Below are 72,089 nucleotides of genomic sequence, written 5' to 3' on the forward strand. Positions count from 1 at the left end.
ATTTTCTGCAATAACCTTTGATATGGCACCTTATCCTTCTGGAAATCGAAATACAATACATCCACTGGTTCCCCTTTATCCACAGCACATGTAACTCCCTGAAAGAACTCCAATAAATTGGTTAAACATGATTTCCCTTTCAAAAAACCATGTTGACTCTGCCTGATTACCTTAATTTTTTTCTAAATGCCCTGCTATAACATCCTCTGTCATAGCTCCAAACATTTTCCCTCAGACAAATGTTAAGCTAACTGGCCTGTCGTTTCCTGCTTTCTGTCTCCCTCCCTTTTTGAATAAATGAGTTACATTCACTCTTTTCCAATCTAACGGAACCTTCTCGAATCTAGTGAATTTTGGAATATTAAAACCAGCGCATCAACTATCTCACTAGCCAATTCAGGACCTGGCGACTTGTCAACCCGCAGCTCCAACAATTTGTTTCGTACCACTTCCCTGGTGATTGTAATTTTCTTGAGTTCCTCCATCCCTTCAATTTGCTGATATACGGCTAATACTGGGATGTTATTTGTATACTCAATAGTGAAGACCGATGCAAAGTATCTGTTCAATTCATCTGCCACCTCTTAATTATCCATTATTAATTCCCCAGACACACTTTCTATAGGACCAACAGTCGCTTTGTTAACTCTTTTCTTTTTAAAATATCTATCGAAACTCTTACTAGTTGTCTTGAAATTCCTTGCGAGCTTTCTCTCATACTCTAATTTTACCTTCCTTATCAATCCTTTAGTAATTCTTTGCTGTTTTTTTTATATTCTGTCCAATCTTCTGACCTGCCTCCCACCTTTGCACAATTATAGGCTTTTTCTTTAAGTTTGATAGTATCTTTAACTGTTTTCGTGAACCATGGATGGTGAGTCCCACCTTTGGAACTTTTCTTTCTCGTTGAAATGTATCTATTCTGTGTATTCTGAAATATCCCCTTAAATGTCTGCCACTGCATCTCTATTGACTTATCCCTTAACCTAATTTGCCAGTTCACTTTAGCTAGCTCTGCTTTCATGACCTTTTAATTGCCCTTATTTAAATTTAAAATACTAGTCTGGGACCCACTCTCCTCTCCCTCAAACTGAATGTAAAATTCAATCATATTATAATCGCTACTACCTAGGGGCACCTTAACTATGAGGTCATTAATTAATCCTATCTCGTTGCACAATGCCAGGTCTAGTATAGCCTGCTCTCTGGTTGGCTCCAGAATGTATTGTTCCAAGAAATTATCCCCAAAACATTCTATGTACTCCTCATCTAGGCTACCTCTGCCCATCTGAATTTTCCAGTCTATATGTAGATTAAAATCCCCCATAATTATCACTGTACCTTTCTGACAAGCTGCCATTATTTCTTCCTTGATATCCCATCCGACAGTGTGGTTAATGTTAGGTGGCCTGTACACCACTCCCACAAGTGACTTCTTGCCTTTATGATTTCTCATTTGTACCCAAACTGCTTCTACATCGTGATCTCCTGAACTTAGGTCATCCCTCTCTATTACGCTAATACCATCATTAATTAACAGAGCTACCCCGCCAGCTTTTCCAAGCTTCCTGTCCTTCCAAAATGCCATGTCACCTCCAATATTCACATCCCAATCTATGTCGCCCTGCAGCCATGTCTCTGTAATGACTATCAGATCGTACTTATTTATTCTATTTGTGCTCTCAGTTCATCTGTTTTGTTTCGAATGCTCCATGCATTCAGATACAGAGCATTTAGTTTTGTCCTTTTATTATTTTTGTCACCTCTAGCCTTATCTGTCGATTTACTCTTAGATTTGTACATTCTGTCCCTTGCTGTCTCGGTCTCTTTATCATTTCCCATATTTATACCTTTCTCTCTTGCTTTGTCTCTCCTCCTTGATTCACCATATCTTCCCAAATTTGATCCCTTGCCCCCACTATTCAGTTTAAAACCGTCTCTACTTCTCTAGTTATTTGGCTCGCTAGAACACCGGCACCAGCATGGTTCAGGTGTAGACCGTCCCAACGGTACAGCCACCACTTTCCCCAGTACTGGTGCCAGTGCCCCACGAACCAGAACCCACTACGACCACACCAGTCTTTCAGCCGCACATTACTTTCTCTAATCTTATTTGTCCTATGCCAATTTGCACATGGCTCAGGTAATAATCCAGAGATGATTAACTTTGAGGTTCTGCTTCTTAATTTGCTGCCTAGTTCCTCATACTGACTTTGCAGAACCTCTATCCTTGTCCTGCCTATGTCCTTGGTACCGACATGGACCACGACGACTGGATCCTCCCCCTCCCATTGTATGTTTCACTCCAGCCCTGAGCAGATGTCCTGAATCCTGGCACCGGCAGGCAACACAGCCGTCTGGACTCTTGCTCTTTGCTGCAGAGAACAGAGTCAATCCACCTTACTATACTGTCCCCTACTACCACTACATTCCTTTTTTCTCCCTCTTTGAGCTGCAAACACTTACTGCAGACGTGTTTGCCCTGGATCACACTGGCATCCAGGAGCTCCCATATGCTGCAGCTGTGACACATCACCTGTCCTGTCATCCTTAATGTGTTTCAATTAACTACTTAAATATTTTATTCAATTATTCATTTTACTGTATATTTTATTAAACTTACCACTAGTTTGTTTACTATTTTAAACGTCAGGACTAAAATGGACCTTAATCACTGACCAGATTCGCATCAAGCAGGTCGGTTCTTCCAAACCAATCAACTACCTGCTTGCCTGTGATGTCACAGCTTACCAGATCCTCACCAAACAGCTCCTTTCACTGCACCGAAGAAAGAACCAAATCCTGTATCCTCACCCCAGCGGCTCTCTGTTTCCCTGCTCTCACTCTCCATTGTGACGTCACTCCACGATTTTTTTTTTCCCCCTGCTCTGCTCCTCTCTCTCTCGCTCTGTCACCGAGTCTGTGCTTTTGGCGCATTTCTTCATTTGTTGTTCCGTTGTGCTCCTCTGTTTCTGGTCCAAAATCTGACTCTGGTGGGACTTCAACCCACAACCTTTGAATATCTTCGTAATCATTAATTAGAAGTCCAACACGCTATCCATTGCACCACAGAGCCTCACACATTTTTATTAACATCACTAAGGCCTTTGATCTTGTCAGCAGAGACGGCTTCTTCAAACTGCGATGGAACACAGGCTGCCCTCCTGACCTCTTGGGCATCATCTCTTCTTTCCACGAGAACATGCACAGTTCCATCAGTTACAATGGAGCAACATCAGACGCTTTCAAGATCAGCAATGGGGTAAAGCAGGGCTGCACGCTGACGCCAACTCTCTTAGGAACAGAGGAACATCGGAGTAAGCCACTCAGCCCGTCGAGCCTGCTCTGCCATTCAATTCGATCATGGCTGATCAGCTACCTCAAAGCCCCTTTCCCGTGCTATCCCCATATCCCTTGATGTCATGAGTATCAAGATTACTATCAATTTCTGTCTTGAACATGCTCAATGATTGAGCTTCCACAGCCCTCTGGGGCACAGTATTCCAATGATTCACCACCGTCTGAGTGAAGAAATTCCACCCATCTCAGTTTTAAATGGCCTACTCCTTATTCTGAGACGATGTCCTTTGGTTTTAGACTCACCAACCAGGGCAAACATACTGTCAACATCCACACTGTCGCGCCCTGTAAGAATTTTGTCAGTTTCAATCAGATCACCTCTCATTCTTCGAAACTTTAAGGAATACAGGCCCAGTTTCCTCATAAGACAATCCCACCATCCCAGGGATTAGTCTGGTGACATAAAAACAAGAAATGCTGGAACCACTCAGCAGGTCTGGCAGCATCTGTGAAAAGAGAAGCAGAGTTAACGTTTCAGGTCAGTGACCCATCTTCGGAACTGACATATATTAGAAAAGTCACAGGTTATAAGCATGTGAGGTGGGGGTGGGGCAAGAGATAACAAAGGAGAAGGTGTAGATTGGACAAGGCCACATAGCTGACCAAAAGGTCATGCAGCAAAGGCAAACAAAATGTTAATGGTGTGTTGAAAGACAAAGCATTCGTACAGATTAGGTGATAACGGACTGAATATTGAACAGCAGCAAGTACAAATCTGAAAAAAAACAGTAGGTAAGCAAACTGAACAAACTGAGATGAAATGAAATAAATGCAAAAAAAAGATTAGTCTGTTGACCCTCTGTTTCACTCCCTCTTTGGCAAGTATATCCTTCAAAAGATGAGGAGACTAAACTGTACACAGTACTCCAGTGCGGATTCACCAAGGCTCTATACAATTGCAGCAAGACATCTTTACTCCTGTACTCATGACCCCTCGTGTGGGTACAACATACCATTTGCCTTCCTAATTGATTGCTGCACCTGCACAAGAGCTTTTAGTGTCTCAGGAACAAGGACACCCAGGTCCCTTTGGACATAGACACTTCCCAACCTCTCACCATTTAAGAAATACTCTGTCTTTCTGTTTATTCTACCAAAGTGGATAACTTCACACTTATTCACATTATATTCCATGTTCTTGCCCATTCACTTAGCCTCTCCAGATCCCCTAGAAGCCTCTCTGCATCCTCCTCACAACTCATCCTTCACCTAGCTTTGTGCCATCTGCAAACTTGGAAATATTACGTTTAATCCCCACATCCAAATCATTTATATAGGTTGTTAACAGCTGTGGCTCCAACACTGATCCTTGCAGTACCCCAATAGTAACAGCCTGCCATCCTGAGGAGGACCCGTAATTCCTGCTCTCTGTTTTAGGTCTGTTAACCAATTCTCAATCCATATCAGTATATTATCCCCAAGCCTATGTGCTCTAATTTTGTTTACTCACCTCCTGTGTGGGACCTTACCAAAGGAAAATGCAAATACCACACATCCACTGGTTCTCCTTTATCTGTTCAATAGGTAACATCCTCAAAAAACTCAAGAGGTTTTTCAAACCTGTTTTCCTTTTCATAAATCTATGTTGACTCTGCCCAATCATATCATCATTTTCGAACTGTCCAGTTATCACATCCTTTATAATTGGCATATTCTTCTCCATGCTGCTATTGTACACTTTCAATGACTCAGATGGGGGTGTTCACCTGCACATCAGAGCTGACGACAAGCTGTTCAACTTGGCAAGACTGTGCGCCAAGACCAAAGTGGGTAAATTCCTTGTCTGTGAGTTGCTGTTTGCTGATGATGCTGTGCTGACATCCCATAATGAAGTTCAGTCACAGCAGCTTGTAGATCGGTTCTCCCTGGCCTGCAAAGAGTTTGGACTGACGATCAGCATCAGGAAGATGAAAGTTATGGGCCAGGACGTAGAGACTCCACTTTCCATCAACATCAACAACCTCACTTTGGAGGTTGTCAACAGCTTCACATACCTTCGATCAACAATCACCAGCAATCCGTCCCTTGATACTGAAATCAGCACCAGGATTGCCAATGCTGCAGCTGTCATGTCAAAGTTGAGAAGACAAGTGTGAACCGACAGCAAACTGACCGAAAATACAAAGCTCCACGTGTACCAGGCTTGTGTTCTCAGCACCCTCCTTTATAGTAGAGAAGCATCAACAACTTACACAAACCAAAAAAAGCGGCTGAACAGCTTCCACCTCCACTGCCTCAGATGGATACTGGGCATCTCCTGGCAGGACAGAGTGCCGAATGCGGAAGTACACCAGCGTGCAGTGATCCGGAGCATGTTTGCCCTCTTGAGTCAGCGGTGACTCTGTTGACTGGGCCAAATGGATGACGGTCACATTGCCAAATACATGCTCTATGGTGAGCTTGCTATCAGCACGAGACCAACAGGTCAGGGAAAAAAAGTCCTTTGGAGAGTGGGCATGGATTTATAAATGGGAGTTCATGCTTGACGAATCTAACTGCATTTGTTGATAAACGATCTGAGAATGCTGATGAAGGGAATGCAGTGGATGTTGTTTATATGGATGTTACGAAAGCATTTTATAAAGTACCACATAAAAGGGTGGTTAACAAAATTGGGGTTCATGGATTAGGAGGGTCAGTGTCCATTTGGATAGTAAATTGTTTTAAAGACTAAAAACAGCGAGTCATATTAAATGGTTCTTGGTCAGACCGGAGGATAGTCGACAGTGGTGTTCCCCAAGGGTCAGTGCGAGAACCACTGCTTTTTTTGCTAAAGGTAAGTGACTTGGATCTTGGAATACAGAGTAGAATCTCAAAATATGCCGATGACACCAAACTTGGAGGAGTGGCAAACAGTGAGGATGATATGAACTGCCTGCAACAGGACAGTGATGGGCTAGCAGAATGGGCAGACAGGTGGCAGATGGAATTTAATAGTGACAAGTGTGAGGTGATGTATTTTGGCATAAGGAATAGGGAGAGGCAATATATACTTAATGGCACAGTTCTAAAGAGTGTACTGGAATAGAGGGACTTGGGGTTCATGTGCATCGATCTTTGAAGGTGGCAAGACATATTGCGAGAGTGGTTAGCAAAGCATATGGGATCTTGGGCTTTATAAATAGAGGCATTGAGTACAAAAGCAGGGAAGTTATGCTGAACCATTATAAAACTCTGGTTAGGCCCCAATTGGAGTGTTGCTTCCAGTTCTGCTCAGCAGACTTTAGAAAGAATGTGAGGGTCCTTGAGAGGATGCAGAGGTGATTTACCAGAATGGGTCAAGGGATGGGAGATTTTAGTTCCAAGGTTAGGTTGGAAAAGCTAGGATTATTCGGCCTATATCAAAGGAGATTGAGTGGAGAATTGATAGAGGTGTAAAACACCTCTTGAGAACAGGCCATCCTGGACTGGGTATTGAGAAAGGATTAGTTAACAATCTTGTTGTGTGGGGTCCCTTGGGGAAGTACGCCCTTAATCTGATAAAATTCTTCATTAAGATGGAGAGTGAGAGAGTTGATTCCGAGACTAGGGTCCTGAATCTAAACAAAGGAAACTTTGAAGGTCTGAGGCGGGAGTTGGCTATGATAGATTGGGGAACGTTACTTAAAGGGTTGACAGTGGATAGGCAATGGCTAGCCTTTGAAGGGCGCATGGATGAATTACAACAATTGTTCATTCCTGTCTGTGCAAAAGTAAAACAGGAAGGGTGGCTCAACTGTGGCTTACAAAAGAAATTAAGGAAAGTATTAGATCCAAGGAGGAGAAATATAAAATGGCCAGAACAAGCAGCAAACCTGAAGATTGTGAGCAGTTTGGAATTTAGCAGAGGAGGACAAAAGGATTGATGAAGAAGGGGGAAATAGAGTATGAGCGTAAGCCAGCAGAGAACATTAAAACTAACTGTAAAAGCTTCTATAGATATGTGTAGAGAAAAAGATTAGTGAAGACAAATGTGGGTCCCTTACAGTCAGAAACGGGGGAATTTATAATGGGGAACAAAGAAATGGCAGACCAATTAAATACATACTTTGGTTCTGTCTTCACAAAGGAGGATACAAATTACCTCCCAGTAATGTTGGGGAACATAGGGTCTTGTGAGAAGGAGGAACTGTATGAAATCAGTATTAGTAGGGAATGTTTGGGAAATTGATGGCATTGAAGGCCGATAAATCCCCAGGGCCTGATAATCTACATCCCAGAGTACTTAAGGAAGTGGCCCTTGAAATAGCAGATGCATTTCTGGTCTTTTTTCAAAATTCTGTAGACTCTGGAACAGTTCCAATGGATTGGACGGTAGTTAATGTAACTCCACTATTTAAAAAAAGAGGCAAAAAGAAAACAGCGAATTATATACCGGTTCGCCTGACATCAGTCGTGGCGAAAATGCTGGAGTCCATTATAAAAGATGTAATAGCAGAGTGCAATAATAACTCGTCTCCACTCCTAGTATTTCTAAATCCCACACATTCACTATAATGTGAACAATTATTTCCTGTTGTGTCTCTCTCAGATTTGTAAACTTCACTGTTTTGGAGTGAGGTGATATCTACTGGCGGGAAGCAAGAACTGCAATCAAGCAGCAGAAACTCCACAGTCTGTCAGGGTTAAAGAATCATTGCAATGTGAGGATACAGCGAAGTGGTTTGATTGGGTAGATGGAGACATGATTCCACTTGTGGTGGTGTCTGAAGCAAAGGCCAGAAATACAAAATTGTCATTAATAAAATAAATGAGGAATTCATGAAAAATGTAGTAACGTAGTGAGTGGTTAGAATGTGGATAGAATAGAAAGTGAGATTGGTTGGACAGAAGCAGTCTGAAAGGATGGCTGACACAAAAGATGAGTGCCTTGAAACGTTAACTGTGTTTCTCTCAGCACAGATGCTGCCAGAGCTGCTGAACATTTATAGCACTTTCTGTTTTTATTTCAGCATTTGCAGGATGTTGCTTTGATCTGAAAAAATTGGATGATTGACTGGGGGGTTCCAGTGAAATTCCACAGCAGCTAAAGAAGCCCAACCCATCAGTGGCTCGTTGGTCTCGGGGTATGATTCTCGCTTCGGGAGTATGGTTAATTAACATGCGAGAGATATTGGGTTCAAGTTCCGGATGAGCCCTGGTCTGCTGGCATTTTTAGATTAAGGTTATCTATTTGTTTCAGCCTTGCAGAAGGCGGAATTGACTTCCATGCGGAGCTGGCTTGAGGACCAGACAACTGGATTCAAAGAGCTTGTCGACAAAATTGTAATTAACTAAATGAACAGATAGCCAAGTGGGAACATGAAGTTGTTGCAGTAATTGAGACCTGACACAACAAACAACATGACTGGATTGGAATGGAATTCTTCAGTGTTTCTGTTGTTTGGCTTGCATTGACTCATCGATTTTCTTGTTTTTCACTTTGTCGATGCCTTTGATTAATTGTGGATCCTTCTTCAGGGTGTCTTCTTTCACCAGGTAGTTCTGACCTCTGATGATATTGATTGGAATCAGCTTCAATTTGCTGATAGATTTGGAAGTGAGCAGATTTCCTTTGCTTGAGTCTACAACATGGAACTCAGTCTGACATGTGGACCCATGGGAGGATTTGAATGCCACCCCTGCGTTGGAGTTGCATCCATCCAATAAAAGACCGAGTAGAAGTGACAGTTCTGTCAGTCGAACATGAGACTTTTAATGGCAGGGTTGTGAGTTTGAGTGCCATTCTGTTTTTCCCTTTTTTAAGGCTTCATGAGCAGAGAGTACAGGGAGTGTTTGAAATGAGCAAGTCTCGCTTTGATTCAGGACTCTTACCTCTCAGCAGCATCTCACTATGAAAGATTGAATTTGATCTCATTTCATTCTCAGCTCGGGGTCTGTGCGGCTCAGTGGCACTTCTGGCTGTCTCCCGCTTCACAATCCATCAGTACTGAGAAAGCAATGGGGAATATTACTCACATGTTGTGTTCTTTAATTTTTTGGAAAACTTGAATGTATGTGTTTTCCTCCAAAACAAGGACACCAAGAAACTGTTAATTTAGGACTGAAATAGCTCAGTTGGGAGAGCGTTAGACTGAAGATCTAAAAGTTCCTGATTCAATCCTGGGTTTCAGCAATTCCGTTTCCTTATGCGTCCCTTGCCTTGGTTCTGATTTTCCAGTTGCATAATTTCCTTTGAAATTATTTACCAAGAACCAGTGGATTGAATTTAAGAAACAACACAGAGCCATTTACAGCATAGAAGGTGGTCATTTGGCCTATCACGTCCATGCTGGCTATCCCCGGAGCAATCTAGTCAGTCCCACTCACCAGCTCGATCCCTTTCGTCCTGCAAATTTCTTTCCTTCAAGTATCCATCCAATTTCCTTTTCAAATCATTGATTGTCTCTGCTTCCACCACACTCGTGGGCCAAGTCATTACCACCCACAACATAAAAAAGTTCCACCTCATCAAGGATGGGAAATACTTATACCTTCTCTTTGCTTATTCTCTATTTCTATGAGAATAGACTGACAGTCAACATGAAAGGGAACCCAAAAATCTTCGAGCAGCATGTAAATGATAAGTGGGGAGGAAGAAGTTGAGTAAGGCCTATTCGGGACAAAAAGGATAATATAAGCTGAGAGGTGCAGGGCAATGTTAATCTACTTCATGAGTACATTGTATCAGTGATCACTAAGGAAGTGGAATTTGACAAAATATCAGAGAGGCAATGGAGAGAGTACAAATTGAGAGAGGGAGGCACTAAAATGAGGTATAAAGTATAAGGGTGACCTGGTATCCATGTCAATAAGTCACTGACAGCTAACATGCAGGTGCAGCAAGCAATTAGAAAGGCTAATAGTATGTTAGCCTTTATCACAAGAGGATTTGAGTACAGGAGTAGTGAAGTCTTGCTTCAATTGTATAGAACCTTGGTTAGACCGCACTTGGAGTACTGTGTGCAGTTTTGGTCTCCTTACCTTAGGAAGGATATTATTGCCATGGAGGGAGTTCAACGAAGGTTCATCAGACTTGTTCCTGGGATGGTGGGCCTGTTCCATGAAAAGAGATTGGGAAACTGGGGCTGTATTCTCTAGAGTTTCGAAGAATGAGAGGTGAACTCATTGAAACCTACAAAATACTTAAAGGACAGTCAGGGTAGATGCAGCTAAGATGTTTCCCCTGGTTGGGGAGTCGAGAACCAGGGGATGCAATTTCAAAATAAGGGGGAAGCCACTTAGGACAGAGATGTGAAAAAATGTTGTTATTCAGAGGGTTGTAAATCTTTGGAATTCTGTACCCCAGAGGGCTGTGGAAGCTCAGTCATTGAGTATGTTTAAAGCAGAGATTGACAGATTTCTAAATACAAATGACATAAGGGAATATGACGAAAGTGTGGGGAAAAGGACATTGAAGTGGATGATCAGCCATGATCATATTGAATGGCGGGGCAGGCTCGATGGGCTGAATGGCCGACTCCTGTTCCTATGTTCCGAACCCCACATGATCAGCGAGGCACAGCCTCAGACCGACTTGTCGGGTGGTGTAAACAGATATCACTGCTTCTGATCTTCACCAGAACAGAGAGTGAGATATAACATTGATCATCAAACAGACCGTGAGAGAATGCAACAGAATAAAACACATGGAGAGACACTGTGGAATAACAAATAGATTAGATTGGAATGTTGAATTCTGATTGGAATGGATAAAACACCAGAAACAACAGATTAAATTGGGATTCTCATCACTATCTTGATCTGAGACAGAAAAGCGAAACTGATGGAAAGAAGGGAAGAAGGAAGAAAAGAAAGAATGGAACTGTTCAATTTTTTTCAGTTTTTTCACTCGCCCATCAAAGCTGGATTAAAAAAAGTTGCAAATAACAGAGAATTTCACCAAAAAGGGAGATTAAACGCTGCTGAAAGCTTGGATCGAAGGATGTCCCAACAGATCACCTGTTTAACTGTCTCCTCACTGGGGGATTTCAATCAGTGAGAAATATTATTCGCTACCTTTGTTTTGTTAATGAACCCAGAACTGTCACTTGGTGTAATATCTGTGTTCCGACTCCTGAATAATAAAATTGTGAGTTTCTCGATATTTTCGGGACAAATTTCCTGCTGAAAGAACTAAGAACTCTTTTCTAATTTACTCAATACTATATACACACTCATCAAGCCTCCTAAGCTCGCATCCTTGGTGCTGCTCTCTCTTCTCCCAAACCTCATCCCATGTGACTGTTACATCATCACTCTGACAGTGGGAGGGGTTGATCCCACTGTCTTCAGCATTAACCCTTTACATCCTTATACTGCACTGTCTGTCCAAAAAAATCAGTGGAGGGAACTTGATTTATCGAAACACCAACAGCTGTCAGTTGAAAATCAACTCAACCCATCAGAGAGAGAGAGAGAGACTGTCAGAGAACTTCCTGCATCCAGTCCTGACCCTGTCACACTCAGCAGATGCTCACCCAGACCCCGCTCTCATCAACACTGAACATTTTTACTGAGACACTTCAAATACTGTTTATAAAAGGCAGGAAAGGTCAAAGTTCACACAGTTGTATTGAATAGAACAAAGTTTAATATCTTGTGACCTTTTCTCGGTAACCACGAGACATAGGTTTTCTTATCTGGTTACTTTGATTTTTCTTGTTCCTGACTGACAAATATTCCAAACCTCAGATAAACCCTCCCACTTGCGTCATGTCCCAGTCTCGGTTAAAAGCAACACATAATGACACAAACACTCTGCAACACAGAACGCGTTCACACGTTTCTTCAGTGAGATTAATGTCAAGCTGTTTTCCAGGTTGAATGGAACGGTGAACAAATTTCGATCAAAGATGTTACCTTTGAAATATCAGGACTGAATTTCTGGACAAGGAGGAACAGCCATTCCAAACTCACATCCTTCACAAAGGTTGTTTTCTCCTGTGACTGAAATTCATCATGTAAATTGAATTATGAGTTCAAGCTCACAAGACGCAGATGTGAACTTCCAAAGCATGTTGCTGATAATGACAGAAGGCTCTGCTGGGAGTTGAACCCAGGATCTCCTATTTAATAAGCAGGTGTTTTAGCCAACTAAGCTACAGAGCCAAACAACAAATGTTTCTACAGTTGAAATCAGAAGAGGGCACTATATTCTCATCCCATTTCTCCACTGGTCACAACATATTTTAAACATTTCCCACCTACTGAGACAGGCAATCATATACTCTATTTTTCTCTGTACTGAGAATGAATGTTTTGGAAGAAAATACATACATTCAATTGTTTCTGAAAGGTTACAGAACACAACATATGAGTAATATTCCAGATTGCTTTCTCAACACTGATGGATTGTGAAACGGGAGACAGCCAGAGGTCCCACTGAGCCGCACTGACCCCGAGCTGAGAAAGAAATGAGATAAAGTTCAATCTCTCACAGCGAGATGCTGCAGAGAGAGGAGTCCCAAATCAAAGTGAGACTTTCTCATACTGTTGTTGAATTTCATTTCAAACACTCCTTGTACTCTCTGCTAATGAAGCCCCCAAAAAAGGGAAAAACAGAATGGCACTCAAACTCACAACCCTGAGATTAAAAGTCTCATGTTCGACTGACTAAACTGTCACTTCTACTCAGTCTCTTATTGGATGGATGCAACTGTATGCTCCAATGCAGGGGCAGCTTTAAAATCCTCCCATGGATCCACATGTCAGTCTGAGTTACATGTTGTAGACTTAAGGAAAGGAAATCTGCTCACTTCCAAAACTATCAGTGAGTTGAAGCTGATTACGATCAACATCATCAGAGGTCAGAACTACCTGGTGAAAGAAAACACCCTGAAGAAGGATCCACAATTCTTCAAACGCATCAAAAAAGTGAAAAACCAATAAATGCATGAGTTAATCCAAGACAAACAACAGAAACACATAAGAATTCCATTCCATACCAGATACAAGTCGTATTGTTTCTGTATCCAGCTCTCAGTTACTGCTCCACCTTCATACACCCCCTTGGTGATCTGCACATTTTGTTCATTTCAATTTTGTCGACAGGCTCTTTGAATCCAGTTCTCTGGTCCTCAAACAGGCTCCGTTTGAAAGTCAATTCCGCCTGCTGTCAGGCTGCAACCGATCGATGACCTTCAACTAAAAACACAAAAGACAAAGGGCTCGTCCGGGAGTTGAACCCCGGACCTCTCGCATATTAACCAATTATAGACCCAAAGTGAGAATCATACCTCTAGACCAACAAGCCACTTACAATGCATGTGCTTTTAGCTCCTTTGGAAAAGCTGTTCATCCATTTTTTTTTCAGATCAAAGCAACATCCTGTAAATGCTGAAATCATAACAGAAAGTGTTGGAAATGTTCAGCAGCTCTGGCAGCATCTGTGGAGAGAGAAACACAGTTAACGTTTCAGGGTGTTCAACTTTTGTCTCAGCCATCCTTTCAGAATGCTTCTGTCCATCCAATCTCACTTTCTATTCTATCCACATTCTAACCATTCACTACATAATTACATTTTTCATGAATTCCTCATTTCTTTTATGAATGACAATTTCGTATTTCCGGCCCTTGCTTCGGACACCACCACAAGTGGAATCATGTCTCCATCTACCCAATCAAACCACTTCGCTGCATCCTCACATTGCAATGTTTCTTTCACCCTGACAGACTGTGGAGTTTCTGCAGCTTGATTGCAGTTCTTGTTTCCTGCCAGTAGATGTCACCTCACTCCAAAACAGTGAAGTTTACAAATCTGAGAGAGACACAACAGGAAATAATTGCTCACATTATAGTGAATGTGTGGGATTTCGAAACACGAGGAGTGGAGACGAGTTATTATTGCATTTTGTCAAAACAAACATAACTTATAATGTTGTGTTAAATCCATCACTCTGTTTTCTTGACTCTGCGAGTGACCTGGAGTCATTGAGTCACTGAGTCATTTGTGGGATAAAAGGAGGCCATTCGCCCCATCGAGTCCATGGCGGCTCTCCAGGGAACGATCCAGTCATTCCCACTCGAATGCTCGATCCCCGTAGCCCTGTAAATTTATTTCCTTCAAGGGCCCATCCAAATTCCTTTTGTAATCATCGATTGTTTTCACTTCCACCACCCTCATGGGCAGCGAGTTACAGATCATCACCAATCACTGTGTAAAAAAGGTTCTTACGCACATCCCCCCTGCATCTCTTGCCTAAAACATTCAATCTGTGTCCCTAGTCCTTGTACCAATAGTTAATGAGAACAGTTTTTCCTTGCCAACTTATCTAAAACTGTCATAGCCTGATACACCTCTATCAATTCTCCCCTCAATCTCCTTTGATACAGGCAGAACAACCCTAGCTTTTCCAGCCTAACCTTGAAACTATAATCCTCCATCCCTGGAACCATTCTGGTAAATCTCCTCTGCATCCACTCAAGGATCCGCACATTCTTTCTAAAGTGTGGTGAGCAGAACTGGACACAACACTCCAATTGGGGCCAAACCAGAGCTTTATAATGGTTCAGCATAATTCCCCTGCTTTTGTACTCAATGCCTCTATTTATAAAGCCCAAGATCCCACATACTTTGCTAACCACTCTCGCAATATGTCTTGCCAACTTCATAGATTGATGGACATGCACCCAAGTCCCTCTACTCCTGCACATTCTTCACCACTGGAGCATTGAGTATATATTGTCTCTCCCTATTCCTTCTGCTAAAATACTTCACCTCACATCAATCACTATTAAATTCCAGCTGCCACCTGTCTGCCCATTCTGCTCGCCTATCACTGCCCTGTTGCAAACAATTCATATCATCCTCACTGTTTGCCACTCATCCAGGTTTGGTGTTATCGGCATATTTTGAGATTCTACTCTATATTTCAAGATCCAAGTCATTTATCTGTAGCAAAAAAAGCAGTGGTTCTAGCACTTACCCCTGGGGAACACCACTGTCGACTATCCTCCAGTCTGACAAAGAACCATTTAATATGACTCACTGTTTTCTGTCCTTTCGCCACTTTTCTATCAAATTGCACACTGATCCTCCTATTCCATGAACCTCAATTTTGTTAACCACCCTTTTATGTGGTACCTTATCAAATACTTTCATAAAATCCATATAAACAACATCCACTGCATTCCCTTCATCAACCTGCTCTGTTAATTCATCAAAAAATGCTGTTAGATTAGTCAAGCATGAACTTCCCTTTATAAATCCATGCTCACTATCCTTAATTAACTCAAACCTCTCCAAGTGACTGTTGATTTTTCCCTGTTTATTGTTTCTGAAACCTTGCCCACCACTGCTGTTAATCTAACAGGCCTGTAGTTAGCCCAACTGTCCTTACACCCTTTCTTGAATAAGGGTGTCACATTTGCCTCTGTTCAATCCTCTGGCACCTCCCCCGTATCCAGGGAAGATTGGAAGATTATAACAAGCCCTTCCGTTATCTGCATCCGCATTTCCTTTTGCAATCTGGGATGTAAGCCAACTGGACCAGGTGATTTATCTACCCGAAGCACAGCCAGCCTTTTTAGTAGCTCCCTCTCTCAATTTGTACCCTATCCATTGCCTCTACTCTCTCCGCTTCTACTGATATTTTGTCAGATTCCAATTCCTTAGTGATCACTGATGCAAAGTACTCATTAAATATATTAACATTGCCCAGCACCTCTCAGCATGTACTATCCTCTTTGTCTTTAATAAGGCCCACTCCACCTCTTACTACCCACTGATTACTTATCTACTGCTCAAAGATCTTTGGGTGCCCTTTCATGTTGACTGCCATTCTCTTCTCATAGAAATAAAGAATAAGCTAAATATAGAAGATATAAATATTTCCCATCCTTGGGTGAGGTGGAATTTTTTAATGTTGTGAGTGGTAATGTCCTGACCCACGAGTGTGGTGGAAGCAGAGACAATCAATGATTTGAAAAGGAAATTGAATGGATACTTGAAGGAAAGAAACTTGCAGGAGGAAAGGGATTGAGCTGGTGAGTGGAACTGACTCGATTGCTCCGGGGAGAGCCAGCATGGACATGATGGGCCAAACGACCACCTTCTATGCTGTAAATGACTCTGTGTTGTTTCTCAAATCCAATCCACTGGTGTTTGGTAAATAATTTCAAAGTAAATTGTACAACTGGAAAATCAGAACAAAAGCATGGGACGCATAAAGAATTGAAATTGCCTTTAGATCTTCAATCTAACACTCCCCCAACTGAGCTATTTCAGCCCCACATTGTTAATGTCTTTGTGTCCTTGTTTTGGAAGAAAATACATACATTCAATTGTTTCTGAAAGGTTACAGAACACAACATGGGAGTAATATTCCCCATTGCTTTCTCAGCTCTGATGGATTGTGAAGTGGGAGACAGCCAGAAGTCCCACTGAGACGCACAGACCCCCAGCTGAGAATTAAATGAGAAAAAATTCAATCTTTCATCGCAAGATGCTGCAGAGAGATGAGTCCTGAATCAAAGCAAGACTTGCGCAGACTGTTGTTGAATTTCATTTCAAACACTCCTTGTACTCTCTGCTAATGAAGCCTAAAAAAAGGGAAATATAGAATGGCACTCAAACTCACAACCCTGAGATTAAAAGTCTCATATTCGACTGACTGAACTGTCACTTCTACTCAGTCTCTTATTGGATGGATACAACTGTATGCTCCAATGCAGGGGTGGCTTTCAAATCCTCCCTTGTCAGACTGAGTTACATCTTGCAGACTCAAGCAAAGCAAATTTGCTCAGTTCCAAAACTATCAGAAGCTTATTACAATCAACATCATCAGAGGTCAGAACTTCCTGGTGAATGGAAACACCCTGAAGAAGGATCCACAATTATTCAAACGCATCAAAAAAGAGAAAAACAAGAAAATCGATGAGTTATTATTATTAGAGATACAGCACTGAAACAGGCCCTTCGGCCCACCAAGTCTGTGGCGACCAACAACCACCCATTTATACTAACCCTACAGGAATCCCATATTCCCTACCACCTACCGACAGTAGGGACAATTTACAATGGCCAATTTACCTATCATCTGCAAGTCTTTGGAGGGGACAGGAAACCAGAGCACCCAGCAAAAACCCACACAGACACAGGGAGAACTTGCAAACTCCACACAGGCAGTACTCAGAATTAAACCCAGGCCCCTGAGACTGTGAGGTTGTGGGGCTAACCACTGCGTCACTGTGCTGCCCTAACCCGAACCAAACAACAGAAACACAGAAGAATTCCATTCCATACTAGATACTAGTCGTGTTGTTTTTGTATCCAGCTCTCAGTTACTGCTCCACCTTCAGACACCCACTTGGTGACCTGTACATTTTGTTCATTTCAATTTTGTCGACAGGCTCTTTGAATCCAGTTCTCTGGTCCTCAAACAGGATCTGTATGAACGTCAATTTCGCTTTCTGTAAGGCTGCAACCAATTGATGACCTTCAACTAAAAACACTAATGAAGAAGGGCTGGTCTGTTAACCTCTCGCATATTAACCAACCAGACACCCAAAGCGGGAATCATACCCCTGGACCAACAAGCCACTTACAAGGTGCATTATTTTTAGTTCTCTTTAGAACTGTGCCATTAAGTATATATTGTCTCTCCCAATTCCTTCTGCTATAGTGCATCACCTCACACAAGTCGCTGTTAAATTCTATTTGCCACCTGTCTGCCCATTCTGCTAGCCTTTCACTGTCCTGTTGCAGGCAGGTCATATCATCCTCACTGTTTACCACTCCTCCAGGTTTGGTGTTATCGGTATATTTTGATATTCTACTCGATATTCCAAGATCCGAGTCATTTCCATATAGCAGAAAAAGCTGTGGTTCTCGCAGTGAACACTGGAGAACACCCACTGTCGACTATCCTCCAGTCTGACAAAGAACCATTTACTACGATACGCTATTTTCTGTCCATAAGGCAATTTTCTATCCAATTGGACAGTGACTCTCCTATTCCATCAACCTCAATTTTGTTAACCGCCCTTTTATGTGGTACCTCATAATCCATTCTTAATCCATCCATCCATCCTTTCTTAAAATCCATATCAACAACATTCGCTGCATCATCTTCCTGTTAGTTCATCAGAAAATGCAGTTAGTCAAGCATGAACTCCCATTTAGAAATCCATGCTCACTCTCCTCAATTAACTCAAATCTCTCCAAGTGACTGTTGATTTTTTCCCCAATATTGTTTCTAAAACCTTACTCACCACTGCTGTTAATCACACTGGCCTGTAGTTACCCGGACGATCCTTCCACCCTTTGTTGAAATAGGAAGTCACATTTGCCACTGTTCAGTCCTCTGGCACCTGCACAGTGCTTTTTGGGAGGGTGTTCCTGGTTTTTGACCCTGCAACAGTAAAGGAATGGCGGTAGAATGCCGAGTCAGGATGGTGTGTGACTTGGAGGGGAACTTGAAGGTGGTGATGTTCCCATGCGTCTGCTACCTTTGTCCTTCTAGGTGGTAGAGTTTGTGGGTTGGAAGGTGCTGTTGAAGGAGGCTTGGTAAGTTGCTGCAGTACGTATTGTAAATGTTACACACTGCTGCCACTCTGCACTGGTCTTCGAGCGAATGAATGTGTAAGGTGGTGGATGGGGTGCCAATCAAGTGGGCTGCTTTGACCTGATGATGTCAATCTCTTGAGTGTTGTTGGAGCTGCAGGCATCCAGGCATGAGTATTCCATCACATTCCTGACTTGTGCCTTGTAGATGGTGGGCAGGCTTTGGCGAGTCAAGAGGTGAGTTAGTTGCCGCAGAGTTCCCAGCCTCCGACCCGCTCTTGTAGTTGTAGCTGTAGCTGTAATAGTAATAGGCAACCGTCCGTCTCGGAAGACGATGGGCAACGCCCGGGGTGGACGTCACTTCTGTCTTAAACATCGTTTGTTGTGGCTGTAGAGGACGACACGTGAGTGACAATCCCTTACACAGCTGGTACAGATGAATATCATTGGTCCGATGTCGACTGACAATTTTTCCTTCCTCTGAGCTCTCTTTCCCGCCAACTGGTCATTTCTTTTGTCCTCTGCTTTTCCCATGGTCTTCCTGAATGCCTTTCTCCAGGAATGCCAGTCAGCAGGAAGGAATTCCCATGCATCGACTACACTCCCAGTCTGCTGGATATCTCGCTTGCAGATGTCCTTGTATCACAGACGTGGGTGACCTGTTGGTCTCATGCTGATAGCAAGCTCACCAAAGAGCGTGTCTTTGGCAAAGTGACCGTCATCCATTCAGCACACATGACCCAGTCAACAGAGTCACCGCTGACTCAAGAGGACAAACATGCTGCAGATCCCTGCACGCTGGTGTACTACCGCATTCGGCACTCTGTCCTGCCAGGAGATGCCCAATATCCATCTGAGACAGCGGAGGTGGAAGCTGTTCAACTGCTTTTCTTGGCTTGTATAAGTTGTTGATGCTTCTCTACTATAAAGGAGGGTGCTGAGAACACAAGCCTGGTACATGTGGAGCTTTGTATTTTTGATCAGTTTGCTGTTGGTTCACATTGGTCTTCTCAACCTTGACATGACAGCTGCAGCATTGACAATCCTGGTGCTGATTTCAGTATCAAGGGACAGATTGCTGGTGATTGTTGATCCTCCAAAGTGAGGTTGTCGATGTTGATGGAAGGTGGAGTCTCTACGTCCTGGCCCAAAACTTTGATCTTCTTGATGCTGATCGTCAGTCCAAACTCCTTGCAGGCCAGGGAGAACCGATATACAAACTGCTGCAAGTGAATTTCATTATGGGATGTCAGCACAGCGTCATCAGCAAACAGCAACTCACAGACTAGGAACTGACTCATTTTGGTCTTGGTGTGCAGTCTTGCCATGATGAACAGCTTGTCATCAGCTCTGGTATGCAGGTGGACACCCCCATCTGAGTCACTGAAAGTGTACAATAGCAGCATGGAGAAGAGTATGCTAATTGTAAAGGATGTGAGCTGTGAGGAGGTTATAAGGAGGCTTCCAGGGGACTTGGATAGGATAAGTGAATGAAATGACAGATGGAATATAATATGAAGAAGTGTGAAGTTATCCACTTTGGTAGAATAAACAGAAAGACAGAGTATTTCTTAAATGGTGAGAGTTTGGGAAGTGTTGATGTCCAAAGGGACCTGGGTGTCCTTGTTCATGAGACACTAAAAGCTCGCATGCAGGTGCAGCAATCAATTAGGAAGGCAAATGGTATGTTGGCCTGAACACGAGGGGTCATGAGTACAGGAATAAAGATGTCTTTCTGCAATTGTATAGAGCCTTGGTGAGACCGCGCTGGAGTATTGTGTCCAGTTTTGGCTTCCTTATCTAAGGAAGGATATACATTCCATAGAGGGAGTGCAATGGAGGGTCACCAGACTAATCCCTGGGATGAGGAAACTGGACTTGCATTCCTTAAAGTTTCATTTAAAAGGCCATTTAAAACTGAGATAGGGTGGAAGTTCTTCACTCAGAGGGTGGTGAATCTTTGGAATTCTCTACCACAGGGGTCTGTGGCAGCTCAGTCTTTGAGCATGTTCAAGACAGAAATTGATAGAAACCTTGATACTCATGACATCAAGGGATATGGGGATAGCATGGGAAAGGGGCGTTGAGGCAGATGATCAGCCATGATCTAATCGAATGGCAGAGCAGGCTCGACGGGCTAAATGGCCTCCTCCTATGTTCCTCTGTTTCTAAGAGAGTTGTCACCAGGACACAGCCCTGCTTTACCCCACTGCTGATCTTGAAAGCATCTGATGTTGCTCCATGGTAACTGATGGAACTGTGCATGTTCTCGTGGAAAGAAGAGATGATGCCCAAGAGTTCAGGAGGGCAGCCTATGTTCCATCGCAGCTTGAAGAGTCCGTCTCTGCTGACAAGATCAAAGGCCTTGGTGATGTCTATAAAGACAATGTAGAGTGGTCTGTACTGTTCACAGTACTTCTCCTGTAACTGCCGAAGTGAGACAATCATGTCGACTGTCGATCTACCAGATCTGAAGCTGCACTGAGACTCAGCATAGATGTGTGATGCCAGGGTCTGCAATCTGGTCAGAGCAATGTGAGCAAAGACCTTCCCCACAATACTTAGCAAGGAGATGCCTCGGTAATTGCTGCAGTCACTGTGATTCCTATATTTTTGTACAAGGTGACAATGTTTGCATCACGCATGTTTTCAGGCGCAGATCTCTCCTTCCAACAGAGGCACAGAAGTTCATGGAGATGCTACAACTGTGCCGCTTTTCCGCTTTTGATGATTCCAGGTGGTATACCATCATTTCCCGGGGCTTTATCACTGGCAAGACGGTCAATGGCATTGTTGAGCTCTATTATAGTGGACTCACTGTCCAACTCCTCCATGACAGGGAAGTCTGGAATGGTGCTGAGAGCTACTTCAATGACAATGTTCTCCGTTATGTAGAGTTCAAGGTAATGCTCCACTCACCTTTCCATCTGCTTGTTAGGTTCAGTGATGATTGTCCCTGTCTTTGTCTTCAAAGGTGCTGATTTAGTTACTGCTGGGCCGGTTGCTTCCATAATTTTTTTTTTATTCATTCATGTGATGTGGTCATCACTGGCTAAGCCAGCATTTATTGCCCATCCCTCATTTCCCATGAGAAGGTGGTGGTGAGCTGCCTTCTTGAACCGCTGCAGTCTATGTGAGGTAGGTACACCCACAGTGCTGTTAGGAAGGGAGTTGCAGGATTTTGACCCAGCGACAGTGAAGGAAAGGCGATATAGTTCCAAGTCACGATAGTGTGTGGCTTGGAGGGGAACTTGCAGGTGGTGGTGTTCCCATGAATTTGCTGCCCTTGTCCTTCTAGTTGGTAGAGGTTGCGGGTATGGAAGGTGCTGTCTAAGGAACCTTGGTGTGTTGAATTCCTTCATATGTCCCTCCAGCATCCCCCAGATTCAGCGGCAGATTGAATACTGTTGCAGTGTTTTAACCAGTATTGATTGGTGCAGTGCCGAGCAGTCTGCAGAGACTTGTTTCTGGTAGTTCTGAGAGTGTCGAGAGTTTGTCTGCTGGGGACTGGTTTGTAGTTCATGAGGGCTCTCTTCTTAGTTACAGTAACTGACTCCATTTCAGTCCAATAAGCCTCAAACCAGTCAGCATTCCTCCCATCTCTTTTCCCGTGCAGAGTTATAGATGGTGGCGTGCAGATGATTCCACTTTGACACCGCACTGACGCCTTGGGTGTTTTCTGAAAGAGCCTGATCAATGATGTTGAGGAACTCCTGAGTCCTTTCTGGATCAGTGGTTCGGCAAGTGTTGATCCATGAAGGACCTTTCTTCTTGGATGGGTGAAGCTTCCTCGGCTGAAGCCTGACCTTGCTACGCACCAGGGTGTGGTCAGTGTCACAGACAGCGCTGTGATAGCTGTGAGTGATGAGGACACTGCTGAGGGTGGTACATCTGGTGATGTTAAGTTCTAGCTGGTGCCAGTGGCGTGATCTTGGATTGCTCCAGGACACCTTGTGGCACAGCTTGAACTGGAAGTAGCTGGTTGTCACACAGAGTCCATGGTGACAGCATAGATCCAGCAACCTCTGTCCATTTTTGATCATCTTGCCAATCCCCTGGTGCCCTATGCTCGTTGGCCAAGCTATAGTCAGTACCCACACTTGCGTTGAAATCTCCGAGAAGATACAATCCCTCAGTGCTGGGAATTCTACTGATGGCAGCGTCAAGTGTCTCATAGAATTGATCCTTGACATCTGGGGTGGAGGTGAGTGTCGGGACATAGATGCACATGAGATTAACTGGGCCCGCGCTTGTTGACAAGTGAAGAGTATGAAGTCTCTCTGAGCCTACTGTGGGTGGTTCACTCATCACATGTAGCGTGTTTTTTTACTGTGAAACCCATGAGTTGACTCTTGGACTTTCCCCTGCCAGAAGAAGGTGCAGTGTTTCTCTTTGAGGGATCCACTTTGAACGAGTCTAGTTTCTTGCAGCACAGCAATGTTCACATTGAGCCTTGTGAGTTCCTTGTCGATCACAGCTGTCTTGTGTGTGTCATCAACCTGCAGAAGGTTGTCAGTAAGGCCATGGTCCTCACATTCCAGCTTGCGATGCGAAGGACTGGTGTCTTCTTTGTTAAGTCTGTCTTGCCTGGTGCATAGATTATCGAACTGCCTGTTGAGAGATGACTCTCTGAGCTCCAAGCACCCATTGAAGCAAGTAGGTCGTGGCAGGACAGCAGTTAACTGAGTGAGTGGTAGCTATCCAATGAGACATGATGATCTCTCCCTCTGTCAGAAGTAACCCCTGGTGCTCATACTCTGCACCAATTGAGTGAGAGCTTCCAATCAGCAACTGTTTATTCCCGTGTTGTGCTAATGTTTAACCACAAAGCTGGAGTGTCCTCTCCAGGGCACAGGCCTGGGCAAATAGTATGGAGACACTGAGCATCAGGACACCCTCTCAGCATTGCGAGTATTGTCCAAAGGAAAGGAAAAAAACAGTACTGTTTGGTATTGCTCTGCTGGAGGAGTTGCTGGAAAACTACCTGATAAGTAACAGGTAACTGCCTAAGGGATTCCAATCCAGATTTACTGTCCAGGTTTACTCCCTCTGCCTTCTTCTCTCTCAAGCCATCCACAGGGAAGTGAGATTTTTTGCCCATAGCTGGGGCTCTGTTTCTTGGCATCAGGATGGAACCACATGCCAGTGGGCCTGCATGACATGCACAAGGATATCACACATTGCCCCATCCCTGTGACAGCTCAGAGAGATACCCTGATGATAATGCACCCCACAGGAACATCACAAACAGCCCCCTCCCGAGGACAGCTCAGGGTCAGACACTGCACACACTGCAGCAACAGTGACATTACTGTATTAGTCCCTCCATTCTGAAAAACAAGCATTCACCCTACTTTATGTTTTCTGTCCCTCAGCCAATTTTGTATCTACGCTGCCACTGCCTCTTTAATCCCATCTGCTCGAATTTTGTTAACAAGTCTATTTTATGGTACTTTTTTAAACACAATTTTGAAGTCCAGACGCACACCATCAACCTCACCACCCTGGTCAACTCTCTGTGAAACTTCATCAAAGAAATTAATTAATTATTTCAGACACAATCTTCTGTTAACCAATTTGTCCTGGCTGTCATTTATTAGCCCATGTTCTACCAAGTGACAGTTAATTTTCTCCTGGATATTTGTCTCTAAAAGTTTCCCCACCACCGACATTAGACTAACTGGTCTTTAGTTCCTTGGTTTATCTCTCTTTTTAAACAGGGCTATAAAATTAGCAATCCTTGCAGACTTATCTTTCAGTTCTGGAAAGTCTATTGTGGACAATCTCTTTGGGCATGACTTTAACCAATTAAAGCAACAGGATACTAGATTAGTAAGTCCAGAACTTTTATTGAGAGTAAAATAGTGCTTAATAATTGAAAGCAAAATTATCTTTAACAAACTTGGACAATATAACTTTACAGCTCGAGCAGGTGTGTGGACTAGTCGAGCTTGGTCTCAGAGTGTCACGGTCCTCTTTGTCCAGTCTTGATCCCTCATCAGGTGGAAAACCTGGTTGATGATCTGAGCCTTTACCCCTGAGATCGTCTAGCGTTCCTGCGCACAGAAACCTTACAAAATCCCTACTTTTAACCCCTGGATTGCCATCACACCACCTTGCAAAATAATATTTGGTCCGAGCTGTTGCTAGGTACATTTAATAAGTTCTTAATTATGTCTTCCACTAACAGTCACCTGTCCTCAGAATCTCAGACATGAGTACAATGGAGTGGTTTCACACTGTCTCCCAATCTGATCTGAAACAAGTTTCCTATTCATTAAATCGAGACTCTTGACGGTCACGATGTACCAGACCATGGGTTTTATCAGGGGTCTGAGAAAGGTCCATTGTTTGAATACGTTTCGCTGAAACTGCCCTTTCCCACACAGACACAGAAACTCACAGTAATTAGATTGAACTAACTTTAAATGAAAACCCATTCTCTCTAAAATGTTTATTGATTCATTATTTATAACTCAATCAAGGTTCATTACCTTTACAAACATCTGTTTCATGATGGGTAGCTACTCATTAATTTTGCAGGATATAAACGTTAGTACTGAACACAAAATGGCACCTTTGGTCATGTGTTAATTGTAAAATGGCTTCCTTGACCTTATTAGTTATTACAACAGATACATTATAAAAATGGTCAAGTTAAACTGAGATCGAACGACCTAAGCTTACCTGCATCCTCCAGTCCTCTGGCATCATTCCCATATTCAAGGAGGATTGAAAGATTGTGGTTTGAGTCTCTGCTATTTCCACCCTTACTTCCCTCAGCAACCCAGGATGCAGCCCATCCAGACCGGGTGACTTTTCTACTGTGAGCACTGCTAACCTTGTAATTGTCTCCTCTTTATCTATTTTCATCCCCTCCAATTTCTCCACAACCTCCTCCTTTACTGTGACATTTGCACAATCTGCTTGTTTTGTGATGACAGATGAAATGTACTTAATTAGTACCTCAGTTACAACCTCTGCCTCCACAGGATCTCCTAATTGACCCACCCTTTCTTTGCCTGTCCATATGTTGGTAAAAGACTTCAGTGTTCCCAGTTATGTGACCTGCTAATCTTTTCTCATACATTCTCTTGCTGATCTCATTTCCTTTTTCAGCTCTCCTCTGTACTTTCTGTATTCTGCTTGTTTCTCCTGCATATGAATCCTCACATGATTTCGATATTAATGGTTTATGAACTATTTTGTTGAAGGATTGAGTTTTGTAAATTTCTCCCGAGCTCCCCTCATGGTCAGGCAGAAAGTTTAACTGCTGTGTTTTCAAACAGCAACAGCTTTATTTGAAAAGCCATTGTGACAGGATTCCGGGTTTTAATCCAGTCACAAATCTGGTTCTGATGTCTTGTGGCTCCAGCTGTCACATGACCTGTCAGAGGATGACCTCATAATTGACCCAGGCATGGAGCTGTGGGTTGATGTTTAAATTGTTTCAAAATAATTTTCAAGAAGGACAATCAAAATGAATCGATATATAAAAGGTCGATTTTGTGAATTTGTGCTCCCAGTGGAAATTCCTGCAGAGTCTGCTGGTTTTCATATCCCCAATTTCCCACAGGAAGCTCTGTGCTCGGACTCTGTATTCATCACATCAACATTATACAGAATCATTTCATGGGAGACCCCAGTGTGAATTGTAGACAGGTGGGTCAGTTTTAACTTTCAAAGTAACACAGGAGCAAAATACTGCAGATACTGGAAATCTGAAATAAAAACAGAAAATGCTGGAAATACTCAGCAGGTCTGGCAGCATCTGTGGAGAGAGAAACAGAGTTAACGTTTCAGATCTGTGATCTTTCATCAGAACTGGGCTGAAATTGTCTGAGGGACTGCGATTGTGGAATCAATTTCAGGGTCAAAGACATTGTACTCTGTCAGGATGGGAAGATGGTGATTATTAAGTATGGTGCAAAAATATAGATGCTTTTACATTATTTGAATCAACATTGATTTAAACTTTGTGCTCATGAATCCTATCTTTTGATCAAAATGACACTGATAACAATGGAAAAAGCAACACATGCATTTCACGACCACAGGACTTTGTAAAGCCTTTTACAGCCAATGAAGGACTTTCCAAGTGTTGTCACTGTACAGTACAATACAATACCCGACAATAAGGATATTTCACATTCGAGTCACACAAGTGCCAGGCAATGACCATCTCAAACAAGAGAGAATCTAACCATCTCCCCTTGACGTTCAACAGCATTACGTTTGCTGAATCTCCCACTATCAACATCCTGGGCGTTACCATTGACCAGAAACTGAACTGCAGTAGCCATATAAATATCATGGCTACAAGAGCAGGTCAGAGACTAGGAATCCTGCGGCGAGTAACTCACCTCCTGACTCCCCAAAGCCTGTCCACTATCTACAAGGCACAAGTCAGGAGTGTGATGGAATACTCTCCACTTGCCTGGATAGGTGCAGCTCCAACAACACTTCAGAAGCTCAACGCCATCTGGGACAAAGCAGCCCACTTGATTGGCACCTCATTCACAATGTTCACTCTCTCCATCACCGATGCACTGTGGTAGCAGCGTGCACCATCCACAAGATGCACTGCAGCAAGGCAGCAAGCCTCCTTCGACAGCACCTTCCAAACCCGTGACTTCTACTACCTAGAAGGACAAGGGCAGCAGATGCATGGGAACACCACCACCTGCAAGTTCCCCTCTGAGCCATACAACATCCTGAATTGGAAATATATCACTGTTCTCTTCCTTTTGATGGGTCAAAATCCTGGAACTCCCTTCCGAGCAGCATCACATCGACTGCAGTGGTTCAAGAAGGCAGCTCACCACCACTTTCTCCAGGGAATTAGGGATGGGCAATAAATAAAAATAAAATCAATAAAAAAGACAATAATTCCCAAAAGTAGAAAATACATATGAAAATGAAAATATAATAAAGCACAGTCAGCATGGATTTCACAAAGAAAGACTTGATTAACCTTATCTTTGAAGAATCAACAGCAAGAGTAATACAGCAGATGGAGAAGAGTTTAAGTTAATAAAGCCTCATCCTTTTTTGTGTTTAAACCAACAAATTGTGGGTGAACAGACAAGCACACTAACTGACAGAGCAGCATGTTGTGCTTTCTAAATTACCCTGAAGCAGGGTGTTAATGAGTTAAATCTTCAAGTTGCTGCAACCAGAATAGCCATTGTCCACTATCAGTTTTACTGTTATAAATAAAGATGGAACATTCATTGTGAATCTATAGAAACAGTCTGGTCCTGCACACTGCAGACACATCCACGTCATCACCAACCAACTCGCCTATAATTGATGCAGTTATTTGACTTTTCCCCATTAGCTCCATGGAATTAATTTTAAAAGATTTTAATTCTAAGAAGTTTTGTTAATATTCAGCCCTTGAGAAGAAACCATTCCCTGGCCACAGTGGAGAAAGCATTGAATATAAAACAGTAGACGACCAGGTAACACAGTGAAAGCTTATCAGCTAATCTAGAATTGCTTAGTATTCTTACTTTTGCTCTTGCTATTCGGTTTTTCATCCTTTTCAGCTCCTGACTGTGGATATTATTGTGATTCAATGTGAAAAGATGCACTGTGTCTCAGCCCCGTTATATTGACACTTTCTCTGTCCAGTGCTGTACACACTCAGATACTGACAGTGTCTCTCCCTCCCTCAACTTTCCAGCCCTGACGGTGCAGAAAGCGCTGTTCAAAGTTACACATTCTGACTGTTTGCAGTTGATTAGTGAGAGATTATTAACGTATCCTTCTGCAGCGCTGCCTCGGTTAATAACAGCAGATCGAAGTCACATTTCAGATACAGAAACAGACGCATCAATTATTCACTCTTTCCCAGAGTGAGTGAGGCCGGGACAAGCAGCAACATTCCAGCCCCACACTCTGCAATTACCCAGCACCAGCGGAAAGCAGTGAATACAGATTCAATCAGTGGGTTAATGTCCATTACAGGGATGCAAGATTCCACGGCCCAGGACAAACATCCCCATACACCGAGAACAAGCTCAGGAAAACCCGGGGGAGTTAATATCCCAGTCACTGAGCATTCCAGTAACATTGAACAAGTTACTGAATTGAGTGAACTTTCAAAGTACAGAAGTGATGACGAGGTCAAAAAGGTCTGAACAGTTGAGGTGACTGAGCGGTTTCAGCTTCTCTGTTCAGGTTGCAGCTTTAACTGGAGGCATGTGTTTAAATCCCACTTCTGACAACTTGATTTTCAGTTACTTTACAGAGCTTCCTTGAAGGTTTGAGGTGGAGTAAATACTGAAGAACTGTTTCTAACTGCTGAACGGTCCATAACGAAAGTTACAGATTTAAGGTGACTCACAAAACCAGAAGGAACTTGAGGAAAAATTCCTTTCTGCAATGTGTGGTTAGGATTTCAGTTATGTGGATAGATTGGAGAAGCTGGGGTTGTTCTCCTTAGAGAGGAGATTTGATAGAGGTGTTCACAATCATGAGGGGTCGTGACAGACCAGATAGAGAGAAACTGTTGGTAGAAGGATTGAGACTCAGGTAAAAGCTGTGGCTCAGTTGGTCACACACACCTCTAAATCACAAGCTTCTGGGTTCAGATTTCACAGCTGACACTCCAGTGCAGCACTGAGGGTGTTGAAGGTGCTGCCTTTCAGGTGTGATGTTAAACCAAGACCTGGTCTGCATGTTTGGGTGAATGTAAAAGATCCCATGCTGCATTTTCAAACAAGTGAAGAGCAAAAGTTGCAGGTTCCAGGATTTAGATGTTTCAGTAAGAACAGAGAAGATGGTAAAATAGGGGGGGGGGGTGTGGCATTGTTAATCAAGGAGAGTATTCCAGCGACAGAAAGGACGTTTGAGGACTCGTCTACTGAGGTAGTATGGGCCGAGGTTAGAAACAGGAGAGGTGAGGTCACCGTGTTGGGAGTCTTTTATAGACCTCCAAATAGTTCCAGAGATGCAGAGGAAAGGATAGCGAAGATGATTCTCGACAGGGGCGAGAGTAACAGGGTAGTTGTTATGGGGGACTTTAACTTTCCAAATATCGACTGGAAATACTATAGTTCGAGGACTTTAGATGGGTCAGTTTTTGTCCAGTGTGTGCAGGAGGGTTTTCAGACACAGTATGTAGACAGGCCAACCAGGGGCAATGCCACATTGGATTTGGTACTGGGTAATGAACCCGGCTAGGTGTTAGATTTAGATGTTGGTGAGCACTTTGGTGATAGTGATCACAATTCGGTTAGGTTTACCTTAGCGATGGGCAGGGACAGGTATATACCGCAGGGTAAAAATTATAGCTGGGGAAAGGAAATTATGATGCGATTAGGCAAGATTTAGGATGCGTAGGATGGGGAAGGAAACTGCAGGGGATGGGAACAATCGAAATGTGGAGCTTATTCAAGGAGCAGCTACTGCGTGTCCTTGATAAGTATGTACCTGTCAGGCAGGGAGGAAGTTGTCGAGCAAGGGAGCCGTGGTTTACGAAAGAAGTTGAAGCACTTGTCAAGAGAAAGAAGAAGGCTTATGTTCGGATGAGACGTGAAGGCTCAGTTAGGGCGCTTGAGAGTTACAAGCTAGCCAGGAAGGATCTAAAGGGAGAGCTAAGAAGAGCAAGGAGAGGACACGAGAAGTCATTGGCGGATAGGATCAGGGAAAACCCTAAGGCTTTCTATAGGTATATCAGGAATAAAAGAATGACTAGAGTTAGATTAGGGCCATTCAAGGATAGTGGTGGGAAGTTGTGTGTGGAATCAGAGGAGGTCGGGGAAGTGTTAAATGAATATTTTGCGTCAGTATTTACAGTAGAGAAAGAAAATGTTGTCGAGGAAAATACTGAGATTCAAGCTACTAGGCTAGATGGGATTGAGGTTCACAAGGAGGAGGTGTTAGCAATTTTGGAAAGTGTGAAAATAGATAAGTCCCCTGGGCCAGATGGGATTTATCCTAGGATTCTCTGGGAAGCTAGGGAGGAGATTGCAGAGCCTTTGTCCTTGATCTTTATGTCGTCATTGTCGACAGGGATAGTGCCGGAAGACTGGAGGATAGCAAATGTTGTCCCCTTGTTCAAGAAGGGGAGTAGAGACAGCCCTGGTAATTATAGACCTGTGAGCCTTACTTCGGTTGTGGGTAAAATGTTGGAAAAGGTTATAAGAGACAGGATTTATAATCATCTTGAAAAGAGTAAGTTCATTATCGATAGTCAGCACGGTTTTGTGACGGGTAGGTCGTGCCTCACAAACCTTATTGAGTTTTTCGAGAAGGTGACCAAACAGGTGGATGAGGGTAAAGCAGTGGATGTGGTGTATATGGATTTCAGTAAGGCGTTTGATAAAGTTCCCCATGGTAGGCTATTGCAGAAAATACGGAAGTATGGAGTTGAAGGTGATTTAGAGCTTTGGATCAGAAATTGGCTAGCTGAAAGAAGACAGAGGGTGGTGGTTGAAGGCAAATGTTCATCCTGGAGTTTAGTTACTAGTGGTGTACCGCAAGGATCTGTTTTGGGGCCACTGCTGTTTGTCATTTTTATAAATGACCTGGAAGGGGGTGTAGAAGGGTGGGTTCGTAAATTTGCGGATGACACTAAGGTCGGTGGAGTTGTGGATAGTGCCGAAGGATGTTGTAGGGTTCAGAGGGACATAGATAGGCTGCAGAGCTGGGCTGAGAGATGGCAAATGGAGTTTAATGCGAAAAAGTGCGAGGTGATTCACTTTGGAAGGAGTAACAGGAATGCAGAGTACTGGGCTAATGGGAAGATTCTTGGTAGTGTCGATGAACAGAGAGATCTTGGTGTCCAGGTGCATAAATCCCTGAAGGTTGCTACCCAGGTTAATAGGGCTGTTAAGAAGGCATATGGTGTGTTAGCTGTTATTAGTAGGGGGATCGAGTTTCGGAGCCACGAGGTCATGCTGCAGCTGTACAAAGCTCTGGTGAGACCGCACCTGGAGTATTGCGTGCAGTTCTGGTCACCGCATTATAGGAAGGATGTGGAAGCTATGGAAAAGGTGCAGAGGAGATTTACTAGGATGTTGCCTGGTATGGAGGGAAGGTCTTACGAGGAAAGGCTGAGGGACTTGAGGTTGTTTTCGTTAGAGAGGAGGAGGAGAGGTGACTTAATAGAGACATATAAGATAATCAGAGGGTTAGATAGGGTGGATAGTGAGAGTCTTTTTCCTCGGATGGTGATGGCAAACACGAGGGGACATAGCTTTAAGTTGAGGGGTGATAGATATAGGACAGATGTCAGAGGTAGTTTCTTTACTCAGAGAGTAGTAGGGGCGTGGAACGCCCTGCCTGCAACAGTAGTAGACACGCCAACTTTAAGGGCATTTAAGTGGTCATTGGATGGACATATGGATGAAAATGGAATAGTGTAGGTCAGATGGTTTCACAGGTCGGCGCAACATCGAGGGTCGAAGGACCTGTACTGTGCTGTAATGTTCTAATTCTAATTCTAATTCTAATTCTAATTATCCCTGGTGTTATGATCAATATTTTCCCCTCAATCAGATCAGTTGGTCATTATCACATTGCTGTTTGTGGGTATTAGCTGCTGCATTTCTGACATTACAACAGTGATTACACTTCAAAAGTATTTCATTGTTTACAAAGTGCTTTGATATGTCCAGTGGTCTTGAAAGGTGTTATATAAATGCAAGTCCTTTCTTTCTTTATCACAACACATTGCTGTGTAAAAAATGGTTCTTCATGTCACCTCTGGTTCTTCTTCCAATCACCTGATATCTGTGTCCTCTGCTTACTGACCCTTTTACCACTGGAAACAGTTTCGCCTTATTTAAAATGATTTTGAATAAATGTGTCAAATCTCTTCTGACCTTTCTCTGCTGCAAGGAGAACAACCCCAGCTTCTCCAATCTCTCCACATCACTGAAATCCCTCACCCTGCTACCATTGTGGCAAATCTCTTTTTTATTTTTTCATGGGATGTGGGCATTGCTGGCAAAGCCAGCATTTATTGCCCATCCCTAATTTCCATTGGGAAGGTGGTGGTGAGCCGCCTTTTTGAGCCATTGCAATACGTGCTGTTAGGAAGGGAGTTCCAGGATGTTGATCCAGTGACAGTGAAGGAATCATGATATAGTTCCAAGACAGGATGGTGTGCAGCTTGGAGGGGAACTTGCAGATGGTAGTGTTGCCATTCACCCAATGTCCTTCCAGGTGGTCGAGGTAGTGGTGGATGGAGTGCTGATCAAGTGAGCTGCTTTGTCCTGGATGGTGTTGAGCTTCTTTGGTGTTGTTGGAGCTGCACTCATCCAGGCAAGTGAGGAGCCTTTCATCACACTCCTGACTTGTGTCTTGGAGATGGTGGACAGGAGGTAAGTGATTCACAGTAGAATTCCCAGCCTCTGACCTGCTCTTGAAGCTGTGGTATTTATATGGCTGTTCCAATTCAGTTTCTGTTCATTGGCAAACCCCAGGATGTTGATAGTGAGGGATTCAGCAATGATAATGCCATTGAATGTCAAGGGGAGATAGTTAGATTCTCTCTTGTTGGAGATGATAATTTTGGGAATTGATAGGAAGCTGCTTCATGGTTGGTGGAACAAACGCCCGCCATTGGGGTGGAGCCAACAGCTGCATCCGTCCAATAACAGACAGAGTGGAAGTACTGTATCAGGCCTTGTTAGCTCAGTTGGTGGAGCATGAGACTTTTAATCCCAGGGTCTTCGATTTGAGACCCATGTTGTGTGGTTGTTCTTCCCTTTTTCAGACTTCGTCAGCAGAGAGTTCAAGGAGTGTGTCTGGTCCATTTCCCACACATCTGCCCTCCCCTCTTCCCATCCCTCCCTGAAACGCCACAGGTTTCCCCTTGTCCTTACTTTCCACCCACCTGCCTCCACATCCAAAGGATTATCCTCCGCCATTTCCACCACCTCCAGCGTGATGCCACCACCAAATGCATCTTCCCCTCCCCTGTCAGCATTCTGAAAGGATCGTTCCCTCCGCAACACTCTGGTCCACTCCTCCATTAACCCCAATACCTCGTCCCCTTCCCACGGCACCTTCCCATTCAATCGCAGGAAGTGCAATAGCTTCCCTTTTACCTCCTCTCTCCTCACTATCCAAGGCCCCAAACACCCCTTTCAGGTGAAGCAGCGATTTACTTGTACTTCTTTCAATTTAGTGTACTGTATTTTCTGTTCACAATGCGGTCTTCTCTAAAGTGGGGAGACCAAACGCAGATTAGCTGACCGCTTTGTAGAACACCTCCACTCAGTCCGAAAGCATGACCCTGAGCTTCTGGTTGCTTGCCATTTCAACACTTCCCCCTGCTCTCATGTCAACATTTCTGTCTTTGGCCTGCTCCAGTGTTCCAGTGAACATCAACGCAAGCTCGAGGAACAGCACCTGATCTTTCGATTCGTCACTCTACAGCCTTGTGGACCGAACCTTGAGTTCAATAACTTCAGAACATGACTGGTGTCAGGAAAACCCCCCCACCCCACCTGCCAAGACTGAGGCGCACATGATTTTTGCCACATGAACATTAAAACTTAAAATTGCAAGCGCCTGACTGGAAAGAAATTTGCATAGTAACAAACAGTATTGAAACAAAGGGACGCAGTCTTTTGCTTCCCCAATACACAGCAGAAGTGGTCAGACCAGTTTTAGTCACATGACTAGTTGGCTGTTGGTTTTTTGAACTTGCCACAGATTTGAACTCAGAACACCATGTGCTCCCGGATGGGGCAGACCCTCTCCAGTCCTGCCTGCCTCCATCTCTTTCCCACAGGACTGAACCTTGTGAAAACATGTGAATCTCAAAGAGAGAAAAGTCTCCAACATGTACAAGGTTTAAGTAGAATACTGGGCCCTACGAAATGCAAGAATTACCTACAAAAGTGCTATACCGTGAGCTCGAAGCACAGTAACAAGATATTGCCTCAAACTGTTCCACTTTATCTTTTATTTTTTCTGTCCCCGCTGCATCTGTATATCATGTGTGCATGCTAGCATGGGTACATCGTATGTTTGTAGGCCTGAACCATATTAAAGTTTAAGCAAGTTTAATAAGTTTCACTTTTCTTCTTTAAACCAAAGAAAGCCTGTTTGTGTTCATTTCTTTGCATTATAATTGGAAAGCTGTGAACAAGGATTCACAAAAGGGGGAGCACAAAACACAGTGTGTTTAAAACCATGTGCCTGTTTTTCATATAGTCAGAGCTGCTCATTATTCTGCTATTAACACTCTCTCTGGACAAATGCTTTGTCTTTGACCACAAACATTAACGGACTCTTTGCCTTTGTCCCAGGACAACTTTGTTATTTAATCTTTCCTGCCCTCTGCCCTATCAAACACCTTCCCCTTTGTTCTCTCCCACAGGCCCCTCTCCTTCACTTGTTTAAAACCCAATTCTTTTCTAACCTTTGCCAGTTCTGATGAAAGGTCACAGACTTGAAACTTTAACTCTGTTTCTCTCTCCACAGATGCTGCCAGACCTGCTGAGTATTTCCAGCACCTTTGTTTTTATTTCAGATTTCCAGCATATGCAGTATTTTGCTTTTACTATATCAGAAAGTCTCTCCTTGATTCAGGACTCTTATGTCTCTCCAGCGTCTCGTTGCTAAAGATTGAACTTTATCTCATTTCACTCTCAGCTCTGGGTAGGTGTGGATCAGTGGGACTTCTGGCTGTCTCCTGCTTCACATTCCATCAGTGCTGAGAAAACAATGGGAAATATTACTCATGTTGTGTTCTGTAAATTTTGACAAACACTTGAATGTAAATATTGTCTTCCAAAGCAATGAGCGAAGGCTGGTTTTAGTGTGTGGCTGAAATAGATCAGCTGGATTTGCATTGCACTAAAAATCGCAGTTCTTGGTTCAATCCCAGGTTTTGGCACTTTCAACCTCTCCTGTGTCTTTTTCTTTGGCTCCAATTGTCAAGCTGCATGATTTACTCTGAAATTAGCACCAGAGAATCAAGGCACCAGCGAGCATGAGGAGCTGAAATTAGCACAGATCGAAACCACTTAATACTTCTGACTGAAGATGGTTGCAAATGCTTCAGTTTTGCCTTTTGCACTGACGTGCTCGGCTCCACCATCATTGAGGATGTGGGTGTTTTTGGAGCCTCATCATCTGGTTAGTTATTAAATTATCCACCACCATTCACGACTGGATGTGGCAGGACTGTGGAGCTGTGATCTGATCCTGAGGGAGATATCCGTGCGTGGAGTGGCAGGATGTATGGAGAGTGATCCTGAAGAGGGTGTCCGAGCCTGGAGTGGAAGCTTTCTGTGGAGGTGCAGGAGTAGGCCATTCAGCCCCAGTGTTTTATAAAGGTTTAGTATAACTTATTTGCTTTTACTCTATGCCTCTATGAATAAAGCCAAGTGTCCTGTTTGCTTTTAGCAACATTTTCAAACCTTCTAAGATTGGTGCACATTGTCTCATTCTTCCTCCCAAACTTTATCACTTTACACTTCTCTGTGTAAAATTTTATCTGCCATGTGAAAGCCCATTTTGACAGTTTTTTTATCTTCTCCTGAAGTGTGTTACTGTCACTGGCATAAGACGAAATTCCCCAGCATTCTCTGATGCTATCTCCATGGAAAGAGCAATCTTACACGCCAGCTGAAATGTAGGATTTTGCGTGTTTAGTATCTTTTCTCATCCACCAATATAAGCACAAATCTGTCTCATAATGTACGGTCTAAGAATGTGCCAAAGTTGCAATGTAGTGATAAATTCTTCATGCCACAATGTACTCACCAACTATTTCACTACTTTTCTGCTTTCTGGTTCCAAATTTCTAGCTTGCCGTGATCTCTAGTGGCTTCGGGTTAAAATGTTCCTCCAACTTGGTGATGATTGTTTTGAATTCACATCTTTTGCCTTGATGGGAGCAGGAAGATTTGTTAGCATGTCATGCACTTCCAGGATAATTTACATTCGCAAAATTACTTTCTTGCCCTCAAGATTTGCCTTATTCTGAGTCTTGACCTCTTCACTTTCACCTTCAAGTTCCAAAATGTTATTAGCTCTGAAAAACATGTCCATTCTTTCAATCTATGAACTGAATGGTTCTCGAGCCCTCTCATAAGTTCCAAGTCTTCTGATGTATTCCTTGGGTGCAACCATATTGTCCCAAATAATCACTTTGAATCTGATGCACACTAAGACCCTGCGATAAAGGCCTGCTCATTTATGAAATTGAAACCCGACCCGGTCCGACCTGACCACATCCAACCTGAACCTGACCCGGGCCCGAGTCCTTTGATTTTTTTCCCGCACCCGACCTGAACCGACCCGACCCGACCCGACTACCATAATAAAGTTAATTATAACAAACATACCTTGTCCAAATGTTGTGATCCTCCATTCCGAAAGCTGGCTATTCCTGCGGAATCATGCAGAAGTTCCCTCCCTGAGCAAGGCAGCACTGTGTCGGCCTCCAGCCCGACCCGTCACGAACCCGAATGCCGGACACGGAAGAGAGACCCGACCCGAACCCGACACATGTCATCGGGTCTGGTCGGAGTCGGGTCGGGTAGCCATGCTTTACCCTAGGGCATCTCATTCAACTGAGGAGACAGTCTGTAGCACAGGCTTCACACAATCCACCCAAAATCTCCACCATCTGAGCAGGTAGGTCACCAGGAGCTGGCTGTTCTTGTTCACTGCAGTCCCTGCTGCTGTTTGCTGCCTGTATTTACAGACTTTTATCTCATCCTCATCACCATTTTCTCCAATATATTCAGGGGGCATCAGCAGAGAAAATGGACATCAAATGCGACAAGTGCAAGGAAATGTTTATTTACAATATTACATCATAAACATAATATACAAAAACATTACACGTGTGAAACACGTCCCGATCAAGATGTGTCTGAATAAATGGATCCCCTCACAATAAACACTGTCACCTTTCAATGTTTAGCGGACGAGTGTGAGGGCCAGATGTGTGTGATTCCCACAGTAATGTGTTTGTTCAAAGTTCAGGAAAAGATGGAGATATGAATAATTTACAGGGAAATCTTTGAAGCATATCTCCATGTCTCTCACTCACAAAGATCTGCAAACTTGTGGATTCAGAAAGAACCCAGAGACAGATAGTCCTGCAATAACCTGTAACTCCAGGAAAGGATGTGTTTGAGATTTTGCCCTGTAGCTTAGTTGGTTAAAGCCTCTGTCTAATAAACAGCAGAACCTCACTTCAAACCCCAACAAAGCCTCACTGCAGTGAAGAAATGGAAAGTTATGATTTAAAGATTACTCTGTCAATCATTCACATCTCTGTCTTCCCCTGAACTTTGAGTTCAAATTTGTTTGTGAAGTTGAGTGGCACGTTAAGACAGCACAGTCTTTGTCTTTGTGAAATAAGTGATTTCGGAGTGGCTGTTTGAAACTGCCCCTCCTTGCACAGAAATTCAGTGCAAATACTCAGATCACCCACAATTTCCACGAGAGAAATTTGTTCACAATTGCATTTGACGTGAAACCGCCTCAACATTAATCTCACTGAAGCAGAGTGTGACCATGTTGTATGTTTCAGAGTGTTGGTGCCATTATGTGTCGCCTTTAACCGAGACTGGGACACAGGGCAAGGTTGATCCAAGGTTGGAATATATTATCATTCAGGAGCAAGAAAAATCAAAAGGAACCAAATAAGAAAACCCAGTCTCCAGATTTGAGAATCTGTAGATCCGCTTTGGGAAAGTGAATCAGAGCAGAATGAAGGGTGAACTGTCTGACTGCCCAGAAGAGATGAAGACACAGCTCAGTCAGCACGTTCCCCTGGTTTCTGATGCTGGAACATTCCTCACACAGAAATTATTCAACCCAATGACAAACATTCTTACAGCTGATAATTTATGCTAACGATTGAAGGACTTTCTCATGTGGTTACCTAGTGGTGAGAAGATATTAAACTTAGTTTCAATCAATCCAGCTGTGATGAACTTTGAATTTTTCTGCCTTTTATAAACATTATTTGAAGGGTCTCAGTGACAATGTTCAGTGTTGATGAGAGTGGGGTCTGGGTGAGCAACTGCTGATCGTGACAGGGTCAGGACTGGATGCAGGAAGTTCTCAGACAGTCTGTCTCTCGCTCTCTCTCTGATGGGTTTGAGTTGGTTGACAACTGGCAGCTGTTGGTGTTTCGATAAATGAAGGAAGTTCCCTCTAACCATTTTTTTTGATTCACAGTGTAGTATAAGGATGTAAAGGGTTAATGCTGAAGACAGTGGGATCAACCCCTACCACTGTCAGAGTGATGATGTAACAGTCACATGAGATGAGGTTTGGGAGAAGAGAGAGCAGCACCAAGGATGCTGGCTGAGGAGGCTTGATGAGTGTGTATATAGTACTGTGTAAATTAGAAAAGAGTTCTTAGTTCTTTCAGCAGGAAATGTGTCCAGAAAATATCGAGAAACTCACAATTTTATTATTCAGGAGTCGGAACACAGATATTAACTCCAAGTTACATTTCTGGGTTCATTTAACAAAAAAATTTAGAGAATAATATTGCTCACTGATTGAAATCCCCCAGTGAGGAGACAGTTAAACAGTTGGGACATCCTTCAATCCATGGTTTTGGCAGCATTTGCAACTTTTGCAACTTTTTTTTATCCAGCTTTGATGGACGAGTGAAAAAACTGAAAAAACTGAACAATTCCATTCTTCCTTCTTCTCTTCTTTCTATCAGTTTCTCTTTTCTGTCCCAGATCAATATAATGATGAGAATCCCAATTTAATCTGCTGTTTCTGGTGTTTTATCCATTCCAATTAAAATTCAACATTCCAATCAAATCTATTTGTTGTTCCACAGTGTCTCTCCATGTGTTTTATTCTGTTGTATTCTCTCACAGTCTGTTTGATGATCAATGTTACATCTCACTCTCTGTTCTGGTGAAGATCAGAAGCAGTGATATCTGTTTACACCACCTGACAAGTCGGCTGAGGCTGTGCCTCACTGATCACGTGGAGTTGAAGCAATTCTTCCAGTCAGTTTTCTCAGTTGTCATTTCATGAGAAATTTGAAGTTATCATGACTTCGTCAGTGACCGAATGGTTCAGGTGTCTGAGTGATGTTAATCATGCTGTGATCAAATGATTGTATGTTCCAGTCTTTCCGTGGTGGGTTTTCACACTGAGTAGAAACGTGTTGGACATGGTCTGGAAATGTTTCACACCGCTCCATTCCCAACAGGCCATGACCTGATGTGATGGAAATTTCATTTACTTTCAGAAGCTACATTTCCATCATTGCGCATCTGGCTGCACAGCCAGGATCTGTGTGAAGGTGACGGTTGTGCTTCTATTACTTGCCAGGTGACGAGGTGGCTGCGGGCTTAAGGCGATGGGTTACTAATCCTTTGTGTTGTGCACGCGTTGGTTTGAATCCCATCCTTGTCGTTAGTTTATCAACAGCCTGTTGCATTCTTGTTTGCAGCTTCAATGTAATGTCGGCCTGGTAACCTGTTCTTGTCAGTATCTTGACGGTGGTTCCAGAATTGTTTATACTTTATTAAAATTGAGACAGACAATTGGAATTCTTCACCCAAATTGGACTGGAATGAAGATCAAATAGGGATCACAAAACGGAGCAGGATTTTCCCTCCCCTCCTTCCTTCTTTCCATCTTTACTTTCTCTGGATTTACACCAAGTGAAAGACTAACGGGAAAAGCAAATGGCGAGGGAGCAGAAGCAGAACATTATCCTTTGGCAAGAAATTTATTTTCAAATCTTCTTGATAGATTAAGTGAGTGAGCAATGCTTTGGCAGATGGAGTTTAAAATGAGGGGTCATCTAGTACCTACGAAAGATAGAACAGAGTGTTTTTTGTTAAGTGGTGAGATGTTAGAAACTGCGGAGGTGCAGAGACCCGAGTACTGAATCACTAAAGGCTAGTGGACTGGTAGAAAAATAATGTGAAAAGTGAACGGAATATGAAGATTGGAACTCATGTTGCAGTTATATAAAGCTCTGTGCTCCTGAAGTAAATGTCCAAGCCCAGATTGTGGGGAATCTGTGGAGAGTGATTTGTTTTTTATTCATTAATGGGCGCGAGTATCGCTGATAAGGCTGGCATTTATTACCCATCCCTAATTGCCCTTGAGAATGTGGTGGTCAGCTGCCTTCTTGAACTGATGCAGTCCATATGGTGCAGGAACACCCACAGTGCTATTGGGGAGGGAGTTCCAGGATTGTGACACAACAACAGTGAAGAAATGGCGATATAGTTCCATGTCAGGATGGTGAGTGACTTGGAGGGGAACCTGCAGGTAGTGAGTTCCCATGCATCTGCTGCCCTTGTCCTTCGAGGTGGTAGTGGTCACGGGTTTGGAAGGTGCTGTTGAAGGATACTTGGCGAGATACTGCAGTGCATATGGAGATGGTACACACTGCAGCCACTGTGTACTGGTGGTGGAGGAAGTGAATGTTTAAGGTGGTGGGTTAGGTGCCGATCAAGTGGGCTGCTTTCTCCTGGATGGTGTTGAGCTTCTTGAGTGTTGTTGAGTGGGATGTATTCCATCCCACTCCTGACTTGTGCCTTGTACATGGTGGACAGGATTTGTGGTGGCAGGAGGCGAGATACTTGCTGCAGAATTCCTACTCTCTGACCTGCATTTATAGCTGCAGCATAGATGTGACTGGTCCAGTTTAGTTTCTGGTCAATGGTAACCCCCAAGATGTTGATGGTGGGGGATTCAGTGATGATTATGCTGCTGAATATCAAAAGGTAGATGGTTTGATTCTCTCTCAATGGAGATGTTCACTGCTTAGCACTTGTGCGGCCAGAAGGTTGTTTGTCACTTATCAGCTCAAGCCTGAAGTTTGTACAGGTCTCGCTGCTTGTGGGCACAGACTGCTTCAGTAGCTGAGGAGTTGTGAGTCATCAGCGAACATTCCCACTTCTGACTTATGTTGAAGGGAAAGTGATCAATGAAACAGCTGAGGATGTTTGGGCCGAGGACACTACCCTGAGAAAGTCCTGAGGCAATGTCCTGGGCTGAGATGATTGGTCTCCACTAACCACAACCATCTTGCTTTGTGCGAGGTATGACTCCACCAAGTGGAGAGTTTTCCCCTTGACTCTCATTGACTTCAATTTTGCTAGGGATCCTTGATGCCACACTCACTCAAGGGCAATCACTCTCACCTCTCCTCTAGAACTCCACTCTTTTGTGTCTGTTTGAACCAAGCTGCAATAAAAAATAAGAACAGTAGAAATATTAGCAGGAGTAGGCCATTTGGCCCCTCGAGCCTGCTCCACCATTCAATAGGATCATGGCTGACCTGATCATGGCCTCAACCCCACTTTCTTGCCTGCCCCCCATAACCCTTGACTGCCTTGCAGATAAAATTCTGTGAAACTCAGTCTTGAAGACATTCAATGACCCAGCCTCCACTACTCTCTGTGGTAGAGAATTCCAAAGATTAATGACTCTCTGAGAGAAGAAATTCCTCATTTCCTTCTTAAATGGAAGACCATTATTCTGAAACTGTGTCCCCTAGTTCTAAATTCCACCATGAGGGGAAACATCCTCTCAGCATCCACCCTGTCAAGCCCTCTCAAAATCTTATATGTTTCAATACGATCACCGATCATTTTTCTTAACTCCAATGAGTATAGGTCCAACCTGATCAACTCTCCACATAAGACAACCACTTCATCACAGGAATCAATCCAGTGAACCTTCCCTGAACTGCCTCCAATGCAAGTATATCCCTCCTTAAATAAGGAGACCAAAACTGTACACAGTACTCCAGGTGTGTATTCACCAACACCCTATACATTTGCAGCAAGACTTCTCCTCTTTTATACTCCATCCCCCTTGAAATAAAGGGCAACATTCCATTTGCCTTCCTAATTATTTGCTCTACCTGCATGGTAACTTTTTGTGATTCATGTACGAGGACACCCAGATCCTTCTACACCGCAGCATTCTGTAGTCTCTCGCAATTTAAATAATATTTTGCTTTTCCATTCTTCTTACCAAAGTGGATAACCTCACATTTTCCCACATTATACTCTACCTGCCAAGTATTTGCCTGGAGTCGAGGAACCCTGGCAGAACCTAAACTGAGCATCGATGAGCAGATTATTGCTAAGTGTCTGGTGCTTGATAGCACTATTGATGACATCTTCCATCACTTTGCTGATGATTGATAGGAGACTGATGGGGTGGTAATTGGTCAGATTGGATTTGTCCTGCTTTTTTTTTATGGAGTGGGCACACTTGGGCAATTTTCCACATTGTCGGGTAGATGCCTGTGTTGTAACTCTACTGGAACAGTGTGGCTGAGAGCGCAGCTAGTTCTGGAGCACAGGTCTTCAGTACTAGAGCCGGGATGTTGTTAGGGCCTATTGTCATTGCTGTATCGAGTGACTTCAGCTGTTTCTTGCTATCATGTGGAGTGAATCGAATTGGCTGAAGACTGGAAACTGTGATGCTGGGGACCTCAGGAGGCCGAGATGAATCATCCACTGAGCAATTTCTGATGGAAGATGGTTGTAAATGATTTAGCTTTGGCTCCACCATTATTGAGGATGGGGATTTTTTGCAGCCTCCTCATCTGGTTAGTTATTTAATTGTCCACCATCATTCATGACTGGATGTCGCAGGACTCAGGACCTGTGATCTGATCATGAGGGAGATATCCATGCATGGAGTGGTGGGATCTATGGAAAGTGATCCTGAAGAGGGTGTCCGAGCCAAGAGTGGCGGGATCTGTGGAGAGTGATCCTGACGAGTGTGTGCAAACCTGGAATGGAAGCTTTCTGTGAAGGTACAGGAGTAGGCCATTCAGACCCAGTATTTTATAAAGGTTTATCATAACTTATTTGCTTTTACTATATGTCTCTATTAATAAAGCCAAGTGTCCTGTTTGCTCTTAGAAGCCTTTTCAAACCTTCTAAGATTGGTGTACATTGTCTCTCTGTTCCGGCACCCACTTTAGAATTGTACCATTTCATTTCTATGGCCTCTCCTTATTCTTCCTCTCAAATTGTATCTCTTCACAATTCTCTGTGTAAATTTTATCTGCCATGTGAAAGCCCATTTTACCAGTTTTGTTAAGCTCCCCTGAAGTGTGTTACAATCACTGGCACAGGATGAAATTCTCGAGCATTCTTTGATGCAATCTCCATGGAAAGAGCAATCTTACATGCGTGCTCGAATGTGAGATTTTGTGTGTTTAGTATCTTTTCTCATCCACCAATATAAGCACAAATCTGTCTCATAATGCACGGTCTAAGAATATGCCAAAGTTGCAATGTAGTGATAAATTCTTCAGTGCCACAATGTACTCACCAACTGTTTCACTACTTTTCTGATTTCTGCTTCCAAATTTCTAGCTTGCCGTGATCTCCAGTGGCTTAGGGTTGAAATGTTCCTCCAACTTGGTGATGATTGTTTTGAATGGCACATCTTTTGCCTTGATGGGAGCAGGAAGCTTTGTTAGCTGGTCATACACTTCCAGGCTAATTTCCATTGGCAAAATTGCTTTCTTGCCCTCAAGAATTGCTTTATTCTGAGTCTTGACCTCTGCACTTTCACCTTCAAATTCCAAAATGTTATTAGCTCTGAAAAACATGTCCATTCTTTCAATATATGAACTGAATGGTTCTCAAGCCCTCTCATAAGTTCCTCACCTTCCGATGTATCCCACATGTGTGCAGCCATATTGTCCCAAATAAGCAATTTGAATCAGATGCACAGGAAGACCCTGCGGTATCTCATTCAACTGAAGAGACATTCTGTGGCCCAGGCTTCACACAATCCACCAAAAATCTGCACCATCCGAGCAGGTAGGTCACCAGGAGCTGCCTGATCCTGTTCACTGCAGTCCCTGTTGCTGTTTGCTGCCTATATTTACAGACTTTTATCTCATCCTCATCACCATTTTCTCTAATATATTCAGGGGGCATCAGCAGAGAAAATATACACCAAGCGTGGCAAGTGCAAGGAATTGTTTATTTGCGTCATTATGTCATGCACATAATATACAAATACATTACATGTGTGAATCATTTCTTGAGCACTTTTATACCAGATGTGTCTGAATAAATGGAACCCCATCACAATAAACACTGTCACCTTTCAATGTTTAACGGAGAGGTTTGACGGCCTGATGTGTGTGATTCCCACAATAATGTGTTTCTACAAAGTTCGGAGAAAGACGGAGATATGAATAATTTGCAGGGAAATCTTTAAGCATATCTCCATGTTTCTCACTGACAAAGTTCTGCAAACACATGGATTCAGAAAGAACCTGAGTGCAAAATCAACAAAAATAAACACAGCCAGAGAGACTTGCAATAACCTGTAGCTCAGGGAAAGTACATGATGTTATGGAAGTGATTTTGATTTTTTTTTTGTGAAATTTTTTTTGAGGAATTCATCGTCAAACTTAATAAATGTCAGACCAGTTCTTTTTCAAGAGGGTACTGAAAGTACTAATTTGGCAACTATGTTTACTGGTTGTCACATGACTCAAGTTAAATGTAGAACAGAAACCCTGGTAACAGGGGGAAATGTGGACAGAGAAGTCAGTTGCGCCTCTTGATTGGACAAACCCGGCAGCAGCAGCACTCACCGAAGAGGGCAGAAAAATCACAAGCTTTTATTTGTCGCAGTCATTGTGTTTTACCTTCTGGAGTGAGCAGCTGATAAAGTTAGCCTGAAGAAGTGTCAAGGAAGGAGAGAAGATCACAACCCACGTTGTTTTGCAGCAAATCTTTAAAAGACCCTGAGAACTTCACTGTGTCAATTTATCTCTTCTCCTGTCTTTGAAGAAAGCCTGCTAAAATTAATTCTCAACACTGCCTCTAAAAAACTGTTCTAAAAGACCCTGGTGACCTGTCTACGCATACTCAGAAGTTAGACTGTTTGCCAGTTTTGGAACAACATATCTCATCTGCTGTTTTCTTCAGGAATGAACAAATAATCAGCCCAAGTGTTGTTTTTGTCTTTAACAGAACTCAGAATTGTAAACAATAATTCTTTTTTTACAGTTAACCGGTGTATGTGTGTGTGCGTGTGTGGGGCTGTGGTAAGAAAGGGGCTTTCAATGTTGGTTAAGGTAAAAAGGGAACTTTTAAAATTTCTACCTGTGTATTTATGCTTTATTTCATGACTAGTTAAAACTTGTTCTGTAATAAACTGATAATTTTGCTGTTCATTAAAGAAACTTGGTCAGTGTCTTCTATTCTGGGAAGAATAGAGTATATGATTGACTGTTTCAGGAAGTGGGAAAAGTTAAAATATATGTTGTGACCTGTGGAGAAGTGGGATGAGAATATATAGAAGGGAATGAAGAAGGGTCATTGACCTGAAACGTTAACTCTGCTTCTCTCTCCACAGATGCTGCCAGACCTGATGAGTATTTCCAGCGTTTCTTGTTTTTATTTGAGATTTCCAGCATCTGCTGGATTTTGCTTTGATATTGTTATTATATGAGAATAAATAGTGTACTCCTCTGATGTTAGCAGTCACAACTTCTGGCTCTGTAGCTTAGTTGGTTAAAGCACGTGTCTTGTAAACAGGAGATCCTGGGTTCAATTCTCAGTAAAGTCTTGTTTCACATTTGTGATGTAGAAATTACCTTATCAATCTATTCTAATTGTGTCTTTTGACCTTGAAGTGAGAATTCAAATTACATGATTAATTTTCGTTCCAGGAGATAACAGCCTTTGTGAAGGATGTGAGTTTGGAATGGCTGTTCCTCCTTGTACAGAAATCCAGTGCTGATATTTCAAAGGCAACTTCTTTGATACAAATTTGTTCACAGTTGTATTCAACCTGGAAAACAGCTCGACATTATTGTCACTGAAGGAAAATGTAACTGCGTTGCATGTTTCAGAGTGTTTGTGTTGTTATGTGTTGCTTGTGACTGAGACTGGGACATGATGCAAGTGGGAGGGTTGATCTGAGGTTTGGAATATTTGTTAATCAGGAACAAGAAAAATCAAAGGAACCAAATAAGAAAACCTATGTCTCGTGGTTACCGAGAAACGGTGAGAAGATATTAAACTTTGTTCTATTCAATACAGCTGTGTGAACTTTGACCTTTCCTGCCTTTGAAACAGTATTTGAAGTGTCTCGGTAACAATGTTCAGTGTTGATGAGAGTGGGGCCTGGGTGAGCATCTGTGAGTGTGACAGGGTCAGGACTGGATGCAGGAAGTTCTCTGACAGTCTCTCTCTCTCTCTCTCTCTCGCTGATGGGTTTGAGTTGATTTTCAACTGGCAGCTGTTGGTGTTTCGATAAATCAAGTTCCCTCCACCCATTTTTTTGGACAGACAGTGTAGTATAAGGATGTAAAGGGTTAATGCTGAGGACATTGGGATCAATCACTCCCACTGTCAAAGTGATGATGTAACAGTCACAGGAGATGAGGTTTGGGAAAAGAGAGAGCAGCACCAAGGATGCTAGCTTAGGAGGCTTGATGAGTGTGTATATAGTATTGTGTAAATTAGAAAAGAGTTCTTAGTTCTTTCAGCAGGAAATGTGTCCCGAAAATATCGAGAAACTAACAATTTTATTATTCAGGAATCGGAACACAGATATTAATTCCAAGTGACCGTTCTGGGTTCATTAACAAAAAAAGGTAGAGAATAATATTGCTCACTGATTGAAATCCCCCAGTCAGGAGACAGTTAAACAGGTGATCTGTTGGGGCATCCTTCGTTCCAAGGTTTCTGCAGCATTTAATCTCCCTTTTTGGTGAAATTCTCTGTTATATGCAACTTTTTTTTTATCCAGCTTTGATGGGCAAGTGAAAAAACTGAACAGTTCCATCCTTTCTTTTCTTCCTTCTTCCCTTCTTTCCAACAATACTCTTTTCTGTCTCAGATCAATATAATGATGAGAATCCCAATTTAATCTGCTGTTTCTGGTGTTTTATTCATTCCAATCAAATTCAACATTCCAATCAAATCAATTTGTTATTCCACAGTGTCTCTCCATGTGTTTTATTCTGTTGTATTCTCTCACAGTCTGTTTGATAATCAATGTTACATCTCACTCTCTGTTCTGGTGAAGATCAGAAGCAGTGATATCTGTTTGCACCACCCACCAAGTCGGACTGAGGCTGTATCTCGCCGATCATGTGGAGTTAGGAACATAGGAACATAGGAGCAGGAGTCGGCTATTCACCCCATCGAGCCTGCCCCGCCATTCAATAAGATCATGGCTGCTCATCCACTTCAATGCCCTTTTCCCCACACTTTCCTCATATTCCCTTATGTCATTTGTATTTAGAAATCTGTCAATCTCTGCTTTAAACATACTCAACGACTAAGCTTCCACAGCTCTCTGGGGTACAGAATTCCAAAGATTCACAACCCTCCGAGTAAAGAAATTTCTCCTCATCTCTGTCCTAAGGAGCTTCCCCCTTATTTTGAAATTGAGCCCCTGGTTCTCGACTCCCCATCCAGATGAAACATCTTAGCTGCATCTACCCTGACTGTCCTTTAAATATTTTGTAGGTTTCAATGAGATCACCTCTCATTCTTTGAAACTCTAGGGAATACAGCCCCAGTTTCCCAATCTCTCTTCACAGAACCGTCCCACCATCCCAGGAACAAGTCTGATGAACCTTCGTGGAACTCCCTCCATGGCAATAATATCCTTCCGAAGGTAAGGAGACCAAAACTGTACACAGTACTCCAAGTGCGGTCTAACCAAGGTTCTATACAATTGAAGCAAGAATTCACTACTCCTGTACTCAAAGCCTCTTGTGATAAAGGCTAACATACTGTTAGCCTTCCTAATTGCTTGCTGCACCTGCATGTTAGCTGTCAGTGACTTATTGACATGGACACCCAGATCACCCTTATATTCTATACCTCAGTTAATAAAGGAAAGGATTCCATATACCTGCTGAACCACCTTATTGACCTGTCCTGCTACCTTCAGGGATCTGTGGACATTCACTCCAATGTCTCTCACTTCCTCTGCACCGTTCAGTGTTCTCCCATTAATTGTGTATTCATTTGCCTTTTTTGACCTCCCAAATGCATCACCTCACCCTTGTCCAATTTGAATTCCATTTACCACTTCTCTGCCCACCTGACCAGTCTATTGATATCTTCCTGCAGTGTACAGCTATCCTCCTCCCTATCAACAACACGGACAATTTTTGTTTCATCTGCAAACATCTTGATTGTGCCCTCTACATTTATGTCCATATCATTAATATATACCACAAAAAGCAGGGGACCTAGTTCTGAGCCCTGTGGAACACCACTGGAAACAGTCCTCCAGTTGCAAAAACACCTGTAACCAATTCCTTCGTGTTTCCTGCCACAGAACCAATTTTGTGTCCAGCTTGCTACATTCCCCTGGATCCCATGATCTTTTATTTTTTTTAACCAGTTTGCCATGTGGGACCTTGTCAAAAGTCTTGCTAAAATCCATGTAGATCAGATCAACTGCACTATCCTCACAATCCTCCTTGTTACTTCTTCAAAAACATTCAATCAAGATAATCAGACAGGAGCTTTCCTGAACAAATCCATGCTGATGATACTTGATTAATCTGTGCCTTTCTAAGTGACAGTTTATCCTGTCTCTCAGAATTAATTCCAATAATTCGCCCACTATTGAGGTTAGGCTGACTGGTCTTTAATTATTCCGTCGATCACTCGCTTCCTTTTTCAAGAATGGTGCAATGTTAGCAATAAAAACAAAAAGTGCTGGACATACACAGCAGGTCTGGCAGCATCTGTGGAGAGAGAAGCAAAGTTAACATTTCAGGTCAGTGACCTTTCATCAGAACAGAAACGTTAACTTTGCTTCTCTCTCCACAGTTGCTGCCAGATCTGCTGTGTATTTCCAATGCAACTAGTTTTTATTTCAGATTTGCAGCATCTGCAGAATTTTGCTTTTATTGCAGTGTTACGAGACTTCCAATCCTCTGACATCACACCCGTATCCAGTGAGGGATTGGAAACTGATGGTCAGACCTTCCACTATTTCCTCCCTGACTTCTTTTAACAGCCTGGGGTACATTTCATCCGGCCCTGATGATTTATCCACTTTCAAGGATGCTAATCCCATTTATACTTCTTCTCTCCCTCAGTTTATCATGTCCAATACTTCACACTCCTTCTCCTTAATTACAATATCTGCATCACCCCCCTCATTTGTGAAGACAGTAAAATATTCATTAATAAACATCCCAACATCTTCCACACTGACACATAGGTTACATTTTTAGGTCTTTGATGGGCCCTACTCTTTCCTCAGTTGCCTCTGACTGCAATGTATTGATGAAACATCTTTGGATTTGTTTTGATTTTGCTTGATTATATTCTTTCATGATCTCTGTTTGTTCTTCATCGCTACTCCCAAATACCTCTAGTCATGTCAAAACACAACTTGTCAGAAGGGGAATTTGAACCCACCCCTGCAGAGAGAATTGTGATCTGATTGATCCGTCTCAGACTGCTCGACCATCCTGACAACCCCATGTGTATGTTTAATGCTGACGAAATTATCCATTCATTGTGATAGTATTTGTGAGATTGTGGAAATGTCTGGAAGAGGAAAGACCAACGGGAAAGCTCGGTCCAAGGCCAAGTCTCGCTCCTCTCGGGCTGGACTGCAGTTCCCGGTGGGCCGCGTTCACAGGCTCCTGAGAAAGGGTAACTATGCTGAGCGTGTGGGTGCCAGAGCCCAGGTCTATCTGGCTGCTGTGCTCGAGTATCTGACTGCTGAAATCCTCGAGCTTGGCGGTAACGCGTCCCGGGACAACAAGAAGACCCGCATCATCCCCAGACACCTACAGCTGGCCGTCCTCAATGACGAGGAACTCAACAAGCTGCTGGGAGGGGTGACCATCGTTCAGGGTAGGGTGCTGCCTAATATCCAGGCCGTGTTGCTGCCCAAGAAAACCAGCACTCCGGGCATCAAAACCAAGTCAATCTGCCAGGATTTTTTCAAATACTCAAAGGCTCTTTTCAGAGCCACCCACAGTATCTGAAAGGGCTGATTACTGTCTGAAGTCTGCTGTACTCACACCTCTGTCTATCCCTCTTCATTTGGAACAACCAATGCCATCTTCCATTCCTTTCACCATTATGTGTTTAACTAGCTTCTCCTTATAGTCAGTCCAATATCAATGTACTAATGAAATGATCTGTGTCAGTGCTGGCAATTTCCATAGAATCATAGAAAAATTAGGGCACAGAAGGAGCCCAGTCAGCCCATCGCGTTTGCTCTGGCCGAAAAAACTAGCCACCCAATCTATTCCCACCTTCCAGCACCTGATCCGTAGACTTGCAGGTTACAGCACTTCAGGTGCATGTCCAGGTATTTTTAAATGAGTTGAGGGCTTCTGCCTCCACCACCATTCCTGGCAGCGATTTCCAGACACCCACCACCGTCTGGGTAAAAACGTTTCCCCTCATGTCCCCTCTAATCCTTCTACCAATCACCTTAAATCTGTGCCCCCTGGTAACTGACCTCCCCACCAGGGGAAACAGGTCCTTACTGTCCACTCTGTCTAGGCGCCTCATAATTTTGTACACCTCATTCAAGTCACCCCTCAGACTCCTCTGTTCTAAGGAAAACAACCCGAGTTGCTCCAATATTTGCTCATAGCTGCAACTTTCAAGCCCTGGCAACGTTCTTGTAAATCCCCTCTGTACTCTCTCCAGAGCAATTATGTCCTTTCTGTAATGTGGTGACCAGAACTGTACGCAATACTCCAGCTGTGGCCGAACCGCCGTTTTATGCAGTTCTAGCATTACATCCCTGCTTTTCTATTCAATACCTTGGCCAATAAAGGAAAGCATTCCATATGCCTTCTTCACCACTCTATCTACCTGTCCTGCCACTTTCAGGGACCTGTGGACATGCACTCCAAAGTCTCTCACTTCTTCTAACCCTCTCAATATCTTCCCGTTTATTGTGTATTCCCTTGCTTTGTTTGCCCTCCCCAAATGCATTACCTCACACTTCTACAGATTGAATTCCATTTGCCACTTTTCCGCCCACTCAACCAATCCATTCATATCATTCTGAAGTCTACAGCTATCCTCCTCACTATCAATTACACGGCCAATTTTTGTGTCATAAGCAAATTTCCCAATCATACCTCCCACATTTAATTCCAAATCATTAATATATACCACAAACAGCAAGGGACCCAACACTGAGCCCTGTGGAATGCCACTGAAAACTGCTTTCCATTCGCAAAAACATCCGTCGATAACTATCCTTTGTTTCCTGTCACTGAGTCAATTTTGGATCCAACCTGCCACATTCCCCTGTATTCCATGGGCTTTCATTTTACTGACCAGTCTGCCATGTGGGTCCTTATTAAAATCCATGTAGACCACATCCACCACACTATCCTCATCAATGTTCCTTGTTACTTCCTCAAAAAACTCAATCAAGTTAGTGAGACATGACCTTCCCTTAACAAATCCATGCTGACTATCCCTGATTAATCCGTGCCTTTCTAAGTGGCAGTTTATCCTGTCCCTCAGAATTGATTCTAATAATTTACCCACCATCGAGGTCAGACTGACCGGCCTATAATTATTTGGCCTATCCCTCACATCCTTTTTAAATAATAGTACAACGTTCGCAGACCTCCAATCCTCCGGCACCTCCCCCATATCCAGTGAGGATTTGAAGATGATCCTCAGCGCATCCACTATTTCCTCCCTGGCTTCCTTTAACAACCTTAGATGCAAATCATCCGGCCCTGGTGACTTATTCATTTTGAAGGATGTCAGACTCTCCAGTACTCCCACTCTCATTATGCTTATCATATCTAATATGTCACACTCCTCTTCTTTGTCTGCATCATCCCTCTCCTTTGTGAAGGCAGAGACAAAAACTCATTAAGAACCCCACACACATCTTCTGCATCCACTCATACGTTCCCTTGTACATCTCTGATAGGCCGTACCCTTTCCTTAGTTATCCTCTTGCTCTTAATGTACTGACAGAACATCTTTGGTGTTCCCTTCAAGTAGTTGTATCCAGTCCACATCCACCAAGTCACGTCTCAGTTTTGTAAAATTTGCCTTCCCCCAATTTAGAACTTTTACTTCTGTTGTATCTTTGTCCTTTTACATGATTATGCCAAAACTAATTGCAGTATGGTCACTAGGGGTGGTGGTGGCGTAGTGGTCTTGTCAGTGGACTTGTCAGTGGATTAGTAACCCAGACACCTAGGGTATTGCTCAGGGGACGTGGGTTCAAATCCCACCATTGAAATTTAAATCCAAATAATAAATCTGCAATTAAAAAGCAAGTCTAATGATGGCCATGAAACCATTGTTGATGGTTGTAAAAACCCATCTGGTTTACTAATGCCCTTTAGTGAAGGAAATCTGCTGTTCTTGTCTGGCCTGCATGTGACTGCAGACCCACAGCAATGTGTTTGACTCTTACATGCCCTCTGAAATGGCCGAGCGAGCCACTCAGGTGAAACTAAACACTACGAAGTCAATAAAAAGGAATGAAAGCAGACGGACCACCCGGCGTCGACCTGGGCACCAGAAATGACAATGGCAAACCCAGCGCTGTCGACCCTGCAAAGTCCTCCTTAGTAACATCTGGTGGCTTGTGTTAAGTTGGGAGAGCAACAGCCTGACATAGTCATACTCACAGAATCATACCTTACAGGCAATGTCGCAGACACTGCCATCACCATCCCTGGGTACGTCCTGTCCCACGGGCAGGACAGACTCACCAGAGGTGTCGGTACAGTAGAGAGGGAATTGCCCTGGAAGTCCTCAACATCGACTCTGGACCCCATGAGGTCTCATGGCATCAGATCAAACAATGGACAAGGAAACATCCTGCTGATTATCACCTACTGCCCTCCCTCAGCTGATGAGTCAGTACTCCTCCATGTTGAACAGCACTTGGAGGAAGCACTGAGGGTGGCAAGAGCACAGAATGTACTCTGGGTGGGGGACTTCAATGTCCATCACCAAGAGTGGCTCGGGAGCATCTCTACTGGCCGAATCCTGAAGGACATATCTGCTAGTGCTGCTTGATGGCAATGTTGATGACACCTTCCATCACTTTAGGCCCCATAGGTCTCCTCTCAATCATCAGTAAAATGATGGAAGGTGCCATCAAGCGGCACTTGCTTAGCAATAACCTGCCTCAGTGACACTCAGTTTGGGTTCTGCCAGGGCCACTCAGCTCCTGACCTCATGACAGCCTTGGTTCAAACATGGACAAAAGAGGTGAGGTGTGAGTGATTGCCTTTGACATCAAGGCAGTATTTGACCGAGTATGGCATCAAGGAGCCCGAGCAAAACTGAGGTCAATGGGAAAACCCTCCACTGGCTGGAGTCATACCTAGCGCAAAGGAAGATGGTTGTGGTTGTTGGAGGTCAATCATCTGAGCTCCAGGACATCACTGCAGGCGCTCCTCAGGGTAATGTCCTCGGCCCAACCATCTTCAGCTGCTTCATCAATGACCTTCCTTCAATCATAAGGTCAGAAGTGGGGATGTTCGCTGATGATTGCACAATGTTCAGTACCATTCATGACTCCTCAGATACTGAAGCATTTCTGTGTAGAAATGCAGCAAGACATGGACAATATCCAGGATTGGGCTGAAAAGCGGCAAGTAACATTCGGGCCGCACAAGTGCCAGGCATTGACCATCACCAACAAGAGAGATCCGAACTAACTCCCCTTGACATTCAATGGCATTACCATTGCTGAATCCCCCACTATCAACATCCGAGGGGCACCATTGGCCAGAAGCTGAACTGGAGTAGCCATATAAATACCGTGGCTACAAGAGCAGGTCTGAGGCTAGGAATCCTGAGGCGAGTAACTCACCTCCTGACTCCCCAAAGCCTGTCCACCATCTACAAGGCACAAGTCAGGAGTGTGTTGGAATAGTCTCCACTTGCCTGGATAGGTGCAGCTCCAACAACACTCAAGAAGCTCAACACCATCCAGGACAATGCAGCCCACTTGATTGGCACCCCATCGACAAACATTCACTCCCTCCACCACCGACGCACAGTGGCAGCAGTGTGTACCATCTACAAGATGCACTGCAGCAATGCACCAAGGCTCCTTGAACAGCACCTTCCAAACCTGTGACCTCTGCCAACTAGAAGTACAAGGGCAGAAAATGCATGGGAACACCACCACCTGCAAGTTCCCCACCATGACACACACCATTCTGACTTGGAACTATATCGCTGATCCTTCACTGTCACTGGGTCAAAATCCTGGAACTCCATTCTGAATAGCAGTGTGGGTGCACCTATCCCAAATGGACTGCAGCGGTTCAAGAAGGCAGCTCACCACCACCTTCCCAAGGGCAATTAGGGATGGGTAATAAATGCTGACCTGGCCAGCGATGCCCAAAACCCATGAATGAATAAAAAAAGCTATCTCCAAAATGGTCACCCACTGCTACTTGCCCAGCTTCATTACTGAAGACTACATCTAGAATTGTGCCTCCTCTCATTGGGCTTGTGATGTGCTGGCTATTAAAGTTCTCTTGAATGCAGTTCAGGAATTTTGTGCCCTCTGTGCCCTTCACACTGTTTGTACCCCAGTTGATATTGGGATAGTTGAAATCCCCAACTATTATTTCCCTATAGTTTTGCACTCAGAAATTTGCCTACATATTTCTTCTTCTATCTCTCTCTCACTATTTGGTGGTCTACAGTACACTCCTAGTAGTGTGGCTGCCCCTTTTTTATTTCTGAGCTCCACCCATATGGCCTCATTTGATGATTCATTTAACAAATAATCCCTCCTCAAAGCTGTATGCCTTCCTTAACTAATAATGCTACACTCCCACCTTTTTTATCCCTATGCCACATGAAAACTCTATACCCAGAGATGTTGAACTGCCATTCTTGCCCTCTTGAAGCCAAGTTTCCCTTATTGCAATGATATTGTGTTACCATGTGCGGGCACAATGGCGCAGTGGTTAGCACCACAGCTCCAGGAACCCGGGTTCGATTCTGGGTACTGCCTGTGTGGAGTTTGCAAGTTCTCCCTGTGGGTTTTCGTCGGGTGCTCCGGTTTCCTCCCACAGCCAAAGACTTGCAGGTTGATAGGTAAATTGGCCATTGTAAATTGCACCTAGTGTAAGTAGGTGGTCGGGAATATGGGATTACTGCAGGGTTAGTATAAATGGGTGGTTGTTGGTCAGCACAGACTCAGTGGGCCAAAGGGCCTGTTTCAGTGCTGTATCTCTAAATAAAAATAAAAAGTGTGATGTTACTTTATCAGCGCAGGCTTGGAGGGCCGAATGGCCTGTTCCTGTGCTGTATTGTTCTATGTGTCTATCTGTGCCCTCAGTTCATCAGCTTTATTTACTATATGAATATGCATACAAGTATAAAAATTAGGAGCAGGAGTAGGCCATTCGACCCCTAGACCCTGCTTCCCCATTCAATAAGTTCACGGCTGAACTGATTACTCCACATTCCCGCCTACCCCCGATAACCTTTCACCCCTTTGCTTATCAAGAATCGATGTCCCTCTGCCTTAAAAATATTCAAAGTCTCTGCTTCCACCGCCTATTGAGGAAGAGAGTTCCAAAAACTCACCACCCTCTGAGGGAAAACAATTCTCCTCATCTCTGTCTTAAATGGGTGACCCCTTATTTTTTAACAGTGACCCCTAATTCCAGATTCTCCCACAAGGGGAAACATCCTTTCCACATCCACCCTCTCAAGACTCCTCAGGATCTGATATGTTTCAATCAAGTTGCCTCTTTAAATAAATAAATATCCTTTAACACTGCCAAATTCCTCTGCTGCACACTTTTGAAACTTTGCTTCTTCTGTCTTTCAGAGTCATTCGCTAATTTTCTGCCTCCCGTTCCCTGCCCTGAAATTGCCCTGTCTGAAACTGCCCTCAGGTTCCCATCAAGCTGCCAAATTAGTTTAAACAATCCCCAACAGCACCTGCAAGGATATTCATCCCAGTCCTGTTCAGGTGTAGACCGTTCGACTTATATAGGTCCTACCTTCCCCAGAACTGGTCCCAATGCCCCAGAAATCGGAAGTCCTCCTTCCTGCACCATCTCTCCAGCCATGCATTCATCTGGTGTATTCTCCTATTTCTACACTCACTAGCATGTGGCCTTGGGAGTAATTTGGAGATTACTACCTTTGAGGTCCTGTTTGTTCATCTCTTTCCTAACTCCCTAAACTCAGCCTGAAGGATCTCATTCCTCTTTCTTCCTATATCGTTGGTACCAATGTGGACCACGACCTCTGGCTGTGCATCCTTGCCCTCCAGAATGCTCTGTAGCCACTGAGTGATATCCATGATCCTTGCACCAAGGAGGAAACCTGGTTTGCGAGCACTGAAATACCTATCTGTTCCCCGAACTATACAATCCCCTACCAGTATTGCTCGCTTGTATTTTCTCCTCCCTCCCTGCACAGCTGAGCCACCCATGGAGTTCTGGTCATGACTCTCACTGCACTCTCCAGAGGAACCCTCTCTCCCATCAGTACTCAGAACTGAATACCAGTTAGAAAGTGGGATGCCCTCCAGGGACTCCTGCACTGCCTGCCTTGACCTTCTTGTCTGTCTGGCAAACTCCCAATCCCTCTCAGCGTGTGCTCTCTTCAACTCCGAGGTGACAACCTGCTGAAAGGTCCTATCCACGTAGTTCTCTGCCTTGCGGATGCACAACACTGACTCCAGTTGCTGCTCGAGTTCTGAAACCTGGAGCTCAAGCTTCTGCAGCTGGTGACACTTCCTGCAGATGTGTTTGTCAAGGACACATGGTGCATCCATGACTTCCCACATACCCCGGGAGGCACATTCCACTTGGCCGAGCTGCCCTGCCATAACTTAGCTTTACAAACTCATTCTTGCTCGTGTAATAAGTGTAATAAGTAGATTAATTTACCAGTTACTCACCAATCAGCTTCTTCCCCTGTACCATGGAGGCTGAAAAAGCAGAAAAGAAAAGAGACCAAACAGCACCTCCTTCCCCTAGTCAGTGAAGTCCCTCACACATCAACTCACAGCTTTACACTCTGTCCAAACAGCACTTTCTAATTAGTAATTACTATAAATTACACTAACTGAAACATTAGTAACCTGACCAATGACAAGGTAGCTATTTGAGGGTTTTTAAACAAAGAGCTTTTTCCCCCATCCTGATTTCAGGCCCCACTCTGGACACTTGCTTTTGATTCCAGGACACTGAGGACAGGGTGCTGCCGAATATCCAGGCCGTGTTGCTGCCCAAGAAAACCAGCGCTCCGGGCACCAAAACCAAGTCAATCTGCCAGGATTTTATCAAATACCCAAAGGCTCTTTTCAGATCCACCCACAGTATCTGAAAGGGCTGATTACTGTCTGAAGTCTGCTGTACCCACACCTCTGTCTATCCCTCTTCATCGAGAACAACCAGCGTCATCTTCCATTCCTTTCACCATCATATGTTTAACTCGCTTCTCCTTATAGACAGTCAGATATCAATGTAATAATGAAATGATCTGTGTCAGTGCTGGCCTTTTCCCTGTCCTGATTTCAGACCCCACTCTGGACACTTGTTTCCCATTCCAGGACCTACTTGTATTAATATTCAGCACCACCTGTCAGTCAGAAACTTGTCTCAATGAACTGATCCTTTCACTGAACTTCCAACTGCTGCTGTCTATTTCTAGAGGGAAAGAGCTGCTCACTGTGTAAGGATGTGAGGGGAATGTAACCCGGCTGCTGGTGAGAAGGTCCCGTCTTCTCAATCAAAAGCCTTTTATTTTACTACAGTGATTCCCAGATTCCCAGCTGGTCCGCTGAGGATTTTGTTTTCACAGAAATATCTTGTTAAATACAAATCTGATTCCAACATGTCAGTAACAGGACAGATTGGGAACCTTTAAAAGAATGAAGCAACTATTTCAGTGGCTTCTCACTGTCCCCCTGAAGCCTGTGTGAAGGGGAATTACCAATAGTCTGTAATTTATTACTTCCACACCGAGTTTGAGTTATTTTTCACGTGAAAGATTGCTGAACGGAGTCTTTTCCTGTCAGTTACGGATAAGAAGTTGACAAAAATTGGCAAAATAAAGCTGTTCATAAAATAGCACCAGCAATTTGAGTCGGTAAAAGCAAAATTGCGTTTTAAAAGCGTTTTTTTAAAGCGTGACGGAAAATAGATTTTTATGTACTTTTCCAGTCGATCATTTCTTTTCCACAGTGAAATTGGCAGCTTTCACGAATTCAAATATTCTGCCAGGTTGACAGGTTCAGCCAATGAATTTTTGTATTTTGTGCTTCGAGGTTCTCCGATTGGATCATTCATTTCATCTAATGGCCGTGTGGGCTAATGAATAAGGCGTTTGACTTCAGTGTATTTTATGAGGTTATTGGAAGATTGTAGGTTCGAGTTCTGCCACGGTCATTTTGACCCAAAGGGGTTATGCAGGGCTTTGGGGATCGAGTCAGGGACTGAACAGATTGGAAACCCGACATGGACTTGATGGGGCGAATGGCCGCCTCATGTGGAAAGAGATGCAGTGGTTTTTGTCGAGGTTCATCCCAAGCAGCTCTGTAACACAGGAGTCTGTGCTCGACGGGCTGTTCCCAGGGACGCACACCGAGACAAACATCAACTGCTGCTGGAGGACTATCAATTCGGTGAAAGACGCCCTTTGGTCTGCCCGAAACCTGCTGGTCTTCCAGCGCAAAGAGTTGTCCACCACCGAATGTTGCAGACTGGCACATTCCAAGGTCCAGGACTACGTGCTGAGGGACACACTAAAGCTTGGGGCAGCCGCAGCAAAGGCTCAATGGGGAAAGACCACAGTGTAAGGACCCCCACCAAGCTGAACTGAGGGGCTGGATCCATGGGAAACCCCTCGAACTGTATCGTTGATATTTTCATTTGCTGTAAATGTGAAACTGTAATTGGCATGACAATAGTGAAATGGAAGGGTTGTGAAGAAACTCATGATAGTATAGAAGGAAACTGATCTCCCTTGCAATGTTTCTATTTTTTGGTGCTGTTTGAAACTGTTTGGCAATGTAATTTTTGCAGATTTTTATGAATAAAGTATATTTTGGAAATAAAGAAAAAGTGCTGTCACTGACTTTATGAGAAGAGGGTGACCAATCAGAAGTGGGCTGGGGTTACAGCAGGTTCAAACTGCAGGAATTCCAGGTCCCTGAATGAATGAGCTGAAATTGATCAGTTTCACTGCAGGAAACACCGTCTCGGGGGACATAACATCACAAATAATTCCATTTGACTAATTATTCAATTATAAAACAATGGGCAGATGTGAAGGTGTGATGTTACTTTTCACTGTGAGGGGAGAATCCGCCATCTGGGTAAATCAGCAACTTTATAACATCGTCTGTACGTTTGGAAAAGAAACGATGAAAACTCTCCCCATACCCTGGTGCGGTGGAAAGGCTCAATTCAGAGATTGGAATATAACGAGAGCACAACACAAATCATTAACTGTTATTTCCGGCATAAAACACACCCCAGCTCCCGTTCCCAGGTCACTGCTGTCCCTATGAGGCGGTGGGTGACTCTGAAAAGAGACTTTGTTTTGTGTTTGAGAGAAACGGTCGAGTTTTTCGACTGCCGAATCCACAGGGAATGCAGCCCTCCAGTTTCAGAGCGGACACCACATGGTTACATCTTGCGCTTGACCTGCTCAGTGCAAGTGACCGCTTCACTGATGCTGCATTCTGCAGGAAAACCACAAAGATCCTCCCAGGCAGTGAAACTCATCTTCCCAGAATCTCCATACCAGATTGAAACAGAAAACATAGACAAAGTTCAAGAGAGTTACTTAGCATTAAAACCAATTAAATAAACCAATTCTGGAGAGATGTTGGTGCAGCTTTTTCAGAGAGATTGTGGGTGGCTCTTAAAAGAGCCGTTGTGTTTCGAGTGTTTTCACTACATGGTGGAGTTTTACTTGGAGTTGATGTACTTGGTCACTCAATTTGTCCCTTCTCACATCCGAGCGCTTTGTTGGGTGGAAATGTTTCTTCAGGCAGTTTCAACAGCTTTGAGCCGACTTTGAGTCAGAAACCAGAAATGGGAGTACGGGACACAGACAAGGAATTGAGGCTGAACCTTTATAAATCTCACTGGTTATAGGCCTCAGCTCGAGCATTGTGTCTAATTCCATGTTCCACACTTTAGCAGGAATGTCAAGGCCTCAGAGAGGGCACAGAGGAGATTTACTAGAATGGTATCAGAGATGCATGAATTCAGCTAATGTGGAAAGAATAGGGGTCTGGTGTGTGTGAAGCTGGGGTCCTTCTTCTTCGAGCAGAGATGTTAATGAGGTAGTTAATAGTTGTGTTCAACATTGTGAAGAGTTTTTATAAGAATAAAGAAGTTTGACTACAATTAGACAGAGCCTTGGTGAGATCACACCTGGAGCACTGTGCACAGTTTTGGTTCCCCTTACCTAACGAAGGACATACTTGCCTTAAAGGAAGTTTAACAAAGTGTCACTCGATTGCTTCCTGGGATGAGGGAATTGTCCTTTGAGAAGAGATTGAGTCGACAAGGCCGATATTCCTCGTACTCGGCCCTGTGGGACTGGGTCGGCCCGGACCTGCTGGAAGTATACGAGAGTATGCTCCTGGCCGGCAGCATGTCAGAATCCATGAGGAAAGGCATCATCACCCTCATTTACAAGCGGAAGGGCGAGAGGGCAGAAATCAGAAATTGGCGGCCCATCTCACTGCTTAATGTTGACTACAAGATTCTGTCCAAAGTCACAGACAGTCGAGTCAAGTCTGCTCTGGAGTTGGTGATTCACCCCGATCAGACCTGTACTGTACCCGGCAGGAAGATCTCTGATCGTCTCGCACTACTCAGGGATACGATCGCCTACGTATGGGACAGAAGGGTGGACACCTGCCTCATCAGCCCGGACCAGGAGAAGGCTTTTGACAGGATATCGCACACCGACATGATGGACGTGCTTTCCAAAATGGGGTTTGGGGAGGGAATGTGCAATTGGATCCAACTGCTCTACACAAACATCAGTAGCGCAGTCTCAATCAACTGGTGGGAATCGGAAAGTTTCCCGATCAAATCTGGAGTCAGACAGGGCTGTCCTCTCTCCCCGGTCTTGTTTGTTTGCTTTATTGAACACTTTGCTGAGTCTATTAGGAAGGATGCGAGCATAAGAGGGTTGACAATCCCAGGCAGCGGAGGCACTCAGGTGAAAACCTCCCTGTACATGGATGATGTTGCCGTCTTCTGCTCGGATCCGCTGTCCGTGCGCAGACTGATGAGCATCTGCGACCAGTTCGAACTGGCCTCGGGAGCCAAAGTTAACCACGGCAAGAGCGAGGCCATGTTCTTTGGGAACTGGGCTGACCAATCCTTTGTCCCCTTCACCGTCAGGTCAGACTACCTGAAGGTGCTGGGGATATGGTTCGGAAGGGCCGGGGCGTGCACCAAAACATGGGAGGAGCGAGTAGCCAAGGTACGACAAAAGTTGGGTATGTGGGGGCAGCGATCTCTCTCCATTGTGGGAAAGAACCTGGTCATCAGGTGCGAGGCGCTCACGTTGTTGCTCTACATGGCGCAGGTCTGGCCCATACCCCACTCCTGCGCTGTGGCAGTCACCCGAGCCATTTTCTGCTTCATCTGGGGATCTAAAATGGACCGGGTCCGGAGGGACACGATGTTCAAATCTCTGGACAAGGGCGGGAAAAATGTACCCAACGTGGCTCTCATCCTGATGACCACCTTTGTGTGTGGCTGCATCAAGCTGTGTGTAGATCCCCAGGACGCAAACTCCAAGTGTCACTACGTGCTGAGGTTCTACCTGTCCCTGGAGTTGTGAAGGATGGGCTTGGCCACATTGCCGCGGAACGCTCCATGCAGTTGGACCGTGCCATACCACCTATCCTTCGTGGAGCAGTTTCTGCGGGAAAACACCTTTGACCACCGGTCCATCAGGCAGTGGTCTGCACGGAATGTCCTCAAGGCCCTACGGGAAAAGGAGACGGTGGATCCTGTCGGATGGTTCCCTGAGCAGACTGTCAAAGTCATTTGGCGGAATGCCTCATCACCAGAACTTTCAAACAAGCACCAAGACGTAGCTTGGCTGGTGGTGAGAAGGGCCCTCCGCCCTCCCCATCAGATCCTTCATGCACACCCGACGTCTCGCCCCCTCCGCACAGTGCCGCCGCGGTGGCTGTGTTGGGGAAGAGACGGTCGCCCACCTCCTCCTGGAATGGGTTTTCGCAAAGCAGGTGTGGAAAGAGATGCAGTGGTTTTTGTCGAGGTTCATCCCAAGCAGCTCTGTAACACAGGAGTCTGTGCTCAACGGGCTGTTCCCAGGGACGCACACCGAGACAAGCATCAACTGCTGCTGGAGGACTATCAATTCGGTGAAAGACGCCCTTTGGTCTGCCCGAAACCTGCTGGTCTTCCAGCGCAAAGAGTTGTCCACCACCGAATGTTGCGGACTGGCACATTCCAAGGTCCAGGACTACGTGCTGAGGGACGCACTAAAGCTTGGGGCAGCCGCAGCAAAGGCTCAATGGGCAAAGACCACAATGTAAGGTCCCCCCCACCAAGCTGAACTGAGGCGCTGGATCCATGGGAAACCCCTCGAACTGTATCGTTAATATTTTAATTTGCTGTAAATGTAAAACTGTAATTGGCATGACAATTGTGAAACGGAAGGGTTCTGAAGAAACACATGACAGTATTGAAGGAAACTGATCTCCCTTGCAATGTTTGTATTTTTTGGTGCTGTTTGGAAACTGTTTGCAATGTAATTTTTACAGATTTTTATGAATAAAGTATATTTTGGAAATAAAAAAAAAATATTCCTCAGAATTTCGAAGAGTGAGAGGTAATCTTACTGGCACCTAAAAATCTTAAGGGATTTAACAGGGTAAATGCTGGGAGGATGTTTCCTCTGGCTGGGGAATCTTGAACTAGGGATCACAGTCTCAGTATAAATGGCTCAATCATTTAGGACTGAGAAGAGGAGAATATTTTTTCACTCAAAGCATTGTGAATCTTTGGAATTCTCGACGCACAGTGGTTAGCACCGCGGCCTCACAGCTCCAGTGACCTCGGTTCCGTTCAGGGTATTGCCTGTGCAGAGTTTGCAAGTTCTCTCTGTGACCGCGTGGGTTTCCGCCGGGTGCTCCAGTTTCCTCCCACAGCCAAAGACTTGCAGGTTGATGGGTAAATTGGCCATTGTAATTTGCCCCTAGTGTAGATAGGTGGTAGGAGAATGGTGGGAATGTGGTAGGGAATATGGGATGAATGTAATATTAGTATAAATGGGTGATTGTTGGTCGGCACAGACTCGGTGGGCTGAAGGGCCTGTTTCAGTGCTGTATCTCTCTATGACTCTAGAGCTGTGGATGCTCAATCATTGGGTATATCCAAGAGAGAGATTGATAGGTTTTTGGATACTAAGGGAATCAAGGGATCTGTGCTAGTGTGGTAAGATGGAGTTGATGTAGGAGATTAGCTGTGATCTTATTGAATGGCAGAGCTATTTCGATGGGCCGAATGGCCCACTCCTATTTTTTATGTAAAGTTCCATTCCTCTCAGGGAATATTTTATTTTCAAAAAGAGAAATACTGCACACTGGAAATCTGAATAATAACAGAAGATTCTGGAAACACTCAGCAGTTCCAGCAGTATCTGTGGAGAGAGGAAGGTAGGAGCAATGTTTCAGGTCCATAGAAGGGTCACAGAACTGGACCACTATCCCGAGCTTCTCTTCTCCACAGTTGTTTCCGGACTGGCTGAGTGTTTTCAGTATTTTAGGCTTTTTCTTTCTGTATTTCATCCTTTTCCCATTTGACTATTTGCTGTGAAACTTTCAGCGTTGTGCTCAATTCTTTGTGTCGTTGTGTTTTCTTTATTTGAAGTAATGTAAATAGTATCCTGAAATGAATTTGCCAAATGATTGGGCAAATTGTTACAACCAGTTTTTGAGCAAGTTCTCCACATACACAGTGAAGGATTCCTTCACATTTGTGAAGACCATACAGGACTTGCATATCGATAGCAATGCCGTGTCCATGTGTCATTTGACATTGCTAGCCGATTCACCAATGTACCACTTCAGGAAGCCATAGATATTTGCACTGCAGTGCTATATCATGGCGATCTAGACCCGTCACCATTGTGTGAATCAGTATTCATTGAACTTATGAACTCGGCAACTTGCACAGTTGAGTTCAGTTTTATTGACACCATGTATCGCTGGTGTTGCCATGGGATCCCCTCGAGGCACAGCTCTCACAAACATCTTTGTTGGATTCCATGACAAACCTGTTTTTAAGGGAATGACACCTAACCTCCGACCTCTTGCATATTTCCAATATGGAGATGATACGTTTGCTATATTTGAATCCACAGCTGCATGAAATAATTTCCTTGCACGTCTTCATGGGCTCCATCCTACACTCAAATTCACCTTTGGAATGGAGCAGTCAAATGAGTTCCCTTTCCTTGATGTACTACTTGAGAAATCTGCTAAGGGGTTTTCTACCACGGTCTATTGCAAACCTACCTTCCCAGGTCAATGCACGCGTTGGGATTCTTACAGTTCCATGAGCTATAAGATTGGCCTTATCGGCAACCAATCACTGACCGACGTTGGCTCCTGGTCCAGCAACAACTCAACCTCAAAATCCTCTGACCTGCTGAGTGGTTCCAGCATTTCTTGTTTTTATTTCAAAATACTCATCCTTGTTTCTAAATCCTTATGTGTTCTCACCTGTCCCAACGTCCTTCCTCCCTCCGTAACCACCTCCCTCCCTCCCTCCATAACCACCTCCCTCCCTCCGTAACCACCTCCCTCCCTCCCTCCGTAACCACGGAGTCTTATCGAAAACCTCATAAATAGGGCTGAGCCATTTGCTCACCATGCAAGCTTGATGCTGAAATAGGGCAAATCAAAGACATCGTGCATTACAATGGCTACACTGATCAGATCATTTATATCTGTATATCACACAAACGTATAAACGGGCTGGAGGACGTCATTTTGAGCCCTGAAAAGTGCCCAGTCTCCTCAAATTACCCTGGAAAGGTAATATATCCCCAGTATTTGAGTAACAGGTGAAGCTCGCTGTTTCCTGCTGTTGCTATGCAGGAGCAACAAGTGTGCTCTTCGCCACTAACAGGATGCTGCTGTCAAGCAAAAGAGACGTCCTGCCTATCACACAAATAAGTAACGTGATATATGAATTTCAATACCAGTGTGATGCTAGGTTTCGAGACCGTACATCCCAAAACTGGCGGATTGTATCAAATAACATGTCCCTTCCGCTGTTCGCAATGGGCCCTACCCAACCAACCCGTGCTTGCAAAACTCAAAACACAGTATCCAACATGAGATGTGATTCCACAATAGGACAACATTTGCTAAATAATTCTCAGTGTGCTAAGAATTACACTGACAACTGATTTAAGACTGTCAGTTGGGCTCGCAGTGTGGTGCATTGGTGTGTACTGTAAGCTACATATATTAATACACAGGGCCCTGTTCTTTGCAAGCAGAAAGAACATGCACACATATTGTGCCAGTTTCAGCTAAACAAAATAAGTGACAGCCATTCACTGGCTCATTCCACAGGGCAATGCCTTGACCAATCAGAGTCAAGCTGCCTGGTTTAAATTTCAAACAAAGCTGGGCAGTTATCTGTCAGTTACCATAAACTGGTGCATTCTGAATGGCAATGTCTCGACCAATCAGAGTTCACTTGCCAACCAATCAGCACTCTCTTCTCATACAGAAGAAAGTTGTTGTTTTCCTTTAAATTGGTATTCTTGTGGATTGCCCTGCTGAGTGCAAGACTAAAACAACTGGATACCAACGTTTGGACAACATGTCACTATTTTCACGAAATGATTACTTTTATTTTCAATATAAAAATATAAAGCAATATGAGTGTAACATTTACAGACAAATTCTATTACCTCACATTGCCTGATTCTTTCACACTGACAGACTATGTGAAGTACTGTCCCGATTTTGCAGTTCTCACTTCCAGTTAGCAAATGTCAGCAATCTGTGATACAGTGCAGTTTACAGACCAGACCATCAATCACAACATGCAATAATTGTTCAGCTTATGTTGGACTGGTGGGATTTAGAAATACTAGGAATTGAGATGAGCTGTTATTGTATTTAATTATTTGTTTCATGGGATGTGGACGTCGCCAGCCAGGCCAGCATTTATAGTCCATCCCTAATTGCCCATGAGAAGGTGGTGGTGAGCTTCCTTCTTGAACCACTGCAGTCCATGTGGGGTAGGTACACCCACAGTGCTATTAGGAAGGGAGTTCCAGGATTTTGACCCAGCGACAGTGAAGGAATGGCGATTTAGTTCCAAGTCAGGATGATGTGTAGCTTGGAGGAGAACTTTCAGGTGGTGGTGTTCCGATGCATCTGCTGTCCTTCTCCTTCTAGGCAGTAGAGGATGTAGGTTTGGAAGGTGCTGCCTGAGTAGCCTTGGTGCATTGTTGCAGTGCATCTTGTAGATGGTACACACTGCTGCCACTGTTCGTCAGTGGTGAAGGGAGTGAATGTTGTGGACGTGGTGCCAATCAAGCGTGTTGCTTTGTCCTGGATGGTGTCGAGCTTCTTGAATGTTGTTGGAGCTGCACCCATCCAGGCAAGTGGATAGTATTCCATCACACTCCAGACTTGTGCCTTGTAAATGGTGGACAGGCTTGGGGAGTCAGGAGGTGAGTTACTCACCGCATGCTTCCTACCCTCTGACCAGCTCATGTAGTCACACTATTTATAAGGCTACTCCAGTTCAGTTTCTGGTCAATGGGAACTCCCGGGAAGTTGATAGTGGGGGACTCAGCGATCGTAATGCAGTTGAATGTCAATGGGAGATGGTTAGATTCTCTCTTGTTCGAGATGGTCATTGCCTGGCACTTGTGTGGCGCGAATGTTACTTGCCACTTATCAGCCCAAGCCTGGATATTGTCCAGGTCTTGCTGCATTTCTACATGGACCTCTTCAGTATCTGAGGAGTCGCGAATGGTGCTAAATTTTGCATACATCAGTGAACATCCCCACTTCTGACCTTATGATTAAAGGAAGGTCACTGATGAAGTAGTGAAGAAGGTTGGGCCGAGGATACTACCCTGAGGAACCCCAGCAGTAATGTCCTGGAGCTGAGATGATTGACCTCCAACAATCACAACCATTTTCCTTTGTGCTAGGTACGATTCCAACCAGTGGAGAGTTTTCCTCTTGATTCCCATTGACTCCAGTTTTGCTCTGGCTCCTTGATGCCATACTCAGTCAAATGCTACCTTGATGTCAAGGGCAGACACTCTCACCGCACCTCTTGAGTTCAGCTCTTTTGTCCTTGTTCGAACCAAGGCTGTAATGACGTCAGGAGCTGAATGGCCCTGGCGGAACCCAACTGAGCGTCACTGAACAGGTTATTGCAAAGCAAGTGCCCCGTCGATGACATCTTCCATCACTATACTGATGATTGAGAGTAGACTGATTTGGCAGTAATTGGCTGGGTTGGATTTGTCCTGCTATTTGTGTACAGGACATACCTGGGCAATTTTCCACATTGCCGGGTAGATGCCAGTATTGTACCTGTACTGGAACAGCTTGGCTAGGGGCGCGGCAAGTTCTGGAGCATATGTCTTCAGTACAATTGCCGGAATATTGTCAGGGCCCGTAGCCTTTGCTGTATCCAGTGCCTTCAGTCGTTTCTTGATATCACGTTGAGTGAATCGAATTGGCTGAAGACTGGCATCTGTGATGCTGGGGACTTGAGAAGGAGGCCGAGATGGATCATCAACCCAGCACTTCTGGCTGCAGATTGTTTCAAATTCTTCATCCTTATCTTTTGCACTGATGTGCTGGGCTCCCCCATCATTGAGGTTGGGGATATTTGTGGAGCCACCTCCTCCTGTTGGTTGTTTAATTGTCCACCACCATTCATCATTGGATGTGGCAGGGTGTAGATCTGATCCGTTGGTTGTGGGATCACTTAGCCCTGTCTATTACATGCTGCTTCTGCTGTTTGGCATGAAAGTGGTCCTGGGCTGTAGCTTCATCAGGCTGACGCCTCATTTCAAGGTATGCCTGGTGCTGCTCCTGGCATGCCCTCCTGCACTCTTCATTGAATTAGGGTTGATCCCCCAGCTTGTTGGTAATGTTAGAGTGGGGGAATATGCCGGGCCATGAGGTGACAGATTGTGGTTGAGTACAATTCTGCCGCTGCTAATGGTCCACAGCACCTCATGGATGCCCAGCTACGCATTGCTAGATCTGTTCAAAATCTATCCCATTTAGCACAGTGGTAGTGGCACACAACACAATGCAGGGTATCCTCACTGTGAAGACGGGACATCATCTCCACAAGGACTGTGCAGTGGTCACTCCGACCAAAACTGTCATGGACTGATGCATCTGCTGCAGGCAGTTGGGTGAGGATGAGGTCAAGTATGTTTTTCTCTCTTGTTAGTTCCCTCACCACCTACTGCAGACCCAATCGAGCAGCTATGTCCATTGGGACTCGGCCAGCATGGTCAGTAGTGGTGCTACCGAGCCACTCATGGTGATGGACATAGAAATCCCCCAGCCAGACTACATTCTGTGCCCTTGCCACCCTCACTGCTCCCTCCAAGTGGTGTTCATCAGTCTCTCGCTGTCTCTTGCTTTTTTGCTCAGTACCTTTCTCTGTCTGTTCCTTTCTGAGTCCTGATAAACTCAATTGCTGGTTTTCTATGTGTCTTTCTCTGCCTGTTCATTTCTGGATCCTGATAATATCTTCCTGGTTTTCTGTGTGTCTTTCTCTGCCTGTCTACAATCCTGTTTTTGCAAAAACATTGGGGAAATGAACATATTTCACTAACGGGCAGCTAAAATTTAAAACAGCAGTTAGCAGAGTGGCGCAGTGGAAGCGTGCTGGGCCCATCACCCAAAAGTCGATGAATCGAAACCTTTCTCTGTTATTTATGTTTGGTAATAACACAAACAGTTCACTTTCAAAACATCAAGTATTTACCCATCATAACAAGATGCTTCCAAAGGCACTCTATTGCAATCAGCTTCTTCCTTCTAGTGAACACATCAATCATCAACAAAATCACTTTTGCTCACACGAACACAAACTGCAAACACGGACCAGCCGAGTCTCTCCCACTTTGTCAACCCATTCCTGCAGAGCCTCCTCTCCACCACCCGATGGTGATGTTGGCCACAATAAAACCAGGACAAATGGTCACAGTGAGGAGACGGTCAGTAACAGAAAATAAAACAATAACAGGGAAAACCTTTACACAACAACAGGCTACATCTTTACACAACAGAAAACATATTTACACACCAGGAAATACCTTTCGACAACAGGGAGAATACAATCATACAAATGCCTTGTTTCTCCATCTCAGTCTCGTTGTCTCTCTCTCTGTCCCTCACTTTTGCTTCCTCACAGTCTATTCTTGGTTTTATGTGTGTTTTTCTCTCTGTCCCGTTGTCGATGGTGTTACTCAGCGTCCTTGTAACATTGTGTAGCCTGGCTGAGCCTCCCAACACCTGTGTTGCTGTAATAAAAACAGAAAATGCTGGAAATGCTCAGGAGGTCTGGCAGCATCTGTGCAGAGAGAAACAGTTAACAGTTCAGGTCTGTTTCCTTACCTCACATTAACTTTGTTTCTTTCTCCACAGATGCTGCCAGACCTGCTGATTATTTCAAGCATTTTCTGTTTATATTTCAGATTTCCAGCATCCGCAGTATTTTGCTTTTGTACGTGTGTTGCTATGTCTGGGACTGATTCAGTGCAATGCCATTGCTTTATAAACAGCGTTAAAACAAACATTTATCTCGTTAACACACATCGCTAATACACAGCTGGATATAAACAGCAGCCTGCAGCAGAGGGTGCAGTGGAAGTTTATTAACACAAATAATTCACCAGCACTATATTTACTGCTATCCACAATGACACCACACTTCATCTTAACACGTTTTACTCTTTATTTACATCAACTTCTTCCTTCCAGTAAACACTTCAATTTGGAACACAGCTTCCAAATCACCTTTATTCACAAACCCGAACACACACCAGCCCAGACTTTCCCCTTTCTGTTAACCCATTCCTGCATCACTGCCTCTCCACCAACAGTTGTTGCTAGAATCATACAATCAGAGAATGGCTACAGCACAGAAGGAGGCCATTCGGCCTGTCGAACCCGTGCTGGCTCTCTGTTAGAGCAACTCCCCTCATTTCACTCCCCAGTCAGTTCAATTTTGGAGGTGGGAAAACTTCTCGAAAGAATAATTCGGGACAAAATTAATAGTCCCATGGACAAATGTGGGTTAATTCAAGAAAGCCAGCCTGGATTTCTTAAGGGAAAATCATGTTTAACTGTCCTGCTGGAGTTTTTTGATGAGGTAACAGAGAGGGTTGATGAGGGCAATGCTGTTGATGTGGTCTTCATGGACTTTCAAAATGTCTGGCAGCATCTGAAAGGTCACTCACCTGAAACGTTAACTTTGCTTCTCTCTGTGCAGATGCTGCCAGACCTGCTGAGTATTTCGAGTATTTCTTGTTTTCATTATGGCACAGAGTTCCCTTTTCAAACTTACAGAATTAACCACAATAATGTACTCTGAGATTCAAGTTAAATATCAGCCCAATATTTACACACATTATGAGTTTATAAGTTTCAGTATTAATTCCCATAGTGCATCCTGACATATACATTAGATATAACATAAGAACAGAAGAAATAGGAGCAGGAGTAGGCCATTCAGCCCTTCAAGCCTGCCCTGCCATTTAGTAAGATCATGGCTGATCTGCCCCAGACCTCAACTCCTCTTTCATGCCAGCTCTTCATAGCCCTCAACTCTCCAATATTTCAAAAATCTATTTACATCCTCTTTAAATACTTTCAGTGATTTAGCCTCCAATACTGTCTGGGGTAGAGAATTCCAGACATTCACTACCCTCTGAGAGAAGAAATTCCTTTGCATCTCAGTTTTAAATGAGTGTCCCCTTATTCTGTAACTATGTCGCCTAGTTTGAGATTCCCCCACTAGTGGAAACATTTTCTCAACATCTACCCTGTTAATAAAAAAAAGAAATGCTGGAAATACTCAGCAGGTCTGGCAGCATCTGTGAAGAGAGAAGCAGAGTTAATGTTTCATGTCAGAGACCCTTCTTCACCCTGTTAAGCCCCCTCAGAATCTTGTACGTTTCAAAAAGATCACCCCTCATTCTTCTAAACACGAATGAATAACCTGTTTAGCCGTTCTTGATAAGTCAACCCCTTCATCTCAGGAATCAGCTGA

This window comes from Heterodontus francisci, unplaced genomic scaffold (genome assembly GCF_036365525.1).
Source record: "Heterodontus francisci isolate sHetFra1 unplaced genomic scaffold, sHetFra1.hap1 HAP1_SCAFFOLD_43, whole genome shotgun sequence".
NCBI classification, from domain to species: Eukaryota; Metazoa; Chordata; class Chondrichthyes; order Heterodontiformes; family Heterodontidae; genus Heterodontus; species Heterodontus francisci.